The sequence below is a fragment of the Protopterus annectens genome, chromosome 9.part0 (assembly GCF_019279795.1).
Source record: "Protopterus annectens isolate FY-2018-M chromosome 9.part0, PAN1.0, whole genome shotgun sequence".
Taxonomy (NCBI): domain Eukaryota; kingdom Metazoa; phylum Chordata; order Ceratodontiformes; family Protopteridae; genus Protopterus; species Protopterus annectens.
In genome coordinates, this window is record NC_056743.1 from 632072439 (window position 1) to 632144527 (window position 72089).

The 72089-nt window shown below is 39.9% G+C and overlaps 1 long non-coding RNA gene across 1 annotated transcript; it reads right to left on the bottom strand.

Annotated features, from left to right (window-relative positions):
* Positions 1–17932: 17932 nt before the first annotated feature.
* On the bottom strand, positions 17933–51264 carry LOC122810888. The gene is made up of 2 exons (XR_006366141.1): positions 51188–51264; positions 17933–18635 (listed from the first exon to the last, which is right to left on the bottom strand). It is a non-coding gene; the product is annotated as an uncharacterized LOC122810888 (long non-coding RNA).
* Between the last annotated feature and the right edge of the window lie 20825 nt (positions 51265–72089).

The window sequence follows — 72089 nt, forward strand, 5'->3', positions numbered from 1 at the left end:
TTTGTATTGAAGAGTAAATTGGAAAATGTTGCACAACTTCACGTAGGTCATCTTAAATGAAGCTTTAATGATTAAATATGTTTATTACATTGTCAGACACATGCACAAAATAAACACTACTAGCATGTTTCAAACCCAAGCCCTTTGCACCTACAGCACACTGCATTAACTTGACATGCCACACAAATCATTATCCAAACTGGTGTTTTCAGCAAAACATAGTGATTGCTGCTTACAATCATTAGGTGTGTCTCTGTTAAGCTGCACGCTGTGCCGCATCACACTGTGTAAACTGGAATAAAATTTAATGGGAAAAATGGGAGTGTACCTTGGACTCTGGTGCAATAATATACCGCTAGACAGCCAAAGACATACTAATGGATGCTAGTGAGACCTGTGATAGCAGGTAAATGTGCCCTTTTATCAGCAGCATGTTGAAACACACCTGCTAAAGCATCGATGGCAAAGTAATGCACAGCTGGGACCCTGGTGCAGAAATACAGCCATAGAAAGCCATGCACATACTGGTGGATGAAAACAATGTGTGTCACAGCCTATATGTCTGCATATATACCTTGCAAATATACGTGCTGCAGCAGTGCATCAGTAGCTTAGTCTGTTAAAGGCCTTGCAGGTAGTATATTTTGCCACACAGTCCTGGGTTCAAATCTAGTTTTGTGTTGCAGTTCAATTACATTATTGTGAAGACAGCAAGTAATGACTGAGTCATGCAATCTTTATCTGCACAGCTTACTGCTAACTTATGAATTGCTATCCAGTTTTGCAAATCAAAGGCCTGCAGGTAAGGACAAACTGCACATATCTGTATAGCCTAACTATATGTCACCTACTACTCTGTTATTGGCACTGTTGCAAAACAGACGTACCTTGATCACATGCCTCGAGTGGGCTGTAAATAGTACCCTTACCCTGCCTCTGCCATAATGACAGGGCTGCTATAGCTGCCACAGCTACACATACAAAAGTTGTCCTCCAAAATGTTCATACTCCCCCTATGTGTCCTAGGCTGCAACAGCAACTGTAGCCTGTAGCACCCACAGCTGTATGTACAAGTAGCTAGTACAGACTTACCTTACCTCCAAACCTCCTAAAACAAGACATCTAGACACAGGCATATTTAAAGGGGGGGGGGAACAAAGACACAGAGATAGGGACATGTTTAATAATACAAAGATATTAAGTTGATAGAATAACAGTTATTGCATTAGCATGCATATTCTGATGGATATGAAGTCTGACACTCAAATGTCTGTCTTTCACTACTGACCTCAACCCACAGTGTGTGCCAGTAAAGTGCCAGATGACCACAATGTCACGGACACTGATCACATATATGAGGCAAAACTGTGGACATACTGCATAAATCTCTACAGGTGACAGTTATGGTACCTACCCTCTGCAGTGCTGTAGTCTCCACACCTCAGTAATGTCCATCTCAACAACTAAGAAAGGGGCCCAGGTCTACTTGAAGGCCTTATATATTTGACTGTGGTGGCAAGTCATTGGCTAATGATAGTGCAGTTCAGTTGTTTTAGGTGCAATTAGCAAATCTGAGCTACAGATTGGTGCAGAGGCAATTACCTGCCAATGAGCAGTACATTAAAAAGGCAGGCAGCTGGTTATAGGGAACAGGTCTGTATGAGACTTAACTCACACAGAGAGCATGTTTTCAAAAAATTACCAGAAGCAAAGTTCAACAAAGGAGTACTACACTCCACCAGGTATCTGATAGATATCTCCATATAACAGGATGCAGATGGGAAGATGGAGGTATGCGGAATAGGGATTACAGCAGTAAGCCTACCTTAGATCTATGGTGATGACATGTCATTAACATACCTCTCAACTGTACAGAGTTTCTCTGAATGTCTAGATTTTTGCCTTATATTTTTGGTCCATTTTTCATAAGATTGTGATTTTCTGGCAAATTAGTGCAAATAATTAAAGGGTGAAGTTAGAAATTAATGACAGACATTTGAGTTTCAGACTTCATACCCTTCAGAAAATTCATGCTAATGCAAAACCTGTTATTCTGTCAACTTTCTAAGTTTGTAAGAGCAATATTTAAAAAATATTCCTATATTTGGGCCTTTGTCCCACTTTTATTTACAGCTTTGTCCAGATTTCTTGCTCTAAGAGGTTGAGAGGTATGGTCATGATACTCTGCTGTCCTACACCTACAGGCACGCCTCTCAACTGTCCCTGATTTTCACTCACATCTTAGCTCTGTCCCTGTTAATCCTGCCTACAACACTTGGCTGTTGTAGGAAAGCCAGTGGATTACATATACATAGTGACAATGCGTAAGGGTGTACACTCCTGTAACATCAAACGATTTACTGTAAGTTACCTCCTCTCATTCTGTCAGTGTCTCACATAAATAGTTCTAACATTTTTAAAAGTGTCCCTGAATGTCTCTGATGTACTCTGGCTAAGTTCCTGATTCTGTTGACATTTGTCCTTGTTATGTTATGTTGATAGCTATGCCTAACATACCAGTCAACCACTTACAGCAACACATCAGAACAAAGCCATAATTAATGGTGGGATAAAGGCTCAAACTTAGCAGGAAAGTAAATAGAATCATAAATCTTACAGTAGCATAACTGTGTTCTGAAGTGTATGATGTCTGAAACTCAGATGTCTGTCTCTATTTTCTGACAGCAGCCATCAATGATTGGTAAACCATTTGTCAGAAATCCAAAACTGTGTGTGAAAAATGACCAAAACTATGAGACAAACATCTTGACATTCTGCAAACATTTGTATAGTTGAGAGGTATGATGCCTACAGAGAACATATACTACAGCAGATTTGCATTCTGTTCTGTCATTGTGGCACACTGTTTTTACTGGACTTGTCCCCATATAGTGGTTGTAATAGCACACTGCTATTTGTCTGGCAGAGGCTGTATGATATATTAGTGGGAGTTTGCCCATAGGGGACACACCACAGTAGACTGCAGTGCTGGGTGTAGGAACATATAGCAGAATCTGTCATGGCACACAAGGCCATACACTAGTATTGCTACTTTGTTGGTGGTTTCCACACAAGTAGTGTGTTGCCAGATTGTGGGGTATGACATGTGAGGGAGCAGTGGATAGTGCAGACCATTATGGGTGTTCCTGGATCTGTACATAGTGGACATCCACGTATCTGGTCCTATAATGTGTTGCCCTTTTGTTGTCTTTCAAAAAACATGTACTGCAGAAGACATGCCCCCTTCTCAGATGTGGAGAATGACATAATAGTGGATGGACAGAAACAGCACCATCAAATCTTGTTGTTCAGGGGGAGGCATAATCGGGAACAGCGGGCAGCATTGTGGGCAGACCTTGTGCGGGATGTCAATCAGATTGGCCAACAGGACAGGACCTATGAGCAGGTCCGACACTGGGCCACAGATATAGTGAATGCTGCACAATGAATGGCACCTGATGTTGCCAGAGATTGTGCCACCACTGGTGAAGGGTCTGCGATGGAACAACCACTCTCAGCCACAGAGGAATTCCTGGTGAACCTAGGAACACATGACAGCTCCCAGGCATCCATCACACCATACATCGTGGAAGTGGGTGCCACAGTATCCAGAGCAGAGGAGCATCCAGGTAAGCTTTATATGCTCACCAGTGTAATATTGCATCGGTCATTGTGGCAGGCTCTACGTACCTGTACATGGGTGTTAGGTCTATTTGCAATGGGGGGTTTGGGGTTTACCCGCAGTTGTGCACACATACTCAGAATGTCAGAAATACAGCCATTATCATGGTAGCTACTGTACATGTGGAGATATGCATAGATTATCTTGTAGTGCTGCAACATTTGGTGGTTCTGACAATACCTCTCCCTCACCTCTTCATAGGTCCATCAGGTGTAGCCCAAGTCTGTGATCCTGTACCTGGTAAGTATGATACTGTTTTTGCAGATCATATATACTATGAAAGTTAAAGGCTGCCATATTGCCCTATGTACAAATGTTGTGTTTAGCCAGAGTAGAATATTTGTATGTTCCATTCTGGAACAGTTAATTACAGTTCATAGGCTGAGTAATCACAGGTGTGTATTTGAGCAATAATCAACATGTCTGCACTTATAGTTATGAACAACTACACAGCCTGGTATACATGAGGCAATTACTCCAAGATGTCTGTTCAAACTCAAAAGAAAGATGGTACATGCCTGAGGCAGTGACACTAGTACTGGCATGTCATTCTCAAGATAGGTGTACTGGATTTTATGTGTAATTCTATTACATATAGTGTCATATTGCATACCTTGCAGGTAGATTGTGCTGCCAACTTTAACTGGATGTAGCTAAAGTGCATGTTATAAAGGGCTTGACTTGTCTGTGTAGGTTGGTGTGAGGTTGTCTGTTGTGCATGGCAGTGGAGATGAGAAGATATGGGACTGGTAATGCAGTTCTGGATCCTTATCTGTATGGCTGTGATTGGATTACCATACATAATAATAATAACAATAATAATAATAATAATAATAATAATAATACAGGTAGTAAAGTATTGCTATTGCCTTGCTTCTCACAGGTATACAGGGGGTTGGAGTCTGTCCCTCTCACAACCTGATGTCAGTGTCTCATTGGACTCTGATGATGATGGTGGTGGCCATAGTGAGGCACAGGTGAGGTTGTCAGTGGCTGAATCTGTCCCAGAGGTTGACATCCACTTCTGCCACATTATCACTGCACACAGTCAGTATGCCCACACATACCCAGTCGCCAGAGGCCACAAGATATTGAACAGTCAGAGGGTGGAGATATTAAGCAGGATTGTGGCAACTATGGCATCAGTGAGTTAGACACTGGCCATAGCCAGAGAGCTGGCGAGGTCCTACACTGGTGGATTGACAGGGGTGCTCATAGAAAGATTGCTGTCCATCCACCACCTGTTGCAGGTGTCACATCACAGGTCACTTGGCACATGTTTTGGGCCATTATGGAGGCATAGGCATGTTCTGAATGCAGCACCAGATGGAAGCTTGGTTATGGATGTAGCATAGTCTGATATCCATGACTGCCTCCACTGCACTGGGGACACCCTGGATCAGTTCACTGGGCTTCAGGCCAGTTATTTTACATTAAGAAGGTTTGTGGTCTGCACTCTTGTGGGAGGAGAGGCTGGACTCTGCCCTTCTGAGCTGGGAATTTCTGGTTAAAGGTTTATAGTGCCTGCATATTTCAACTGTTTCTTACTGAAATTGGTACACCTTGTTTGCTGTAGCATAGACTAGATCCAGGCCTGCTGAATCTAGCTCTGTTTGTATGCTTGTTGTTTGTTTGCTTGTTATTTCCCTGAAATGCTAATACCACCTAAAACGTGGCTTTTCAGCGCTTCTGTGGATCCCTAGTGATATATGCATTGCTTACTGTACTCATTTCCTTGTTTCACTTAAGAAAGTTACTGTTTGTCGTTTTTGCATTTAAGTTACCTGTAACACATTGCATTTAAGTTACCTGGCACTTGCTCACTAAAGGCACTTGCTCACTAAAGCAATTATATAAGTCAGCACTAAAAAATTAAAAGCACTACACTCTCACAAAGTCCTCTTGAGAACCTTGTTCCCCATTGGCCCTTTTTTTTCAATTATAAAGGAATTCCCAATACTATTCTAGCATGTCCAAAGGTCAGTTGTCAATCTTCTCTCCGGTCCAGCTGGTGAATCTGGGAATCTTGAGGCAATGTTACAATTGCCTCATGTACACAGACAACCCTCTCCTCCTCCCAACAAATTCCAACACATGTGAGAGATGCATCCATATAGCCAAACTGGAGGCTAAGCTCTCTCAACTCAGTACTGGCGTAACCAATCAGTAAGAGAAGGAAACCACACTCAGTACAAATCCAGTCTCACATAGGCCTACCACGACAGCAAACCAAACACATAAACACACAAAAACATACTCGGAGGCTCTAAATAAAAATCTGCCTAAGCAGCAGAGACCTCCAAAGCAGACACCCAAGCAACCGCTACCCCAAAACAAAACACGTGCAACACATAGCTCACAAAGCCAGTTTGCCGAACAGTCACAGCCCTTAAGGTTAAACAACACACCTGATAGACTTGTAATAGGTGACTCTATTGTCAGGCACACTGACGTCCTGCTCACCAGGCTGAACAAGGAGAAGGTCACGGTGAGCTGCCTGTCAGGCGCTAGGATCCGCCACATAACACAAGCACTCAGGTCACTCCAAGGCAAGTACAAATATGACTCAGTCGATGCCTAACTATATGTCACCTACTACTCTGTTATTGGCACTGTTGCAAAACAGACGTACCTTGATCACATGCCTCGAGTGGGCTGTAAATAGTACCCTTACCCTGCCTCTGCCATAATGACAGGGCTGCTATAGCTGCCACAGCTACACATACAAAGTTGTCCTCCAAAATGTTCATACTCCCCCTATGTGTCCTAGGCTGCAACAGCAACTGTAGCCTGTAGCACCCACAGCTGTATGTACAAATAGCTGGTACAGACTTACCTTACCTCCCAACCTCCTAAAACAAGACATCTAGACACAGGCATATTTAATGGGGGGGACAAAGGCACAGAGATAGGGACATGTTTAATAATACAAAGATATTAAGTTGATAGAATAACAGTTATTGCATTAGCATGTATATTCTGATGGATATGAAGTCTGACACTCAAATGTCTGTCTTTCACTACTGACCTCAACCCACAGTGTGTGCCAGTAAAGTGCCAGATGACCACAATGTCACGGACACTGATCACACATATGAGGCAAAACTGTGGACATACTGCATAAATCTCTACAGGTGACAGTTATGGTACCTACCCTCTGCAGTGCTGTAGTCTCCACACCTCAGTAATATCCATTTCAACAACTAAGAAAGGGGCCCAGGTCTACTTGAAGGCCTTATATATTGGACTGTGGTGGCAAGTCATTGGCTAATGATAGTGCAGTTCAGTTGTTTTAGGTGCAATTAGCAAATCTGAGCTACAGATTGGTGCAGAGGCAATTACCTGCCAAAGAGCAGTACATTAAAAAGGCAGGCAGCTGGTTATAGGGAACAGGTCTGTATGAGACTTAACTCACACAGAGAGCATGTTTTCAAAAAATTACCAGAAGCAAAGTTCAACAAAGGAGTACTACACTCCACCAGGTATCTGATAGATATCTCCATATAACAGGATGCAGATGGGAAGATGGAGGTATGAAGAATAGGGATTACATCAGTAAGCCTACCTTAGATCCATGGTGATGACATGTCATTAACATACCTCTCAACTGTACAGAGTTTCTCAGAATGTCTAGATTTTTGCCTTATATTTTTGGTCCGTTTTTCATAAGATTGTGATTTTCTGGCAAATTAGTGCAAATCATTAAAGGGTGAAGTTAGAAATTAATGACAGACATTTGAGTTTCAGACTTCATACCCTTCAGAAAATTCATGCTAATGCAAAACCTGTTATTCTGTCAACTTTCTAAGTTTGTAAGAGCAATATTTAAAAAATATTCCTATATTTGGGCCTTTGTCCCACTTTTATTTATGGCTTTGTCCAGATTTCTTGCTCTAAGAGGTTGAGAGGTATGGTCATTGATACTCTGCTGTCCTACACCTACAGGCACGCCTCTCAACTGTCCCTGATTTTCACTCACATCTTAGCTCTGTCCCTGTTAATCCTGCCTACAACACTTGGCTGTTGTAGGAAAGCCAGTGGATTACATATACATAGTGACAATGCGTAAGGGTGTACACTCCTGTAACATCAAAAGATTTACTGTAAGTTACCTCCTCTCATTCTGTCAATGTCTCACATAAATAGTTCTAACATTTTTAAAAGTGTCCCTGAATGTCTCTGATGTACTCTGGCTAAGTCCCTGATTCTGCTGACATTTGTCCCTGTTATGTTATGTTGATAGCTATGCCTAACATACCAGTCAACCACTTACAGAAACACATCAGAACAAAGCCATAATTAATGGTGGGATAAAGGCTCAAACTTAGTAGGAAAGTAAATAGAATCATAAATCTTACAGTAGCATAACTGTGTTCTGAAGGGTATGATGTCTGAAACTCAGATGTCTGTCTCTATTTTCTGACAGCAGCCATGAATGATTGGTAAACCATTTGTCAGAAATCCAAAACTGTGTGTGAAAAATGACCAAAACTATGAGACAAACATCTTGACATTCTGCAAACATTTGTATAGTTGAGAGGTATGATGCCTACAGAGAACATATACTACAGCAGATTTGCATTCTTTTCTGTCATTGTGGCACACTGTTTTTTCTGGACTTGTCCCCATATAGTGGTTGTAATAGCACACTGCTATTTGTCTGGCAGAGGCTGTATGATATATTAGTGGGAGTTTGCCCATAGGGGACACACCACAGTAGACTGCAGTGCTGGGTGTAGGAACATATAGCAGAATCTGTCACGGCACACAAGGCCATACACCAGTATTGCTACTTTGTTGGTGGTTTCCACACAAGTAGTGTGTTGCCAGATTGTGGGGTATGACATGTGAGGGAGCAGTGGATAGTGCAGACCATTATGGGTGTTCCTGGATCCGTACATAGTGGACATCCACGTATCTGGTCCTATAATGTGTTGCCCTTTTGTTGTCTTTCAAAAAACATGTACTGCAGAAGACATACCCCCTTCTCAGATGTGGAGAATGACATAATAGTGGATGGAGAGAAACAGCACCATCAAATCTTGTTGTTCAGGGGGAGGCATAATCGGGAACAGCGGGCAGCATTGTGGGCAGACCTTGTGCGGGATGTCAATCAGATTGGCCAACAGGACAGGACCTATGAGCAGGTCCGACACTGGGCCACAGATATGGTGAATTCTGCACAATGAAGGGCACCTGATTTTGCCAGAGATTGTGCCACCACTGGTGAAGGGCCTGCGATGGAACAACCACTCTCAGCCACAGAGGAATTCCTGGTGAACCTAGGAACACATGACAGCTCCCAGGCATCCATCACACCATACATCGTGGAAGTGGGTGCCACAGTATCCAGAGCAGAGGAGCATCCAGGTAAGCTTTATATGCTCACCAGTGTAATATTGTATCGGTCATTGTGGCAGGCTCTACGTACCTGTACATGGGTGTTAGGTCTATTTGCAATGGAGGGTTTGGGGTTTACCCGCAGTTGTGCACACATACTCAGAATGTCAGAAATACAGCCATTATCATGGTAGCTGCAGTACATGTGGAGATATGCATAGATTATCTTGTAGTGCTGCAACATTTGGTGGTTCTGACAATACCTCTCCCTCACCTCTTCATAGGTCCATCAGGTGTAGCCCAAGTCCGTGATCCTGTACCTGGTAAGTATGATACTGTTTTTGCAGATCATATATACCCTATGAAAGTTAAAGGCTGCCATATTGCCCTATGTACAAATGTTGTGTTTAGCCAGAGTAGAATATTTGTATGTTCCATTCTGGAACAGTTAGTTACAGTTCATAGACTGAGTAATCACAGGTGTGTATTTGAGCAATAATCAACATGTCTGCACTTATAGTTATGAACAACTACACAGCCTTGTATACATGAGGCAATTACTCCAAGATGTCTGTTCAAGCACAAAAGAAAGATGGTACATGCCTGAGGCAGTGACACTAGTACTGGCATGTCATTCTCAAGATAGGTGTACTGGATTTTATGTGTAATTTTATTACATATAGTGTCATATTGCATACCTTGCGGGTAGATTGTGCTGCCAACTTTAACTGGATGTAGCTAAAGTGCATGTTATAAAGGGCTTGACTTGTCTGTGTAGGTTGGTGTGAGGTCGTCTGTTGTGCATGGCAGTGGAGATGAGAAGATATGGGACTGGTAATGCAGTTCTGGATCCTTATCTGTATGGCTGTGATTGGATTACCATACATAATAATAATAATAATAATAATAATAATAATAATAATAATAATAATACAGGTAGTAAAGTATTGCTATTGCCTTGCTTCTCACAGGTATACAGGGGGTTGGAGTCTGTCCCTCTCACAACCTGATGTCAGTGTCTCATTGGACTCTGATGATGATGGTGGTGGCCATAGTGAGGCACAGGTGAGGTTGTCAGTGGCTGAATCTGTCCCAGAGGTTGACATCCACTTCTGCCACATTATCACTGCACACAGTCAGTATGCCCACACATACCCAGTCGCCAGAGGCCACAAGATATTGGACAGTCAGAGGGTGGAGATATTAAGCAGGACTGTGGCAACTATGGCATTAGTGAGTTAGACACTGGCCATAGCCAGAGAGCTGGAGAGGTCCTACACTGGTGGATTGGCAGGGGTGCTCATAGAAAGATTGCTGTCCATCCACCACCTGTTGCAGGTGTCACATCACAGGTCACTTGGCACATGTTTTGGGCCATTATGGAGGCATAGGCATGTTCTAAATGCAGCACCAGATGGATGCTTGGTTATGGATGTAGCATAGTCTGATATCCATGACTGCCTCCACTGCACTGGGGACACCGTGGATAAGTTCACTGATACAGTGGACAGATGGTGGGCTGAGACAGTCTCTGTCTTGGACCGTTCATTGTCTGTGCTGGAACATCTGGTTGGAGTTGGGCATCAGACACGTGGATGTATGTCAGCAACACCATCTGCTGAGAGTCCACATGGCAGTGCACAGTCATGCTTCCATAGTGGCAGTACCTCCAGCGCAACAGAGGGAAGTGTGCTGTTCACACCACAATGTGGCAGGCTATGGGCATATGGTCCTGGGTGGTCCTGTGGGGAACACAGCCCCAACAGACAGTAGTCACCATCAGGTACTAGCACCACATCTGACCTTGGGCATGGTGGTGTCAGTGCTACTCCTAGCAGAGACAGTTCCTGTGATTGTGGCCGGAGACGGTGAACTGTCCACTCCACCATGCATGGTTCACAGCTGTCCAACATGCACATGTGTAGGGATAGCACTGCACTTGTTTGTGTACACACACGCTGAAACACTACTGTCTCATACAGTTCACCAACAGACACACATGGCACCTCTCCATGACCCTTCTAACCTGCATCCCTTCCTGACTCACAAACATGCTGTCAACTGTTTGGCACAGCCTAGACTTCCTGCACAGCCTCCTACACCACACCCTGTACATGTGATGATACCTGTGCCACATCCCTGCCAACGATGCAGGGAAATGCAACTATGTGTCTGATGCACAGGGTGACTATATTACTTGACATGCATTTGTGTAGTGCAGTATCATTTTAACATGCCACTTGTTGTGGGCCAAAACAGGTACTGTATGCTGGCATGTGTCAAGACTACACATCACATGTTGTGTATCTTTGTTACATGATGCTGGAATGGCGGTAGTGTTACAAAATGACAGATGTGTCATGGACCTGTGCATGTTTCTATTCCATGAGTCTGAGGGAATAAACTATGGATGCATGGTGGCAATGCAGCAGCACAGGATGGCATGGCAGCACAGCAGAAATATGACATCCACAAGGTAAGGGCAGTATACATGCATAGTTCCCTAGGTCCATATATGTAGAGCAGTCTATCAGGGACAATGGGGGCAGTCAGCGTAATCATGCATTCATACTTTGTGATAAGGTCTGCTACCCTTGATACATGTCACCTGGGTTTTTTGAACTTACAAATCTAGAAGGTGTTGTGATGGAGATGACCCATCTGCAAATATCCTGTGTCCGGGTCAGACAGGTGGCAGACATCAGTTATGATTATGTAGAAGAGGAAAATTTAGGGCCAGCAGCTAGTCACAGGACCATAAAATTCATAACCATTGCTTGGAGATAACCCACATGAGCATGTCCATAGAGGTGCAAGGGGATATATGCACACACACACACACACACACACACACACACACACACACACACACACACACACACACACACACACACACACACACACACACACACAGTTAACTGCTGTGACATTAGAACTCCTACCTATCTGTTATTACATAATATAGCTTGCAGTACTTATTGCATGTGCCACAGAGTTTATCTGACATTAGACTCTCTGCCAGCACTCTTAAGGTAGATGGCATCAGCAGGCCATGTAGAAAGGGCATTGTAGAGGCCAGCTGCTAGTCACAGGGACATAAAATACATAACTGTCACTCTGCAATAGCCCACATGGGCATATCCATAGTGCTGCCAAGGAATATATTTACGCAAATACACTTACCGCATGTGTCACACAGTTTATCTAATATCAGATTGTCTGCCTGTGCTCTTAAGGTGGATGAAATCAGCAAGCCTTGTAGAGGAGAGTAATGTAGAGGCCAGCGGCTAGTCACAGAGCCATAAAATGCATAACCATTTCTCGGACATAGCCCATATGGACATGTCTGTATGCTGCAAGGGGATGTATTTACACACAGACACACACACAGACACACAGGGTTGACTGATGTGAGATGAGAACCCCTACCTATATGCCTCAGGTTACATCTATTGTGTATGTGATTGGAGGCACACTACTTGTGGAGTATGTAAAGTGGCCTTGGTTGGACAGCATGTGTGGCCTGCAGAGTGATATTGCCTGGTACTGTTATTGTATCTAGTGTCATATGAGTGGAATACCTGTTAATATCTCTGCTATGTGTGTATAGTTACCAGTATGGCCATGTATGGCTGGTTGCAGTTAGATAGGCAAACATGTGGCCAAGGACAACATGGATTGTCCAAGGCATGCATTGAAACCACTGTACATTACACCGCCTGCTCACCTGTGTCTGTCTACAAGGTGACATTCAGCAGGCACAGGGGTCTGTGGGTGTGTGGATTATGTACTGTTGCAGCCTTGGTCCAGTTCCTTTGGACAATTGTTTTGATGTGCAAGTGCAGATAACCTGAGCATTCTGAGGATGTGTGTGGACATTTTTACATATATCTATCTATCTATCTATATATATATATATATATATATATATATATATATATGATATATGTGTGTGCATGTGTGTATAACAGGGATGTGTCTTTAAATGTTGCTGTGTGTGTGTGTAAATTATGTAAACAGGTTATGTAGATATATGAGGAGAGTCTATGTATCACTCTAATTTATATAGGTGTATATATATATATATATATATATATATATATATATATATATATATATATATATATATATATATCACTCATGGATTAGCATGTACTTTGAAATTATTTTTGTAATCTGTATATATAAATGTATTGATTTGTTCGTTTGTTTGTTTTGGAGCTTTTCTCCCCGGGCCTCCACTGAAAACGGGCCCATTAGCCCAGTGGACTTCCCCGGTAATCAAACTGAAATAAATAAATAAATAAATACATATATATATATATATATATATATATATATATATATATATATATATATATATATATGTGATACATACTGATATATACACTAATCATGTGTGAGGGGAATAGGGACAGACAGATATGTATAAGTAGCTGTCTGTATGTACAGATGCATTTCCACATAGCAAATCTTTGTGATGAAGAGGTAACAGACTTGTGCTCTGGTTAGCTAAGTATAGGAACATGCCCAGTGGGACTGTCAGTACTTAAAAGGTGACTCCAGGCCATACCTATCTGTACTCCGGTCTGGGATTTTGTGTGCTGCAGACATTGGCTGCTGCATCTGTTTCCATAGTGCAGCAATTCCCTGAAATTGTTCACAGCATTCCCCGGCTGTGTGCTGTACTTAATATGTGGCTGGGGTACACAATGTAACACCACACACAGGGTGACAGTCTGCATACCTCTCACTGTACACATTTTTGCAGAATGTCCAGAATTTTGCCCCATATGTCTGGTTTGTTCCTCTTACATTTGTGATGTTCCAGTAAAATATTGTATAATGCAGTCAATGAATTGTACTAACTACTGGCACATTTAAGTGATGGCCTTTACATCCTGCTGCTATTCTGTTCTGTTGCAAGGCAATGTTATACTAGTCACCTACTAGGTTAAGCAGAGCATGCACAATGTCTGTCTGTAGTTTTGGCCCTTTGCCCTACCATTCTCTCTGACTTTGTTCAGCTTTCTTGTAGTAACAGATTGAGGAGTATACCAGTCTGTGGGAATACCACCATACGAGTAACTCACATGCAAAAGATGTGGATGTTGCCAGATTCAACCATCAACACCATCACCCATTCTTATATCCCTAGCCCAGTGAGCCACAACAGCTTCCAGACAGAGAGCTGTCATTCTTCCCACAATCAGCAGCATACAGACATACATTGTCACCTTTGCCTTACGTGGGACATACAACGTGTGGCCATGTTCTATGTCACAGCCCTATGGTTGGCTGGTCTGATGATATATCATTGCTGGCATACTGTTACAGAAGTTGTATGGGAACACTGATGTACTGAGGATGGGAGACAATCAGCCCATGATCTGCTGAGACAAACAGCTGTGCAACTGTCCTGTGCCCCCATTGTTTGCCATCTCCATTGAATAATGTAGTGGATTTTCCAGCCATGTGGCCTAGTGAATATTATGGAGCACATACTATGAACAGAGTACCTGTTGTCCCAAGTGGCTGTTAGATCTCTCCAAGTAGTACAGTTAGCCCAAAAGACAGAAAGCCAAACAGGGTAGCTAAAATCCCCACTGAAGTTGCAGAATGCTTATTCAAGCCAAAAAATTGATCCAGGAGTAATCCAAATGCAAATCAGGACAGCTAAAATCCTCTCTGAAGTAGCAGAATGCTTTTTCAAGCCAAAAAAATTGATCCAGAAGTAGTCCAAGTACAAAACACAGCTTTATTAAATCCACAAAAAACAGATAAGCGCTTTAATCCCATAACACTAGAACTTCATCAGATACAATAAAATTGTAAAGTCCCCCTTATAAAGACATGTGGAAGGCATCATAATCATGAAATGAAAGAGGACACACACCCTTAAAGACATAACATTAAAATGCAGTAAAACAGTTGTATGTAATAAATATGCTATATAAAATAGTTTGTTCACTATAAAAACAGAATATAAATATGTAAAAATGTATAAATTACAGTATTAAAAGTGTTTATCAAAAAATAATAATAACTTTAAAAAAATGTAATACCATGTCATTTATCTGTCTAATGATGTGAGCTTTAAAAGGAAGCTGATTGAAATATTTGTGTTTAATTCTGGCCATTTACCTGCACCAAAGTGTAACTGCCAGTAAAGCTCTCTCTTTTCTAAGAGTATGGAGCGAGATATACCTCTAATGTCTGTCCTTATACTCTCTATTACAAAAAATTAAACATATGTTCTTCATTGTCCAATAAGTGTTTGCTCAAAGCATTTGTTAACTTTTTTGTTTTGATCTCACAGAGGTGCTCATAAATGCAATTATTTAGCTTCTTGTCAGTTTTACCAATATAAAAACAACACCATTGGTTACAAACAGCACAATAAATCACTCTTTCAGAGTTACAGTTACATATATGATGAATTTTAAAATTAACATGTGTCCCCTTCCTTAATGTATCTACAAAAGTGGCACATACCACATTTGTTCATATATCCAAGTTTGTGCTTAAGTCCACTTTGTTTAGTTTCAAATACATTTTTTAGGTCCCTGCCTTTCTTATAAACTATGGTTGAAACTGTATCAATGATGGGTCTAATAGCTTTATCTTGTCTTAGGATGGACCAATTCTTATGAAGTATTTGTTTTATTGCAATACTGTTGGAAGAAAAGACAGTTATTAAGGAAGGCCTGTAGTCACTAATACCTGAAGTAGTGGCTTGGATTGTTATGTCATTGTTGGTGTTAGGGCTGTGGAGTCCTAAATCTTCTCCTAGTAAAGGTAGACAGAAAAACCTTTCTCTTTTATTAACAACTTCAAGTAAAACCTCCATGACAAAACTAACAGGATATCCTATTTCAGAAACATATATTTGTGTGTATCACATTCAGAAAAAAAAATCTTCCATAATAGACACCATCCATGCAGCATGCACAAATTTCCCATTCACTATAGCTTTCTTCTGTTTCAGTGGATGAGAACTTGAATAGTGAAGTAAATAATTCAAATATGTCTCTTTTCTGAAGGTTTTTGATATAAATTTCTTATTTTGATAATCCTTAACAAGGAAAATGTCAAGGAAGGGAATTTCGTCTAAATGATGAGTTGTAGTAAACTTTAAAATTTCTGTAGTGGAATTAATATAGGTAATACATTCATTAATTAATAACTCAGGTCCATCCCATAAAATAAAAATATCACCCAGATATTGAGTATAGTGTTTGATGTAACCATAGAAACTCAAGGAAAAAAGTAATTGCTTCTCCCACTGTGTCACAACTATATTGGCATACAGACCACCACATATCAACCCCATAGCTACCCCTTCTTGTTGTAAAAAGATTTTTTTGTTAAAAAGAATGAAATTGTTTTTAAGCACAATTTCCATGAGGTGAGTATAGCATAATACATCAAAATGACCAACTTTCTTTGAATAAAGGAACTCACTGAACCAATCAAGACCAATACTGTGAGGAATAACTGAGCAAAGTCTTTTATGTCAATAGTCAAAAAGATAAAAGTGTCTTTGAAAGGTATCTTGTTGATAGATTCAAGGAAGCTCCAGGAATCTTTACAGATATGAGTTTCATTAAAAGTAAAATGTTTTAGTTTATGGTCAAGATGTTTAGTGAAGGGGTGTGTAATAGATCCCTTAGCATCTATTATGGGGTGCATGGGTGGTCGTGTTAAATTCTTATGTAACTTAGTTAAGCCAAACATTACTGACACTCTTGGATGTAAAACTGATAGGTAGTTCAGAATTTCAATAGAAATAGAACCTTCTATAAAGAGATCTTGTAGTTCACTCATTATTTTTGTGTAAGCACCATTCAATTCATTGATAGAAGATGTTGCATAGTCTTTACTGTTTAAAATAAATAGCATCTTATTGTTGTAGTCATCTAAGTTCATTAACACAACACCATCCCCTTTGTCCGGTTTCATAATCCTAATTCTATCCAACACTTCCTTGATTTCATTAATGGTGGTAGTCTCCTGAGTATGAATTTCAATATTCGTCCTATGCCTAGTAGGGAGGTTATGTATATCTAGTTCACACATTCTCTCAGATAAGGAAATCATAGGATGTAGTGGAAGGTTGTAAGTGCTAGAAATGGCAAGGGGGGTTAACAAACTGACTGGATAAAGAGTTCTGAAACAGAACCTTTAAATTCAGGTTGTGGGTGTATAATTTTAGATCCATCAAATTGGTGGCACATTACAATTGCACTGAGGTACAAAAGTAAAACCCTTTGCAAAAATATCACAATGGGAAGTGTCCATACAAACATTAGAAAAATTATAAACTTTAAAAATACCTAAAGAATTCGTAATGATGTTACAAGGGGGTAAAATATAGTCATGTAAGTGCCTATAATGTCAAAAATATCAGTATGTTCAGGGGAATCCACTTCAATTATTTTCAGTTGCTGCGATTGTAAAAGGTTCTCCCTCCCCGTTGGATTGTCCCTCTCCCCCATCGATTGTTGGGGTGATGAGAAGGTGCATACCTGTCTAACCAGTGGTTGTCCTGTGGGAGGGCTCTGTTCTTTAGACGTTTGGAGTGTCTCAGTGGAGGAAAATCTGCCTGGTTTAAAAATACTTTCTCTGAACTATTGTTAGAGGCTTGAGCTTGAGATTTGTTAATGAAGGTCATATTTTCGGCAGAAAATTTAGTACCCCCAATCTTCTGAGGGTGCGGGGGGGTTAGGGTATGCTGCACCCTTGCTGTAGTCAGTCTTATCCCTAAATAATTTTTTTCACTTTACTTGCCTTTATATTGGAACACATTTCATCAATGCTCTTAAAAATGTGAATATGCTCATATTTAAAATCATTATATTGTATATGACTACAAATGCTATTGTCTAAATCACTGACAGTCTCAATTAATTCATTTATCAAAACTTTATCATGTTTAATAATAACATTCATGTATTCTATTCCATGCTGGTCAAATAGTGCAGTAAGTTCTTTAAACACAGATGAATCTTGCTGTAAACTATTAGGGTAATGCCACATGCACAGTCCTTTAGGTACAAGCTTTTCTTTTAGGCAGTCAGTAAAATAACCATTGTCTAATTACAAATGCTTAATTTTAGCAAGATAATAATCAAACTCTTCAAAAAGAATGTGTAAGTTAGTATTACCAGCATGAGTCCTGGCTGGATGTCTGTGATTCAGATTAATGGAAGCAGATAACCAGTCTTTTAATAGAGATGCTGATGCTGAGCTGTTAAAATCCTGTGTACTATGAATGCTTCACTGTCCAAAAGGAATAGAAGCTGTAAAAGTGCTGGAAACACCAGCCAACAAAGATTTGGAAAGTCCATAGCTCATTTGGGAGGCATCTGAAAGATTAGAAGCAGTTAAAATGTTTCTCAGGCATGGAACTGCCATGTTGCCTTCTGTACTGAGGCAGGAATTACCTCTGATGTCATCGGGGGCATAGGACAAAGAGAATTCACTTTCTTAGCCAAATTCTGAACTATAGAAGTAAGTGCTGTTACTGTTTGTTGCAAAACACCAAAATCAGGATTTTGAGTCAGTAGTTGGGGGAATGAAGAAAGGCTGTCATCACTGGCCATACAAACAACTGCAAAAACAAAAAAATACAAAGAAAAACTATCTCAAAACACAGAAAGCCAAAATAGAGCAGCTACAATCCCCACTGAAGTAGCAGAATACTTATTCAAGCAAAAAAATTGATCCAGAAGTAGTCCAAGTGCAAAACAAAGCTTTATTAAATCCACATAAAACAGATAAGTGCTTTCATCCCAGAACACTAGAACATCATCAGATACAATAAAATTGTAAAGTCCCCCTTATAAAGACATGTGGAAGGCATCATAATCATGAAATGAAAGAAGACACACCCCCTTAAACACATAACATTAAAATGCAGTAAAACAGTTGTATGTAATAAATATGTTATATAAAATTGTTTGTTCACTATAAAACAACATATGCATATGTAAAAATGTATAAATTACAGTATTAAAAAGTGTTTATCAAAAAAAAAAAATTTAAAAATTTAATGCCACGAAATTTATCTGTCTAATGCTTTGATTTTTAAAAGGGAGCTGATTGAAATATTTTCATTTAATCCTGGCCAGTTACCTGCACCAAAGTGTAATTGCCAGTGAAGCTCTCTCTTTTCTAAGAGTATGGACCAAGCTCAATCTCTAATGCCTGTCCTTATACTGTCTATTACAAAAAAAAATAAACATATGTTCTTCATTGTCCAATATATGTTTGCTCAAAGCATTGTTTAACTTTTCTGTTTTGATCTCATAGATGTGTTCATAAATGCAATTTTTAGTTCCTGTCAGTTTTACCAATATAAAAACAGCAACATTGGCTACAAACAGCACAATAAATCACTCTTTCAGAGTTACAGTTACATTTATGATGAATTTTAAAATTAATATTGTTGATGTTAAAAGTGTCCCCTTCCTTAATGTATCTACAAAAGTGGCACATACTACATTTGTTCATATATCCAAGTTTGTGCTTAAGTCCACTTTATTTTGTTTCAAATACATTTTTTAGGTCCCTACCTTTCTTATAAACTATGGTTGAAACTGTATCAATGAAGGGTCTAATAGCTTTATCTTGTCTTGGGATGGACCAATTCTTATCAAGTATTTGTTTTATTGCAATACTGTTAGAAGAAAATACAGTTATTAAGGAAGGCCTGTAGTCACTAATACCTGAAGTAGTGGCTTGGATGGTTATGTCATTGTTGGTGTTGGGCTCTGGTGTCCTAAATTTTCTCCTAGCAAAGGTAGTTAGAAAGACTTTTCTCTTTTTTTAACAACTTCAAATAAAATCTCCATGACAAAGCTAACATATACTTGAGTGCATCACATTCAGACAAAAAATCTTCCATAACAGACACCATCCATGCAGCATGCATAAATTGTCCCTTCACTATAGCCTTCTTCTGTTTCAGTGGGTGAGAAGTTGAATAGTGAAGTAAAAAATTCAAATACGTCTCTTTTCAGAAGATTTTTGATATAAATTTCTTATTTTGATAGTCCTTAACAAGGAAAATGTCAAGGAAAGACATTTCATCTAAATGATGAGTAGAAGTAAACTTTAAAAATTCTGTGGTGGAATTAATATAAGTAATAAATTCATTAATTAATAACTCAGGTTCATTCCATAAAATAAAAATATCATCCAGATATTGAGTATAGTGTTTGATGTAACCATAGAAACATGATGAAAAAAGGAATTTCTTCTCCCACTGTGTCACAACTATATTCGCATACAAACTACCACATGCTGACCCCATAGCTACCCCTTCTTGTTATAAAAATATTTCATTTTTTTAAAAGAATGAAATTTGTTTTAAGCACAATTTCCATGAGGTGAGTTTAGAGTAATGCATCAAAATGACCAACTTTCTTTGCATAAAGGAACTCACTGAACCAGTCAAGACCAATACTGTGAGGAATAACTGAGCAAAGGTCTTTTATGTCAATAGTCAAAAAGACAAAAGTGTGTTTGAAAGGTATCTTGTTGATAGATTCAAGGAAGCTCCAGGAATCTTTACAGATATGATTTTCATTAAAAACAAAATGTTTTAGTTTATGGTGAAGATGTTTAGTCAAGGGGGTGTGTAATAGATCCCTTAACATCTGTTATGGGGCACATGGGTGGTCGTGTTAAATTCTTGTGTAACTTAGGTAAGCCAAACATTACTGACACTCTTGGATGTAAAACTGATAGGTAGTTCAGAATTTCAATAGAAATATAACCTTTTATAAAGAGATCTTATAGCCCGCTCCTTATTTTTGTGTAAGCACCATTCAATTCATTGATAGAAGATGTTGTATAGGCTTTACTGTTTAAAATAAATAGCATCTTATTGTTGTAGTCATTTAAGTTCATTAACACACCACCACCCCCTTTGTCCAGTTTCATAATCCTAATTCTATCCAGTACTTCCTTGATTTCATTAATGGTGGTAGTCTCCTGAGTATGAATTTCAGTGTTTGTCCTATGTCTAGTAGGGAGATTATGAATATCTAGCTCACACATTCTCTCAAATAAGGAAATCATAGGATGTAATAGAGGATTGTAAGTTCTAGAAATGGTAAGGGGTTAACAAACTGGCTAGATAAAGATTACTGTAACAGAACCTTTAAGTTCAGCTTGCAAGTGCATAATTTTAGAGCCATCAAAGTGGTGGCTACATTACACTTGCATTGGGCTACAGATCATATTGACCATGCTTCTCAGCCTCCAGTTCATACTGGCACTGCTTCTCTTCAGCCTCTAGTTCATATCAGTGCTGTTTCTACTCAGCCTCCAAGTGCAGTCTCTCTAACTCCAGACAGATTATCAGGTCTTCTGAAGAAAAGGTATACTGCTCTGTCACGACAGGCTGCACATCCCCAATACCAAACCGGATATCCTCCAAATGGCTAATCTGAGCTGAAGCTGCAATTAAGGCTGAAATCATTGCTTCCTTGGTCAGGTTGGCATGCACCAGTCCTCTGGCTATACACTCCTTGGCCAACTGATTCTTTGTCAGCTTACTATAGTCTTCTGCTGACATCTTTGCTTGCTGTCCCTGACTAACTAACTAAAACTAAATAAAACTGCAGTGGACTCAGATTCTGTATGTTTACTTTGTGGCTGTTGAGTGTGCACACTTTAATGACAGCTACCCACAGGCTACTGAAATCCAATTAAAAATACCACACTGCTGGGACCAATAATGTGACATCCAGATAATATCCTACTGAACTACCACCAACATATGACATCCAAACCCTATCCTGGGTCAGTAACTAAAATAATGAGTAAAAAGGACACACAGAAAAAACAATCAGTAAAAGCCAAAAGAAAACTCTAGCAAGACTTGATTTTCCACTGTGTGATTCCTTAAACCTCTTGTATTAGAGGCAACATGGAGTAAATGGCCCTTTAAGGACATCAGGTATTTCAGCTATATGGCAATTCTAAATTTCCACGACCTTTTTTCTTTTTAAGTATATTTAAGGATAAATTCAGGCCAATAAAGCCAAACTCCACTTGCTGTTAACATGCATGTTTCAGCCTAATTATGACATCATCAGCACATCATAAGTAGAATGTTTGGATAACCTTTAGAAACACAGGGTTGTTGTACCCAGCTGATATTCATAACCATTAGAGTGTCTGCAAAATATCCCAACCAACAAACTAAAACAATGAGTGAAACAGTCATACAGAAAAAACAATCAGTAAAAAACAAAAGAAAAATCTAGCAATGTTAGGCTTTCTACTGTGTAATTCCTTAAACCTCATTTAGAAAACTTCAGCCAGACATATTAGTGAAGAAAGTAGACACTGTCATCTGTGCTAGCATGTCTGGATGAGGTTTTGTACATAATTTAAGATTAACCTTTGTATTATATGCCAGCATGACTAGCTCTGATATTGCAAATAAGTTCTTACATGTTGATTTATAATCTGTTTGTACTGGACGTTTTAAAGACTTGAACTGTGATCTGTTACATTTCTAACTGTACATGTGTGTGAAGATGATTCTAAATGCAGACTGTCTCAAAATCAGCTGATCTGCAGATGATGTCATTGGGATGTTGACAGTTGCTTTTTATTACTGTCAGAGGCTGAAAGACAGGAAGAAACTTTAGTAAACAGTTGGCTCATTTTCAAAATATGAAATGAAAATTAGAGCTAGAACAGTTGTGACAGTTACTCTAGCTTATAAAAGAGCCTGATGAAGACAGTCACAGTCAGATAATAACAGCTATAGTTAAGTTGTAGTTAAAGTTACAGACATACTGAGCAGTGGGTGCCCAAAGGACTCACCAAGAACTATAAGCTTGTCTTTGCTATGTTGTAAAAATGAGTTTAGATCAGGACAGTGTTCTTTAGTCAGATAGGAACTTATAATTAATCAGTTAGAGTTTTTCTAAATGTTGTATTCCTATCCTTCAGTACTGATTTCATTTTCTTTGTGAATGAATTTTGTTTGCTGGAAATTACTGTTTTTTTACTTTTAATTATTTGCTCATTATTAAATATTTTTATTATCTTAGATTGTGGCTGGTCAATCAGTGTTTTCTTTACTGATTTGAGAGTGCTTATACCTGCTTTGATAACTTCCCAGGCCACTCTGAAAGCCTGGCTGCTTTAGGTAATTTGCTATAATTTCTCTTAATATCTAATTTTAGTAATTGGACACCCTTTTCAAAGGGCATGTAGACACTCTGATTGGCGGCAGTGTGTTACCAATTTATTTTGGAGAAGGAACACAGCTGGAAATCTGTGTCAGGTATTCCCAAAAGTGTTTGGATGTGTGAGATTTATCTTGTTTAAGTGTGAGTGTATCAGAGGCATTAAACTGGGACACATTGCTCTGAAGTGTGTAGTAAGGAGTTATATTAGGGGTAGACAAAATTGTTCAGTCCAGTACAAGGTTACAGAGGGTGTTCCTGTTGTGCTGTTAGGGGAAATTGTGAAAATATTACTCCTGTTCAAATGGTGGCCTCCTTTTGGATTCAGTAGTGAGGATTGAAGTTCCTTATTTGCTGGCTCAGGATAACAGGGGATGTCATATTATTGTTGGTAGTTCATAGGTCCATAGGTTCATAGGTGTGTACTAGGGAAATGACCCTGGAGCCTTTACAAGCCTAGCCTATAGAAGTGCCCTGGCATCATGCCACCCAACATTAGTTCCCAGTGCCTTTATCAAGTAGAGCCACTAGAGTGATCCCCAAGGTGAACTTTCTATTTCCCATCCACTCATCAAGATTTCTCATGAAGAGGACCAGTGAGGTGCTCTGCTTGAAATGCATGGGAAATCTATTCCAGAGCATGGGCAGTCTCTGGGTTATAAACTTGTCCCTACAGCATGTTCTGTTGATTGTGTTAATGATGTTTCTGGAGCGTGTGGTGCAGAGGGATTGGGATTTCTTTAGATGTAGTATTTGTAACAGAGCTGAGTCAGACATGGCTTTGTAAGTCATGCAGAGATTGCCTCTTAGTAGATGATATGAGACAGAGAATAGCTGGTGTTTTTTGAGTCTGTCCATGTAGGACATATGTTTAAGGCCTAGGATCCTCTTCGTGAGGTACTTTTGTGGTTTTTCCAGCTGTTGCATTTGTCTAGTGAGGTACATGCTAAATGGGGCATTATATTCGATGATTCGCCTAATGAGGGGAGAGTAGAGAGAGATGATGACCTCTTTCTTCCTGAATGTAAAACCCTTAGTAATGAGATGTGCCACATAGTAGGACTTTCTTACCACAGTGGCAATATGGTGGTCGAAGGAGAGGTGTCTGTCAACCTGTGTCCCCAGATCTCTTATAATGCCTTCAGTGTTCAGTGGGTTCCCATCGATGTGGTAATTAGTGGGAAGTGAGTTTTTCCCAAAGGGTATAATGGCGCATTTTTTGGCATTAAGCTTAAGGCCATGGTTTCAATACCAGTCACTGGTTTCAGTGAGGCCTTTCTGTAGGATGATTACATCACTCGAGGAGTTAATAATGGCTCCCAGCTTGCAGCCATATGTGAACTTCGTCAGCCAGAGTCCTTCCATGTTGGCCTGGAGTTCTGAGAAGTAGATGCCAAACAGAAGGGGACCCAGGACCGAATACTCTGGGACTCCACTACTGAGTGGTCGGCAGTCTGACATGGAGTCTGCTGCTTTCACACTATAGATTCTATCTGTGAGACAACTTGCAACCCACCTAGTGATATAGTATTTGATACCTAGTTTGGTGAGTTTATCAATAATTCCTTAGTGGAGAATGGTATCAAAGGCCTTGGCTAGATTCAGGTAGGCTGTATGAACTGCCTTGCCCTCATCCACAGTTTTGGTGACAAAGAAGTCAAACAAATTGAGTAGGCCTTATCTGCATTTCACAAAACCAAATTGTGTGGGATCTAGAGCTTGGAGATTCCCTATATCCTTGTTAAGTAGGTCCATGGTGATGCACTCCATAGCCTTACACATTAGACTCGTCAGGCTAATGGGGCAATAATTCCCAGGTTCTGTAGTCACTTCCTTTTATGGAAAGAGATAACTGTATCAGTGTGCCATTTGGTAGTGACAAAGCCTGAAGTGAGGCTGTGATTATACAGGGCACACAGATGCAGTGCCAGTTCAGTTTGTAGTTCATATAGAACTCATCCAGGGATATTGTTGGGTCCCATGGAAGCTGTATTCTTGACCTTGGACAGTGCAGCTTTAACCTGTGCTGCAGTAATGCTGGGTACTTGGCATTCCTCTAGTATTGTGATTGATTCTTTGGGAGGGTGAGAGGTGTAAAGTTGGTGGCATTGAATCTGTCAGCCAGTATGTTGGCAATATTTGTTGGCTCAGTATAGGAGGTACCATTATGCAGTAACTCAGAGCAAACCTGGGTATTGCCGTGTAGATTACTGATATAACTATAGAAGGCTTTGTGGTTGTTTTTAGTGTCTGCAACAATTCTGCCTTCATAGCTGGCTTTAGAGGTTTTGATGAGAGATCAAAACTTTTTGTTGAGACTAATAAGGGAGTTTTTCCAGTCTTGGGACTTCACCTTTTTCTGTAACAGTTTCTTTCTTCTCTTGTAGAGTTTATTAATGGTTCAGTAGGATATTATCCGGATATTATATTATTTAGTAATTAGTCACTGTCATCTGTGCTAGCACGTCTGATTGAGGTTTTGTACCTAAATATTCCAAACTAGCCTTATGAAATTTGTCTCACTTCAACATCATGTTTTATTGTTCTACTTTGGTGTGTTTTCATCTGTTTACATCTGAGCTTATAGAAGATTACTTGGATGTTGCACTTATCTTTAATGAGTTCAGATATCTACTAAAAATGCTAAATAGTTACTCAGCAAAGTTCAGTTTATGTTAAGCAAGTCAAATGTGCATGCAACTTTCTTAACTCATTCACTACAATGGAGCTCAGGAAGTGTGCACGGAAACTTTCAATGGGCGGAGTCTAAGCCTTTTGTCAGAATGAAATTATGTCCTTATATCTCAAACAAATATTTACATCTCTAGAAACATAAGGATTATGAAAGAAGTGTAAATGGCAAACTCTTCAGCACAAACTATTTTTATACTGATAGTATTCTTTAAGTTCTGGGTCTTAAACCAAAATTTATAAGTCACAGTAAACTCAGTAACTAGTACATTTGTAATATTTTGTAAATGACTTACAATATTTCAGCAACCACTCAAGTTATACACATACTGTCAGCATCATTTTATTCATCCAAATGAGAGCTTTCAGATGAGACTAAGGAGTTCTGTCTGTGTTGCTTGGTTATTGAGATATTTAGAAAAATGTAAAAATTATGTGCATATAAATTAATACCATAAAAACAATGGTTAATATCTATTTACCTTCACTACACAGAGGTCCGGTATTAATGCAGTTGAGATTGCTATTCTGTAAGCTTTAAGATGATGTACATGGCATGATTTTGGAATTACTGATGCAAGTATGAACCAGCAATATTTGATGCCTAGAAGCATCAGTAGGAGTTAAATGCAGATGCACCTGGAGGTATCACTTGGATGTAATGAGTCAGTTCTAACATATCCTTACCCAGTGCCTGCAAGTCACATTTGCTAATATTCTGATTCTTATAAAACATTTAATACTTTCAATATGCTTCAGTATAAATAGCATAGATGCTTAGCCTAACTAGAAGCGTTGTGCTGTGGTTTCTCTTAACATGGCTAATAAACTAGGAATTTGTGTCCTACTTTTTGATATATTAAATATGTGCTGAATGAACCCAGCTAATGGTACAATGACATTTTTTTCAGTAATTTTTTTTCTTTTTGTTTGGAGATAAAGCATTCACAAATCCTTGTGTTTTTTTTGTACTCCTAAATGCACCATTCACAACATGTTTCCACATCAGGTCTACTGTTGCTCTTGAGGTATGGGTAATTTCCTTTTATTTCTTTCTGGCCTAGCTCATATTTTACATAAGAAAAGTTCTGCTTGCAGTATAATTTCAATAACAAATTCACATATAAAATATCTTTAACAACTAAAAATATTTTCAGGTAGAAATACTAGAACTACTACTCCCACTGAAAACATGCATTTGTGATAAAAATGTTTCATTGGAAGAAATGTCCAAACTGAAATAGAAATGTGTACAACATTTATTCTGTAAAATCAGACAGAATATCCCCTGGATTCAAAAAGCTAATTTTTCTGTGCAAGAACAGTGTAGCTGCTCCTGCAAGGAATATGGCTACTGAGCGATCCACTAAACTACTGTTTTGACCTGCCTACACTATTCCTGCACGGATACAACTGCATAATGCTAATTACCTCATTTGCTGTTGAAAACTATGTGAATGATGTGAATTAGCAATTCAGCAAGCAAGCAGGCATCTGTGCAAGAATAGTGTTAGTTGCAGAAATGTATTCGGCTAGTAGCCAGATACATTTCTGCAAAAATTAAAACGGAGGCATGACAGTTCAAATAAAAGCATGTATTATAATCTTTAGGCATGCCAATGGCCAAATATGCCACTGGCATGGAAAAGTGTTTAATTTTTATAAAAATAAAAGTTATTTTTTGGCCGATTTTGTCCGTTTAAGCATACGGCAGCGACGTGCAAACAGGGTCATGCCGAAAATAAAAAATTATATATGAAAACTTAATTTTAAGGGAAATCAGCATTTTGCCATTATAGTCTATGGCACACCAAGTCAAAACAATACCAGGGAACAGTGATTGTTAAGGGGAAAGTCTCTGTGGTAGTGCAGTAACTATGGTGTAAGGCAGTGGGGTATGCAAATAAGGGAAAATTTACTGAATCACAAAAATATTCTAACTGTCAAACTGCACCTAACCGTGTAGGTGCTCTAACATGATTATGTAAACAGGAGGAGCAACAGACATGAAAAGGGGGGTGTCATGCATGGTGTAAGCATATTGGAGCCCTATGACCCCCCAGATAAGCTTAGTTAAGCGCAGCTAAGCAAGGGGGTGTGTCTGAGGCTGTACTGACTTATTCCATGAAATGAAGAGCTTGTTCCCATCCATGGAGGGCCATTTCTTCATGTTTACAATGGTGAAATGGGTTTGTGCAATGCACACTCAGTCTAAAAAAAAAAATGGAAATAACAGGACTGTTTACATTTGTTCACCAGGTTTGCATGACACTCCTCAGGGCTTAAAAGGGGCAGAAATTGGAAGGGACAAAAGGAAAAAAAGGAAAATAGCAGAATAAAAGCAATCATGAACAAATTACATAGCTAGCAGGTGGAATGCATCATAGTCAACCAATCATAGAGGCAGAATCTGCAATACACCAGTATAAATTATGCAAACACATTACAATCTGTTTTTCCCCACAAACTCTGCATCATTGGTGTACACATGTGGGTGGAATTTTAACTGGAAAAATGTTAGGGGTGGCCATTGCTTTGATCCATCAGTATGTGCTAGAGGCAGATGTCGGTGAGGAGGATAATGCTGACAACCACCACAGACCAAGGAGGAGGAGAAAAGTGTTCAGACCCAGGGTAACATAGCAGTGGCTATATAATCTGGAGATAGTAGACCGCTACAGGGTGGACAGAGACATACTTCAGCAAATCGCTGAGATATGCCAGCCTCAACTTAGACCTAGAGCCATCAGAGGGGAACCCATCTCAGTGGATACCAAGGTATGTGTAGCCATAAGAATTCTAGCTACTGGTACTTTCCAAAGACCTACTGGGGACATCATAGGGGTCTCACGGGCATCTGTATCTAGGGTACTCCACCAGTTCCTGGATGCCAGACTACCACATGCCAGTGAGCTGATTTACTTCCCCAACACCCATGAGGAGAGGACCGGAAATATGCATCTCTTCACTATGTAGCAAAATACCCAGATGTACTGGGTGCGATAGACTGCACGCACATCCACATCAAAGCACCACCCAGTGAACAGGGTATAGTCTACATAAACTGCAAGGGATTCCCCTCCATCAACTGTCAGGTTGTGTGCAATGCCCAGGGCTTTATGATGAATATGTGTGCTGGCAGCCCTGGAAGCTATCATGACTCCCACATCTGGCATTTGTCAAAGGTGTACCAGACATTTGCCAGTGGGGGTATCCTGTATGGCAATCTAGTGGGGGATGCTGGCTATGCACTGGAGCCATGGATGATGACACCCATCAGGAATGCATACAGAACTATACAAGAATGCCATAATGAGGCACACTCACAAACAGGATCATTATAGATCATGTGTTTGGGATGCTTAAGTCACGGTTCCGTTACCTTGAGATATCTGGTGGAGTCTTGCAGTACTCTCCAGTCACATGTGCACACATTTTCATAGTATGTGCCATGCTACACAATATGATCCTGCAGAAACAGCTGCAGCAGGAACAGCACGGGGAAGGGCCATGCAGCTTACCACCATTGCCAAGTTCCCACAGACACAGAGGGACTCAGAGGAGGAGGCCCCTGAGCCTGCTCCTGCAGGCAGATGGAGGCATGCTCAGTATGCTTAGGTCTTGGCAAAGAGGCAATGCATGGGACACACACTGACACTGTATGGACCACAAGGACTGACACCTCTCTCTGACTCACACACGAAGTAAAATGGATAATACACACATCACATTACCTGTAACTTATCATGTATAGGCAGTGCATTGTGTGCATTCAACATAGGCAGCCCTCAAGCACCATCCTCACAACTGCCACAGGCACAAAGTAAGTCAGTCTTCCTAACAATAAATGAATGGATTAGTATGTTTTGCTAGCATATCTATGGTAATGCTGCATGCATGCAAGGGAATGGGGCAGCCTACTGGGATAGCAGCAGACAACTGACAGCTACGTGGGACACCATGAAATGTATACCAAAAACTGGCTTCTCCACACTATATAGTAGTACCGAAGGTGGAAAGTCCCACTTCAGTATATGTGTGGGGACAACTAAATGGGGGGTCATAGGTCACATGCATGGATGTCAGGGTGGGGGTCCCATACCCACCCCTCACACCCACACCACAGGTCAGCTGTGGAAAACCAGAAAGAAATGTCTGGTAAAGGTACACAAATGGTGGCAATGTTGAATTACCCCCCCTACAGACTTACACAGTGATAGCACAGCAGTCCACACAGTTGCATTAAGGCTATGAAGGTAAGAAGTCTGAAACTCAAATGTATGCCATTACAATCTGACCTATGCTCTTAACTGATAAATCTCTAGTCCACAAGACAGGGCACAATAGTATGGTAAATGGAACCAAAATGTAAAGCAAATATCAGCACAGTCTGTGCAAATTTGCACAGTTGACAAGAGTGCCCCCCCATATACCCACAGAAATGCAGTAACATGTATGTTTGCAGGGAAATAGCAGCATAGGATGCACTGGCAGGGCTGTACCAATACATATGAAAACATGTTGCCTGTCCACAATATGCAGGGGTCAATGAGTTATGTGTATGTGTGGTTAATACTGTAAGGATCTGGCCAGCACATTCTCCTGGTAGTCGTCTTGTAATGCCCTAGGTACAGTGCCATCTTTGATAGGGACATGTGCAGATAACTGCAGTGTCAACTATTATGCATGTCAGTTACACCCACTGCTCTGCCACTGACAAATCTGGAAGTCATAGTGCTATGTGGAATATACTACACATATAATGAACATCTTTAAGGATGTGTAGCAGAGGTACTAAGGCTTTTGAGAATATAAATGCTTTTTGGTACTGTTGCCAATGGTTATTTTCAATAATCCTTTTTTCCTATGTTTGCTTTTACATATAATGGACATGCCTGCATAGTAGAATGCACTCTGTACCCACACCCATAACTGCCAACCTCTGACAGCAAGACGTCTGGACAAGGGCAGAAATAAAAGTGGAACAAAAGCACAATGATAGGCATGTGTTGTAAATATCGCCCTTACATACTGAGAAAGTTGGTAGAATGAGGGGTTTGCAGTAGCGGGAATTGTCTGAAGGTTATGCAGTCTGAAACAGTAATGTCTGTCATTATTTTGTAACATCAGTCTTCAATTATATGTAACTAACTTGCCATAAAAACACAAGTTTACATAGACAGGACGAAACCTTTAGCCAAACACCTGGACAACCTGCCAAAAAATGTACAAGTGAGAGTTATGACCACACAAGGATATGACATCTCAGGTTAGAAAGATACCACATAAGCAGGAGATCCAAAGCCAGTATATCACCAAGTTGCTTGACTGTTTACCCAACACATCATCACTCAATTGGCTGCAACCACACCTCACAAATGGCCTTATTGGGCAGGAATGTACATAGCTGTCCTCATAATATTGGTCGATGCATCATACAACTAGTATTCCTTTGGTAAAGGACTGTGATGATCTGGGGACATCTGGCACTAGGTAATGACACAATACAGTACAGTGTCAGACTACAGATATGTCAGAAAATGTCTGCTAAACAAACTAAGTACCCTGAGGAAAGTCCTGTGTACTCCTGAGAGGTATGGCTGCAGCACACAAAACCCTGGACTGGAGTCCACCTATCTCTGGAATGGAGTCTGACTCTAACTATAGAAGAACACACTGGGCATGTTCCTACACTTAGAGAATCACAGTACATGTTGAAACCCACATCGGACTATATGACTGTATTGTGTACATATGTCTATGCATAAGACAGCTGTGTACACCTTAACTGTCCCCCCCCCACACACACATCTGACAGGACTACCTTCAGATAACTGTAGGTGGCCCATATGTGATGCATCTGCATCTGTTGAGATACACAGACATATGTATATATATGTTTATATATATATATATATATATATATATATATATATATATATATATATATATATATATATATGTGTGTGTATATATATATATATATAGATAGGCAACAGATAACATATGTCAAGCATACACACACATAGATGTGGGGAAGTGAGAGACAGACAGACAGACAGTGATAGAGAGAGAGAGTGAGACACAGGAGGACACAGACAGAGTGAGTCACACACATGGATACCCTGAATGGAATACATTGATGTCCTGCTGTGGATAGTGGCATACCAGTTGTAAACAGTTGCACGTGCTGGCATGAAAGGTGAGTCCCATTGTGTAATAGTACTGAGATTGGGTTTATAATATTCACACTCAGTACACTTCACTTTGCTCTACTTCACAAGATCTACTGCTGTCATTCACATTAGAAGTAGCATTGGACACCTATCACCACTATAAGGGATAGGTAGGGGTTCTAATCTCAATACTGACAACTGTGTGTGTGTGTGTGTGTGTGTGTGTGTGTGTGTGTGTGTGTGTGTGTGTGAGGGAGTGTGTGTTTATTTGTAGGTGAAACAGTTTCAGGCCATTCCCACCCACAACACTTCCCAGTGCCCCACTTTATCAGTCCTGCTGATGTCATTCCCCTTATCAGCACCTTTGGCCATTGTTAGCTCAATAGTGTGTGTGATAACTGTGTAACACTGTAGTACAAATCACTAGATAGCCAGGGGTTCTACTGTCATATCTGGCAAATGTGTGTGTGTGTGTGTGTGTGTGTGTGTGTGTGTGTGTGTGTGTGTGTGAGCGCGTGTGTGCATGTGTGTGTGTGTGTAAGTGTGCATGTTTGTAAGAAGAAGTATTTTGATAAGTTTCCCACCTAGTGCCTTACTTCATCAGTCCTGCTGATGTCATTCCCCTTATCAGTACCTTTGGCCAGTCATCAGTCCAGTAAGCTTTGTAGCATGTGTGATAACTGTGTAACACTCTAGTACAAAGCACTAGATATGTAGAGGTTCTAATCTCAATACTGGCAAGTAAGTGTGATTGTGTGTGTGTGTGTGTGTGTGTGTGTTTGTGTGTGTGTGTGTGTGTGTGTGTGTGTGTGTGTCTGTGTGTAAGAATAATATCATGTTTGGATTATGCCATTGTGGGTTGTGTACTACCCTGTACACATCTCATCACCCTACTTTACATGGTCTGCTGATGTCATTCACCTTAGAAGTACCTTAGGACAAGGTGAATTCATATAACCTCTGTGGCTCATCTGGTAACTGTGTAACTCTATAGTAGAAATAACTAGATAGGTAGGAGTTCTACTCTCAATACTGGCAAGTGTGTGTGTGTTTGGGTGAGAATCATATTCTGTGTGGGTTATACCATTTTGATGTATGTACCATCCACACCTGTTTACCACCACCTGATGGCATTACTTTATATAGCATGTTAATGACATCTGCCTTACATGTAGCTTGTTAAACCATTGTACAGGCCATTCCAGTCATCTATACAGATGTCTACTGAATATCTGAATGTTTGCAACCCATATGTGGTCTGTGTCCAGTAACAATGGCTATGTATGTGATATTGTTGCCAAATAGGTCACAGTTAGTGTACTGACACACATGACAGCATCAGATATCATACCTGACTAAAACATCATGCTGATACAATGTCTGTTACCCTATCACTTGTACAGGCTTGTAGGAGCAATAGATGACTCCAGTTGCTATTTCTGGTGGGTTATCTTACCATCCATGAAGGCATTCACAACATTACATGTTGTAAGAGGTAGTGGGTTATGTCCCATGAATATAATCCATGTGGGGCATGCCATATGTATGTAGCACTATAGTACATTAAAGTGGATTTGTAGGTTTATGAATCTGTCCATTGCCAACTGTGTTTGTGTTACTGTATGCACATCCCCTGTGTCAGTCTTCACTGTGTGTATGCAAAAGATATATCATTTTGTCTCCCTGTTCTACCCTGTGAACTCAGGAATACATACCACAAACCTGTCATACACAGTACCACGCATGCCCTCACCAATTGCATCAGGGTTGAGTGTATGGGAAAGAAACGGCAGGGGCAACAGTTGTTGACACATGAATCTGCTGCCATCAATCTAATGGCTACGCTTGTGAGGGACCTACTGACAGTACTCCAATAACCTGTTCCATATGTATGAGCCTGTGGTACTACACAACACTGAGGTGACATGTCTGAAGGTTATCTGTCTGTGACAAGGGGTATGTATGCCGGGTCACACTGTCTGACAACAATGTCCATCACACACTGTTGCATGCATACACACCTCGTAAACATATATATATATATATATATATATATATATATATATATATATATAAAGCTGTACCTTGGCTATGAAACGGTTGGTGTATTTCCACTCTGCCATACTCCACTTTGGTAATGTCTGCAGGGACACAGCCTGCAGACACATAGACACCAGGAACACAAGCAGAATACAACATGTCAGACTACATTCAGTCAGTGGTACTAAGTGCAATAATGCATCATGGCTAATAAGATACATACACCTTTATGTGTGCCCATAACAAATGCAAGCAGACAGCCCCTTACACAGTGTTACATAGCTACACTGTACTATATTCACCCTGTGCATCAGACCCATATTAGCCTGCCCCTGCATCAATGGTATGGATGACACAGATGTGGAACAAGTATCATCATATGTACAGGGTGTGGTGTGCATTTGCCAGAGACCTAGACTGGGCCATCTGGTTGACATCCATGTGTGTGTGTTTGGAGGGGTATCCTACAGATGGGCTGTGCAGAGGTGCTGTGTGTGTCTGAAGATGACCTGCCTGTGATACAGATGTATGTACACAGTCATGCCATTTGCTGCCCTACACAGGGCTGTGTTGGACAGCTGTGGACTGTACATGGCAAGATGTCCAGTTTGCCATCTCCGGCCATGGACACATGAACTTGTCCTGCCAGGGGTCTTACTGGCACCACCAGGCCCAAGACCAGATGCAGTACTTTTTCTGATGGTGACTGCTGTCTGCTGGATCCCTGTGGCCAGGACCACATGCCCATGGCCTGCTCCATTGTGATGTGGACAGCAACCCACTTTCGGTAGTGCTGGTGTCACTGCCACTATGATAGTGTGAAGGTGCATGGCCCCATAGACTCTCAGCTGATGTTGATGCTGACCTACGTCCATGTGGCTGATGCCCATCTCCCACCACACACTCTAGCACAGACATGCCACGGTCGAGGATTGGCAAGGTTTCACCCCACTGTGTATTCATGACCTCAGTATTTTGGGGGTGAAAATTAGATGAACGAACTATCAAAATGTCAAATACAACATGCTTGGCACACTTTGATCAAATGATCATCTAATCGAATCTTTAAAATAATGAAAACCGGAGTTCCAAAAAGTTTCTTTTGTCCAACACCTTCCCTACACCAACATGCAACACACACACACACACACACACACACACACACACACACACACACACACACACACACACACACACACACATACAACTAATACACATGAACCCATACATTCTTACATCATTCAACAACATTCAAACCTAAACATACTCTTCTACTTTTAAAAGAAAGTGGGAGGCTCCCCCCCCACCCCCACCAACTATATATACCAACTACGAGATCGCTCTACAGTGGGAAAAGGGCAATTACCTAATAATCATAACACACACACAAGTACGGAATTCACTTACCTAACCATTTAGACAGTGTAGCGTCCTTACATCACAAGCTACACTCACCACCAGGGCTAACTAAAACTTTTCGGAACTCTGGTTTTCATCTTTTTCATTCTTCGAATAGATGAACGATCGATCAAAATGTTTCGAGCATGTTGTTCTCAACATTTTGATCATTTGTTCATCTAATAGAAACCCTATTTTGGTGTGTGGCCTCAACAAGATCATGTATGTTGCCATGTAAATTAGGAAAAGTTGCATCCACCACCCTGAGTATTTGTCTGCTGTTGCATTCAGTATGTGCCTGTGCATCCATGACAGCTCAAAACATGTGTCTGGTGACACCTGCTGTGATACTTGCAATGGCAGCTTGACAAGCAGCAGTCCTCCTGTGAGCACCTCTGTCCATCTGCATGTGTGGGACCTCGCCTGCGCTTTGGCTATGGCCAGTTTCTACACTCACACCTGCTATAGTCACCACACTAGCCTGTTCCATGCCAACACCTGCCAACTGTCCATTATCTGTGACTGCTGGGGGCAGGGCATGTGTGGGCATTGTGACTGTGTGCGGGGACATTGTGGATGACTGTGGGATGCCAACTGATGGCACAGATTCAGCCCCTGACAATATTAACTATGCCTGAATATGACCATCATCATTGCCAGAGTCTGCAGAGATACTGACATTGGATACTGAGTGGGAGGGACTGCAACCACCATGGCCACCTGTCGCTGAAAGATGACATATGTAAATTAACACCTGGACTATACGGTTTGCTGCTATACATGCACACACACACACACACACATGCACACATGCACACACATACAGGTGAGGTGGCAAACAGGCATTACACAGACCTCACAATAGCCAACTGGTGACATTCACAACACAGTCAGACCACTACATACACATCTTGGACAGGCCCTTAGCATCATGCAGTACCAGCCCTTTCCACTTCATGTTACGACTTATATACAGCTCTGTGATATGTGAGTAGTGTTAGTAGGTGATGGTCTTTCAATTAGCATACACTGCACCCATGTCAACATAATTGCTGTTCACCTGTATAACATAGTGGCAACTCCTACAGAACATATTCACAACTGTGCAGAGTGTCACTGAATGTCTACATGTGTGGCCCATATTTCTGGTCTGTTCATCATAAGTCCTATGTTTTCCTGACACATTACTGGGATGATATGAGAACTGGTGTCACTATTTAATGACATATTTTGAGTCTCACACTTCAAAACCTGCAGTACATGTATGTTAGAACAGAACTGGTTACACTAACAACCTTCTAAGCTTACAGTGGATATTATAAGTGTAGACAGCCCTGTTAACATGCAAGGTTTGTCTGATATATAACATGAGACCACAGAAATCATGCAATAACATTTTTCACCTTTAATGTTACCTATAACCTGTGCAATCCAATTGAAGAGCAAACACATCAGTTAGGGGTAACATGTAGAAGTTGAAATATGTACAATAGACTGGTTACATGACTGTGCACACCCTTAAACTAATACTTTGTTAAAGCACCTTTTGATTTCATAACAGCAGTCAGTCCTCTTGGTAAGGTGTGTATAAGCATGACACATCTCATCTTAGCAATATTTGTGCACTCTCCCTTGCAGAAGCCCTCCAACTCTGTTAGATTTCAAGAGCACCACTTCTGTACAGGCCTCTTCAGGGCACCCCACAGATTCTCTATTGGATGTATGCATGGACTGTGGCTGGGCCATTCCAAAACTTTGATGTCTTCTGGTGATGACATTCTTTTATGGATTTTTATGTATGGTATGGTATGGTATGGTATGGTATGGTATGGTATGGTATAGGTCATTATTGTGTGGAAAGGTATAAGTCCTCTCCATCCACAGCTTTCTAGCAGACCCATGAAGATTTTGGACCAAATGGGACTGGTATTTAGAACTGTTCCCAATCCCCTCCACCTTGGCTAAAGACTCATTTCCAGCTTATGAACAGCAACCCCAAAGCAGGACACTGCCATCACCATGCTTCACCATGGGGATGGCATTCATTTGGTGGTGTACAGTGCTGTTCTTGTGCCAAACAAACCTTTTGGTATTGTGACCAAAAAGTCCAGCCTTGCTCCCATTACACCATAACACATTTATCCACATGCTATTGGGGGATCTGATGTATTTGTCTTGAAAAATTTGCCAGACCTGGATGTTGTTCTGTGTGTGAGAAGGCTTCCATCTTCCAAACCTACCCCATAGGCCACACATGTGGAGAATACGGGAGATAGTTGCCACATGTAGTACACAACCGGTACTTGCCAGTGATTCTTGAAACTCCTGTATTGTTGCTGTAGGTCTCCTGGAAGCCTCCCTGACCAGTTTGGGTCTTGTCTTTTCCACACATTTGGGGTGATGCCCAGTTCTTTGCAATGTCACTGTTGCCCCATATTTCCACCATCATTTGATGACTATCTTCACTGTGTTCTATGGTATATGCAATGCTGTGGAAATGTGGATGTACCCTTCTCTGGGCTGATGCCTTTCACAAGTGAGATCCCTTTACTGCTTCGTAAGCTGTATGCCAACTATGGCTGTTGCTGTAGCAGACAATGGAGTAAATTTAGGACAATCCTGGTAGGACAGATGACTGTTATTTGCTGTTAATCAAAGAGTCTCTGTAACTGATGGCAGGTGTGGACCCAAGAAGACATAATGCTGTAATAATATCGAAAGTGCTTCAACACAGTATTAGCTTCAGCCAGTAACACGTATGCATCTAGCTTCTTGTAAGTTTTTTATGCATCATAATTGTTCCCCTAAAGATTTGTTTGCTTTACAATTAAATTGTACAGGTTATAGGTCACATGAAAGTTTGAAAGGGTTTGGAAATGTTCTATTGTGCTCTCATTTTTGTATATCACAAATACCTGGCATTCAAACAGGTGTGTGTACACCTTTTATATGCACTGTATAACACTAATTTATAAAATATGTCCCTAGTTTTGGACCTTCATCCCCCCATTTTGTCAGCCTTTGTCCAGATTTCTTGCAATGACAGGTTGTGAGGTATGCTACAGATATGTGACATCTCCTACAAATAGGCTCCTGTGATGACCACTGTGATGCAATGCAGTTAACCCCACCACAAGTGACCATGCAGATATTGCAAAATGGCTGAGAGTAACAGTTGTGTGCATGGTCACATGCATGACCTTAACATGCCTGGGGTACTGGTGAGCCACAACAGGACAATACCATACTCATCAGCTTCAGGCTGCTGTCCCAAATGCAGACCAGATGGACCTATGTAGTTGTGGTGGAGAGGTATTGTCAGCAGACTCACATTTGACATTGGTACAAGATGAATGCTACGTTTCTGCACAGGTACAGTACAAACTATGATAGTACACAATTTTCTGTCCCTCAACATAGATATGTGCTTCTGTGATTACTAAACCCCACCCAAAAATGCAGTTTGAACTGACATATGCATCTAGATACTCTATAAAAGACAGTAGGACTGCTACATGATTAAATTGATGTGCACTGTGCCTTACCTGGACACTCCTCACCTGTTGCTTGGGTGCCACCTACCTTCACGACTGGTGTTTCATGTGTTGGCTGTTGTGTGGGGGCTGCCCCAAGATTGGCAAGAAGCTCCCCTGTTGCCATAAATTGGGCCTGTGTGGCTGGACCCCCATCTGTAGCAGTACGGTCCCTGGCCATGGCAGCAGCCCTTTGCCGTGCACAATGTATCAGGTCAGTTGCCCGATTCCTGACCTGATTGCATGTGCATCCATGGTGGCCCAAGATCTTCACTCTGTGGACAAGGTCATCCCACAGGCAGTCCGCTCCTGCAGATTTTGTCAGCTCTGGCCAAACAGCACCAGATGGTTCTGTATTATTGCATCAGTGATGGTTGCATTCTCCTCTGCAGTGTGTGCTGGCTGATGCTGCATACCAATTGGAAGACATAAACAGAGAAACTCATCACAGGACCTCAGACATTGCCCAAAGTTATTTACAGAGCCAGCACATCAGTATTGCCTATCATTAACCACCACTTACAACCACATCATACCCCTGTCATCTATTAGCACAGAATGAACCTGTATTGCCCTCCTGGTCCTGATGTGTCATATTCCACCCAATGAGGGCCAGTACATTGCATAAACCACCATTCATCATTCACTTTTGTGCAGAGGGATGACAGTGGCCATCTTCCTTGCAGATGGGATGTCAACGGTGCTCAAGCTTTGCTTGCATACAGTGTGTAATGGAGCTGGAAACATATGCCTAAGTTCATGTAGCATGCAGACAGGAATGTTATCAGGTCCCATGGAGAGTTGACTTTGATTAGGCAGTATGTACCTGCTCTCTGATGATAAGGGGAGGGGTGTGAATGCTATGCATATCCAGATATACTGATGGCGAGCCAGGGGGTGATGTTTGCCCTAAACCTGTCTGCAGCACGTTGGCTAGAGCTTTGGTGTGTGTGTATGTGTTGTGATTGACCACCATTAAAGGGTGGGTTGGGTTGTTCCCTCTGAGATTGCAGACATATGTGAAGACGGCCTTGCCCTTGGTCGATGTATCCAATTTGTACTCATAGTTAGCCTTGCAGTAATCCACCTGTGACCTTATATGCTTACTTAGACAAAGGGTGACTTGCTTCCAAGTTGGTGCCTGCTCCTACTTTGCCATGTACAGCCAATATAGTGACCAATTATGTGGTTTGTGTATTGCTGCTGTCCATCAATGGGGATTACTCTACTTTGGTAGAGACAGGTTTTACAGGTAAGGTATTGCTGAGTCCATATAGCTATGTTGATGGTCATATAGCTGTTTGTAGTAGGCATGGACACAAGGTAATAACACAGTTGGACACCTCTCCGATTTTAACCTGATAATCATGCTTATTCTAGTACCCCTGTCCGTGTCAGGGCAATGCAACAACCAGTAGCTATAGAAATATAACTCTGGTGGATGCACAGAAACTGAGCTTACACAAGTGTACAACATGTACAGCTTATTTACCTGACATTTTGCATCCCATGTCTGTTGTTATGAGGCAGCCAGGTATACCTACCCATACATACATACATGTGCACAGGTAATACCTGATATACATTTCTGTTCTGTCAGTATGGCACACTGTATTTACACTCTTGCTGCTCAGTCATTCCTGTTAACCTGTTAGAGCAGGACATCTGGAGGACACCACACATGCATGCGGGGTGATGGGCCAAAATTAGTGACACTTTCTTAATATTGCTGTATCACACTTGTCATTTGATAGTGCAGTAGCATTTGCATTCACAGTCATACCCTGGAGGATGTCCAGTGCTCATATGGCAGGAAGGGAGGAGAAAGGCTAGAAGTGTGGTAGTGAGGGTAGGAACTTTTAATGTTGGCAGTATGACTGTTATGGGGACAAAGCTAGCTGATATGATGGACAGAAGGAAAGTTGATATATTGTATGTACAAGAGAGCAGATGGAAGGGGGGTAAGGTTAGGTGTATTGGAGTTGGGTCCAAATAGTTCTATCATGGTGTGGATGGGAGGAGGAATAGTGTAGGGGTCATCCTGAAGGAACAATATGCCAAGAGTGTCTTTGGAGGTGAAAAGAGTGTTGGATAGAGTGAAGTTTATGAAGCTGGAAATTGATGGTGTAATGATGGCTGTTGTTAGTGCATATGCTCCTCTAGTTGCGTGTGTGATGGATGAGACAAAAAACAATTTGGAGTGAGTTGGATGAAGTGGTGATGACTGTACCCAAGGTTGAGAGAGTGGTGATTGGAGCAGATTTCAATGGGCATGTTGGTGAAGGGAACAGAGGGGATGAAGAAGTGATGGATAGGTATGGTGTTAAGCAAAGGAATGCAGAAGGTGAGATGGTGGTGGAGTTTGCAAAAAGGATGGACATGGCTGTGGTGAATACATATTTTAACAAGACAAAGGAACATAAGGTAACATACAAGAGTGGAGGAAGATACACACAGGTGGATTATCTCCTATGCAGTATGGCCTGTTTGAAGGAGATTGGAGACTGTAAAGTGGTGACAGGGAAAGTGTAGTTAGGCAGCATGAAATGTTGGTCTGTGGGATGACATTGGTGATCATAAAGAGGAGGAGGAGTATGAGGGCAGCACTCAGGATCAAATGGTGGAAATTGAAAAAGGGTGATTGTGAGGTTGAGTTCAGGGAATAGTTAAGACAGGCAATGGGTGGCAGTGAAGAGTTACCAAATATCTGGGTAACTACAGCAGAGCTAGTAAGGGTGACAACTAAAAAGTGCTTGGTGTGACATCTGGACAGAGGAAGGGGAACAAGGAGACCTGGTGGTGGAATGAGGAAGTACAGGAGAGTATACAGCAAAAGAGGTTGGTGAAATAAATTGTCAGTTTATAGGTCACATGAAAGTTTGAAAGGAGTTTGGAAATGTTGTATATCACAAATACCTGGCACAGATTTCTTGCAATGACAGGTTGTGAGGTATGCTACAGATATGTGACATCTCCTACAAATAGGCTCCTGTGATGACCACTGTGATGCAATGCAGTTAACCCCACCACAAATGACCATGCTGATATTGCAAAATGGCTGAGAGTAACAGTTGTGTGCATGGTCACATGCATGACCTTAACATGCCTGGGGTACTGGTGAGCCACAACAGGACAATCCCATACTCATCAGCTTCAGGCTGCTGTCCCACATGCAGACCAGATGGACCTATGTAGTTGTGGTGGAGAGGTATTGTCAGCAGACTCACATTTGACATTGGTACAAGATGAATGCTACGTTTCTGCACAGGTACAGTACAAACTATGATAGTACACAATTTTCTGTCCTTCAACATAGATATGCAGTTTGAACTGACATATGCATCTAGATACTCTATAAAAGACAGTAGGACTGCTACATGATTAAATTGATGTGCACTGTGCCTTACCTGGACACTCCTCACCTGTTGCTTGGTTGGGTGACACCCACCATGACTGGTGGTGTGTCATGGGTTGTTGTGTGGGCTGCCCCAAGATTGGCAAGAAGCTCCCTGTTGCCATAATGTATCAGGTCAGTTGGATTCCTGACCTGATTGCATGTGCATCCATGGTGGCCCAAGATCTTCACTCTGTGGACAAGGTCATCCCACAGGCAGTGGTCTTTTATCTGCAGATTTTGTCAGCTCTGGCCAAACAGCACCAGATGGTGCTGTATTATTGCATCAGTGATGGCTGCATTCTCCTCTGCAGTGTATGCTGGCTGAGGCTGCATACCAATTGGAAGACATAAACAGAGAAACTCATCACAGGACCTCAGACATTGCCCAAAGTTATTTACAGAGCCAGCACATCAGTATTGCCTATCATTAGCCACCACTTATAACCACATCATACCCCTGTCATATATTAGCACAGAATAAACCTGTATTTCCCTCCTGGTCCTGATGTGTCATATTCCACCCAATGAGGGCCAGTACATTGCATAAACCACCATTCATCATTCACGTTTGTGCAGAGGGATGACAGTGGCCATCTTCCTTGCAGATGGGATGTCAACGGTGCTCAAGCTTTGCTTGCATACAGTGTGCAATGGAGCTGGAAACATATGCCTAAGTTCATGTAGCATGCAGACAGGAATGTTATCAGGTCCCATGGAGAGTTGGCTTTGATTAGGCAGTATGTACCTGCTCTCTGATGATAAGGGGACGGGTGTGAATGCTATGCATATCCAGATATACTGATGGTGAGCCAGGGGGTGATGTTTGCCCTACACCTGTCTGCAGCACGTTGGCTAGAGCTTTGGTGTGTGTGTGTATGTGTTGTGATTGACCACCATTAACGGGTGGGTTGGGTTGTTCCCTCTGAGATTGCAGACATATGTGAAGACGGCCTTGCCCTTGGCGGATGAATCTGTAGGAATGCTACAGGATATGCACAAGGGTAGTGTGACAGCTGTGAGTTCTGCAGTGGGAGTGACAGGTGCATTTAACTTATTCACTCCGGAGCAGCTCAGAAAAAGCTACCTGCTTAATTCCACCATAGGAGCAACAGTGCAGCCTGAACTCATTTTCAGAAAATCCATTTGTAATACCATACAGAAAACAAATGTTCATAATTCTTGAACTATAAGAGCTAGACTAAAAATGTAAATTCAAAGGTTGTTCAGGAGACATTGACCTTTCCAACAGTGTAAATGTTGATAGTGCCTATCAAAGTCATTATTAAATATTTGGCAAGGAATGCTGATATTGTGCATATTTTTTACCTTTTTTGGAAAAACAAAGCAAAATATCTTGGTCAGTGTACCATGTAGACCCATACAATTTGTATTTAATTTATTTGTATGAATGTCAGCTTTAAAATGATACCTTAACCATTACTGTGTGATGCTCATTTTTGGAGATATTCACAGAAATATGATTGATATAATATTTCTCATAACTGACAAATAAATAAAGCATAATATCTCATCACCTGTAACAGACAGAGACTACATATCAGTGTAGAAGTTGTGTGTCTCAATGTCAGTTTCAAAAAGATGCATCATTTGTGTCATCACTATGCTCCCTTGCAAAGATATGGGCATACTAATGAGAAGTATTGGAAATGTATAATTTTCATTATCCTACAAGACTAAAACTGTGATATCTGTAAATGTGTACAGTGCACAGACACAATTCTTTTACCATGTTGGAAGGAGTAACACTGTCTTCAAAATGATGCATTACTTGACACACTGACATGTTCCATTGCAATGTTATTTACCAAAATAGGAAAAAAAATCATAATTTCCATAACCTAAGTCCAAAACAAACTTTGATATCTGTACTTGTGTACAACATACAGGCACATTTTATTACCATATCGCAACTATCAATACTGCCTTCAAAATGAGGTATTACTTAGCACATTGAGATGCTCCCTTGCAAAGTTATTTACCAAAATATGAAAAGAAAATCATACTTTCTATAACCTAAGTCTGAAATAAACTTTGATATCTATACAATATGTACAACATACAGGCACAGTACTTTTACCATGTTGCAACTATCAATATACTCTTCAAAATGAGGCATTACTTACCACATTCAGAAGCTCCCTTGCAAAGTTATTTACCGAAATATGAAAAAAATCATTATTTCCATAACCTAAGTCATAAACAAACTGATATCTGTACATGTGTACAGCATTCAGACCCAGTTCTTTTACCATGTAGACAGATATCATTGCAAATGTACACATTCTTGGTGTAGCCAACATACTACTGAATGAGTACATGTAAAGGAGAAAAAGCAAGGTAAGGACTGCCACTTCACTAATGAACCCAAGACAAGCATAGGACTTCAGTGGCATGCAAGGCCATCTGATCTGTCCAATACCTGTGCTGGCTACCCACTCAGACTGCTGATACCACTACAGTCTCATAACCTCCTTCAGTGTCAGCAGTCTGCCTTACCTATGCCTTTTCTCTTTACATGTGTCCATTCAGCAATGGACCTAAGGGATCAAGTTCTGTATTAGTAAGCCCTTCCTGTCATCTAAACTCTACACATGCCTGATAAAAGAAGAATAAAAAAGAAGTATTGCAGGATGGTTACTGACATATTCAATTGTACGTGGTAGCACTCTGCTGAAACAGTTGTTCATTCTCAGCATCTTCACCAGCTTCTTACTACAGTTATTTGCCAAACTCAGAAAAATATCATATTTTATGCAGCACAATTCATAATAGAGTTTTACTTACCATACTAGTCCTACTTGGTCATGGATGTTTTCCATTCTGATCACAAGCTGCATGTTACCAATCCTGCATAGCTCTCCTTAGGCCATTGTGGAGGTCAGTAAAGAATAACACAATGCCTCCTCGGTTAGGTGAATTCCATCGCTTCTGAAAAGGTGAACATCTTCTGCGGTGATGCTGTCATGGCAGATTGTAGATCCACCGACCCTGTGCATCAAGCCATGCGCTGCCCATTGACTGTTTTCTGTTTTCCATAACTTGCGAGGAATTATGTCAGACCACACAAAATGACAATGTAGCCACCATGACTGTAGGTGTTGAAAAATTGCTCTGATTTGAAACCGTAGCCTTCCGAGTAGTTGACTGATCACATCATTCCCTCCAATGTGCAGCACAAGGATGTCGACTTCAGGGTGGATGGAACACTTCTCTTCAAACAACTGCAGTATTCTGCTCCAATGCATACCTCTTCTTGCAATCCAGTATACCTTCACACTGGATGTGGGGAAGCTCAAGTTGTAGTAGTTTTCAGTTACGGAGGCATGGCTGGCAGCCCAGTGAATGTAGAAATGGCCACATACCCATGGTCTCACTTGTCATTCTCCTGCTCATGAAGCCATGTCAGTGTCAGAAGGTGGATGAACCTGCACAGGAAAGAAAATGCAAACACATTACTACTGATATTTGATAGGTGTATTGGAAGACTACATATATATATATATATATATATATATATATATATATATATATATATGTATATCATCATGCATTACCTGGTTAGACCATCCAGATCTTCACTCCTATCCACAGGGACATTATTCTTTTTATAAAGTACATCAGTGGTGATGACACTGCAGAGGTACATACCCACCACCCATGAAAACACTAAATTACACACACTGACTGACAATGGGGCACAGAAAGGACACATGTAAATGGAAAAAGTAGGGTAAGGACCACAACTCCACTAATATGCTGATGACAGGCACGGGGCTTCAGCTCGTGGGCATGTGGAGTGTCCCATACCAGTCCTGGCTACCCACTCAGACTGCTTGTAGCAGCAATGACTCCCAATTGTATGCAATGCCAGCACTCTGCCTTACCTCTCCCTTTTCCATTTACATGTGTCCTTTTGGCAATGACCATATGGACTGAAAGGGGGGAGCTAATGCAAACCTTCTTGCCCTGACCTATACAAATTTACTACACCTGAAGGGAGGGAGACTGAGTGGATAGCTACACCAAGGCAGCATGTGAAAAGTCCAACATAGCAGTTGGCACAAAAGTTGTTACTCTCATAGAATATAATGAAAGCATTGATTATGGCCACATCCCATAAGAGCCAGAACAAGTACAGTCACCATTTGCAGGCCTTTCTAGCTGTGGGATACTGTGTCCTGAGCTGATCTGCTCAGTCCACCCCATTCATGTGTATTATACATGTTTACAACTGGTGGACATGGCAACAATGCCTTTGTTCCATCACACTTTCTCCTGTATGTGCTGGGGACTCACAGGGTTGGGTTAGTGTTAGTTGACAGGAGGAATACTGGGTTGCTATCTTTCCATTTAGTAGCCAGCAGTGGTTCATTCTGCAATGGCTTGTAAGCAGAGACAGCTTTTAGGACTACACAAGAGAATGTGTACATGAAACAAGAATGTTAGAAGAAAACTACTGTAACTGGGTTCTAGCTGTTGTATATACATTATCTAGTTCATTAATTAATGTGGTTTTCTGGCAAATCACAGAGGACATAAGTCTGTAAATAATACCATATCTATTCATATCCTTCATAAAATAGATTTTAGCACAAATCCTGTTATCCTAGTAACTAACTTAAAAAGAACAATATTTAAAATGCATGTCCAGATTTTGCCCCATATATTTGTTATATTTCTTGAAAGTGTAAAAATGAAAGAAATAAACTGGCGTGTGGGGCTTGCAATGACTCCAAGTGGAGAAAAACCCAAAGCTGGCTTGTGCATTCATCAATGTGGTAACGACTTCTACTTATGTGAATAAGAGTGACAGCTGCTGACAGTTTGGCCTGAAAAGTGATAATGAATCAGTGCTATATTGTAACTGCACTTATTGGTAATGTACTAATGACCTGCATTGCATTACTGTAAAGCTAAGCATGCTCAGACACAGGTGCTAATTGCTCCACAGAACCTGTTGAATAGGCATTCATTATATTACCTTGTGCAGCTGTTATGTAACACAGACTCATTATCATCAGTAAGGATAAGACATGAGTAATTCAGTGAAAGACTATATCACTTAGATGAGCTCTTCCTCCCATCTAAATTCCACACATGACTGACAAAGCCAAGAAAAATGCCTAAAATATAGGGTAGCTCCATGTTGGTAGTAGTCAGCAAGTAATTACGTTTATCTCACTCATGCAACTACTGAGTATAATCAGAAATACAATAACACAAGCAAAAATGTCAAACTTATCTGGCTGATCCATTTAAAAATATTAATTCATGTTATCTCACCTAACCATTCCTTCTAAGACAGAAATATTGTCCAAAATATCCGGGTGAGCAATGTCAAGAATCAGAGAACAAGCCAAGATCAGACCTAAATGTTGCATGAAAGCCATGAGCATTTCTAACAAGTGTTGAACACCTACACCAGGGGGTGCTCACCATAAAAAGCCCAGGATCCCTTGGTCATAAGCTAATTGCTGGCTGGCAGCCAGTTGCTCAGCTTGGGTTACCTGGGATAGCTCTTCTAAGTGACAGCTGCAAGTAAACCAATCAACCTGCCAACCATGAACTAATTGCTAAACACAATGTAGGTTCACTGACAGGACACAGCTTGAAAGTGGATGACATAATGGTAAGAAGGTAGGTGGACATCCTATGTATGCAGAGGACAAGATGTAAGGGCACTACAGCAAAGAAACGTGGCTTGGGATTTAGAGTCTACTACTCAGGGAGATAGACTAGAAAAGGTGTGTAAATTGTGGTGAAGGAGAAGCTTCAGAAGACAGTAAGGGACATCATCAGAATGAATGATAGACTCAGGGCAATCAGACTCAAGCCTACTGATAGGTCAGTATTCATATTCTCAGCCTATTTTCCACAGCAGGGTTGTGTTAGTGAGGAAGAGTGCATTCAGACAGCACTTGCAGAACCTACTAGACAAAGCAGGGCAGAAGGAACCACTGTTAATAATGGGTCACTTGAATGCACACATCGGAATAGAGAACAGGATACGAGGGCTGACTGGGTCCACATGGGTGGGACAGCAAGAATAAAGGACAGGCTGTGCTACACTTCTGACAAATGACTTGCCAGTGGCCAAGACATGTTTCAGAGAGAGAGAGAGAGACAGAGTCACAAGATTGTGTAAAAGAGTGGCCAACATACAATTCAGGTAGACTTCTTCCTAGTAAGGAGAAGGGCACTAGGATATAATCAGTGATTGCAAATTCATAGCCAGTGAAACAGTCAGCCCGCAGCATAAAAATGGAAAATAATGGAACAGGTTAACAGATTCAAGTATCTGGGAGGGGTGGTTGAATGAGGAGGTCAGAACTAGAATCAGAAGGACTGCAGCCAACTGACACAGGTATAAGGTATGGAATATGAACACAGAGTGGTGTGACCAGTACTACAGTATAGCATCTAGTGCTGCTCCCTGACCTGGCACCTGTCAACACTAGGGTGAAGTACAGATAAGAAATAGGTTCATTCTCCAACCAAGCACTCATCCCCTCTCTCCTAAGGATGAGCACCAGGCCCTATGACCCACACCCTCTCACTCTACCTGTCAGAGCAAAACAAAAGAGTAACCTTCTCTGAGCTAGAACACTGTAACACTGTCATGCTCTGCTGTCCCACCTTCACATTTCAGTGAGAAACAATTTTTTGAGCTATGATACAGAATCAGAATTGCCTAGACATGGTAAGGCCTTGCCGAGTCTAATTATGGTGGCTGCCAAATAAGCAATTACTAGAAAATGGAAATCAAAGTCTAAACCAACTATACTAGAAGTTGTGAATATAGTAACAGAAATAAAATGACTGGAATTGGGATCTTCAGAAATGGGTAGGAACATCCACTTTGACTGGGTGGAATGTCTGGGATAGATTTTGATGGAAGGGGTAGAAGCAAATTAAATATGAAAATATTGGGTATTGTGGCTCATGCAGAAAAGCAATGAGGTTTAAAAGATGACAGGATTTGAATAAGCTATGTAATGTTTGACTGACAATGGCTGGATAGATTATAAGTGATATGATGATATTCTTTCGGCTTTTCCTGGTTAGGGGTTGCCACAGCGGAACTCTGGTCTGCTAATGATTGGCAGTGGATTTTTATGCTGCTGAGTTGCCAGCCCAATGCCCAACCTTCAAAGAAGGCACACCCATTATTGCACGCACCTACCTGCATGTCTTTGACATCACTCAACTGTGGGGAGGACATGCAGATTCCACACAAAAGGCGCTTCAGCTGAGAATCGAATGGGAAAACCTCTTGCTGTGAAGTGACAATGCTAACTGCTGCACCACTGTGGCCCTGGACTGATTATAAGTGATATAATGCTTGCAAATACAATAATGTCAATATGGTTTGTGATGTATAATGCTTGCAACAAAAAGTATGTCAATATGGTTTGTTTTCATTTATACTAATGCTTGATTATTAAATTATCATTTATGACATAGTAAAGATGTTTATTGTTAAAAAAAAATTAAAAAATATATGGTCCAGCTAGCCAGCACTAATAACTGGGGTAGTGACCAAGTTAAAATTTCTCATGCCTGAAACAGGGATAAAGTCCGAAAGTGTTTTCATGAAGACATACACATGTGCAGTAGATTTCATACAGAGGATGGTGATCAAGGCATAAAACTTGACTTGGGCTACGTTGGAGCAGTGGATGCATGTTTGGTACCTTCTGCTCACTGTGTAAGGTGGTGCAAGCATTGGTTCTTCACTAATAAAAACACCAGGAGAACACATGGGGCTTGGTATACTTATAAGTACATGACTAAAACTTAATCATTGTACTTGGGTATAGTAGTAAGCCAGCATAGTTGAGATATCACATCTAAATAACCCAATGTTAACTATGTAAATACAGAGAATGCAACCAAATAACACATAAAAAAATTAGGTTAACAGGCGTAATGTATTAGTGTGTTAGTAGTGCGGGTTATTTACATTGCTATTCCTCTGTACCTGTAATCGGTATTCACACGGCCACGTTACCCTAAATCAGCACATTCATGCAAAAAAAAAAAAAACAGTGCAATGCAGATATTAGAAAGCACAAACCCACCAAAACTTACTGCTATTATTTTATACTTGCCCATGTTGCCCTAAATCAGGACATTCATGGCAAAACACAGCAGTGCTGCTACAGAATGAAAACACACCCAGACAGCATTTACCCTATTGTTACACAGACATAAACCAGCCAGCCAAAGTATTAAAAAGCATTTCTGAACCAATGTTGGACAGCAGCCATTTCACATACTTTATCTTTGAGAAATGAGAGGACATTGAGGAGAAAAAATGTTAACTACTGTGCTCTTTTACTTATCAGCACACAGACAATATTGTTCTATATAATTCTGTTAAAATGCACACGCATAACCTAGTTAACAATTATCTCAACTGACAACTGCAACTTGCAAACCTAATCTGTCACCTGACTGAACCTACATTCATACCTCTACATTATATACAAATACTATAATCCGTGGTTCAAAATCAAAAGGCATACTTTTCCTAAGCATTTCTACTGCGGTTTCTTCCGTAAAGGATTTTGGCGCAGAAGAATACAGCCTACTTAATAAAACGATTACAAACACACAGCTGGAGTTCAGAAGACAAAATAAGTAAAGCTTCATGTGAAATGGTAAATGGCTACTAAGGAGAGACATACTACCTGCATGATTCAAGCTGCTGTGAGGTGCTTGAAATGCATCCCTCAGTGACAACTACCAACACAGGCTTCTACCTCTGTTTTATACAACTTTTTATCTTCAGGAAAAAAGCCCAAAAATATCCGTATTAGACAGCAAATCATATTTCAGCATAGATTGCTTTATTAGGAGCAGCAGTAAAAGCCAGTGGGGTCCTGGAATGTACAAGAAGAGGCAGTACGTGTAGAAAACAGGAAGCTGTTAGCCCTTGTTATAAGGCACTTGCCAAGAGCCTGCCTAGAGTGTGTGTGTGTGTGTGTGTTGTTCTAGTAGCCTCTTCCCAGCAAAAACATAAGAAAGAGGTAGCTCAAAAGAGAGCTTCTTCATGAGAAACCGTAGTTAGAAATTGTAAGAGCTTAATGTATGCATTCGAGAGGAAAGAGGACAAAGGAAAGACCAGAAAGAAGCATAAATATACTTGACAAAAAATCATTACTCACATGGAAAAGCATTTTATTTCCTTTTGTTGAGCAAGTTAATCCAGTTAGGCCTGTTCAAGACCTTTTCAGAGTGCTTACACTGACTAGAGTAATGTAGCCAAGTTTTGATAGATACCATAGAAATTGTAACATCCACCTGAACTACAAGCAGCTTGAGGATTTCATTTGGGTATGCAAGGTAGATGACTCAGGGGAATTAACAGGTTGCAATCTTAAAATCTGGTGTACAATTTTGTTTTTTGGCTTAATTCTCTTAAGTGTAATCCAGTTTTCAGGAATAAGCACACAACATAACATATAAAAATCATGGTTATAGACACATAATACATGCTTACTATTCTTTTTAGCATGTTCTTAGCAGCAAATTTACTAGGAGGGTCTGGATATTTAGCTGTTCTGTAATTAGAGAACATTGTGTAACTTTGGTATGGCTTGAAGTTAGTGTCTAAAATCGTATCCAAAATTTCATATCATTAATGTAACAGTGATCATCAGCCCTACTTTATTGTTCAAAGACAGCCTGTCTCCATAACTCTGAACTTACAGCCACAATCAACTGATTTGGGTATTGTTTGAGATCTATATTCCTATAAAGGCATAGCATAAGCTCCTAAACCTCTTCACCTAATCCCTCACTATAGATCAGAGAGAGTGCCTGCTGCTGTCTCTGTAATTGCAGAGGTAGAACCCTCATTCCCAGCCTTCAACACACAACGTGTCATGCTAAATGCAGAATACAGCTTCGTCAATGTAATTTAAAAAAAAATTGCATTCACCTAGTTATTAACTGCAAATTATGGCAAATTATTAATTAAGGGGAAAACAAAAGAACATAATTTTGGGGGTGGAGGGGTGACGCAAGTGGTGGCTTGGATTGCAAGAATCTGATTGGCTGCCATCACTTGCTTTATCAGCAACTTTAGAAGAAGATTTACTAATAAAAGTTTAATGCAAACTTAATGTAAAAACATGCTGAATCATAACTGAATAAGATAAATTATAAGTTCAGTTACAATTTCAGTGTGTTTTACATTAAACTCAGCTACAAACCTGCAATAGAGTTTATCGCATTTGTGGAAGGCACTCGGGGGTAACAGCTTGCATTTAGTATCTTCTCATGGCGCACTCGGTGTTAAGCACAGAGGTGCCATGGGAAGGTACTCGGGGTTAATGAGTTAAGGTGCAGGTGGGATTACATCAGGGATTAGCTCTGAGCCCTTTCTTATTTGCTGTGGTGATGGACAGGTTGACAGACAAGATCAGGCAGGAGTCCCCATTGACTTTGATGTTTGCAGATGACATTGTGATCTGTAGTGAGAGTAGGGAACAGGATGAAGAGACCCTGGAGAGGTGGAGATATGCTTTAGGGAGGGGAGGAATGATGGTCAGAAGGAATAAAACAGAATATACGTGTGTGAATGGGAGGGAGGATAGAGGAATGGTAAAGATGCAGTGAGTAGTGTTTGCAAAGGTGGATAAGTTTAAATACTTGGGATCAACAGTTCAGAGGAATGGCGAGTGTGGGGTTGAGGTGAAGAAGAGAGTACAAGCAGGATGGGGAGGGTGGAGAAGAGTGTCAGGAGTGATTTGTGACAGATGAGTACCATTAAGAATAAGAGGGAAGGTGTACAAGACAGTAGTGAGACCAGCTATGTTATATGGGTTGGAGACAGTGGCATTGACAAAAAGGCAGGAGCCAGACCTGAACATGGCAGAGTTAAAGATGTTAAGATTTGTACTGGGTGTGACAAAGGTAGACAGGATTAGGAATATGTATGTTAGGGGGTCTGCCCAGGTTGGATGGTTTGGAGACAAAGCCAGAGAGTAGCGGGATTATGTTGGTTTGGACATGTGCTGAGGAGGGATGTTGAGTATATTGGGAAAAGGATGGTAAGGATGAAGCTGCCAGGTAAGAGTAAAAATGGAACGCCTAAAGATAAGGTGTATGGATGTGGTGATAGAAGACATGCAGGTGGTTGGTGTGACAGAGCAAGATGCAGAGTACAGGAAAAAAATGGAGACAGATGATCTGCTGTGGCGACCCCTAATACAAACAGCCAAAAGAAAGAGAAGGAGATGTTGTAATGTCAGTCTTCATGGGTTGCCAGTGATTTGCCAGACATAACACAACTCTATGAGAAATTACTACATATATGAGGCACACATATGGTCAGTGTGCACAACACTGGATAGTTGAATGGTATGAGCTCAGTATATTACATGCAATTCAACACACACATCTGCAACAGTATTTCACTATGCAAATACCCTGTATAGGTCTCTCACATTTCTGAGACAAACATGTATATCATAGTTGTGTTCACAATTAACATATGAATATCTACGACATCCCAGTAGCTGGCCTAGCAGTGTCACAGTCAGTATTGTTCAACACACACTCCAGCAGTAGTCATATGTGAGCCATTCTTTCCTGTGGTGACTCAGGGGCCTGAGCTGTGATCTATGTCACTGCAGCCAGACCTATATGCTATGGCTATAGGCTCAGATTAGCAATATATCAGTACAGCAAGTCTTGTTGAGACATATTTGTTGAACTTCCTATTTCCCATTATTACATACCCCCTACTGCATTCTGTTACATGCTTACTTGTTTGACATACCTTTTTTTTTCCAAGTATGGTTGGTTTAATTCCAATGTGTTTGGTTTATTTGTCTGTCTGTCTCTCCCTGGTGTAGGGTATACATCTGTTTTGCATAGGCAGCAGCTTGCCTTTTGTAGGTAATGCTCATGAGCAGCTGATGGCCTGTGCACCAATTGGTGTCCTGCACTTGCTAATTGCATGCAATTCCTATAGCTAATGGGATGGCAACACAGTCCTATAATTGAGTACTTCATGTGGGCACTGCCCCTTTTCCTTGCCTGTCAGTAGGACTTTATTGAGGTGTGTGAACAACAGCATCACAGAGGGTAGTTGGAAATACCTCTTACAATGAAAACTGTGGAGACAGCCCAACAAACTGGAGGAGAGTGTTCCAGACATAGGGACAGAATGTAAGTATTGCTGTTATACAGTTGAATTAATGCTAGTTTAACAGGGTTTGTGTAGACATGGCTTTTCTGAGTGATTTTAAGTCTGACAGTGTTATGTGGTTGACAAAACTTTCAACTGTAGGGCTAGCCGCAGAATGGCCAGATTTTGGACTCTCGTGTTTGGTGTGTTCCTCAGACATTTTTTTTGTATTTGGAAAATCAGTAGCATACTGTGAGGACTGCAGTCAGTAAACGGTATCATCCATTTGTGTTTCTCACTTCATATCCCTCAGAAAAGATATGTTACAACAAACTCTGTTACACCAGCAACTGCCTCAGTTTATAACAGCAATATTTCACATATGCCCCTGTTTTGGGACTTCTGTCTCCCAAGTATGTCAGGCTTTGTCCAGATGTCATGCAGTAAGAGGTTGACAGATAGAGTATATCATTATTTAGTGCCTTCATACCTGATACCTTCCCAGTGATGTATCAGAATGCCAGACATGTTATGTGTAAGAAGCCTTATATATGGGGACAAAGCCTAGACATTCTGTGGGACTCTGAACAGTTGAGAGGTCTGTGTATTTCTGGCTATTGTTGACAGACTGTCAGGACTGTATAGCAGTGTAGTGTGTCAATGTTATTTGGCCTGAGTAGGGGGGAGGTATATGTATGTGTTATGGCTCGTTTTTTATCTGCCTGTGCATGCTGTTCCAGTTTCTGGTGGTTCTATCAGCTGTAAGTGTTTGCAGGGGCAGACTAAAACATGTCCCATACCATGGTCAGGCATCATACTACATTGTGAATTGGGTCAGTATATGTAAAGGTAGTGTGTGAGTGGCAAACATGTTGAGATGTTTTGTTCACACAGTCTTTATACTGTATTGTTCATTTGGCTTACCGGTATGTCACTGTGACTGTGGTGAAATTGGTTGGGGGTATGCACTTTCACACTGGTGTCTGTTTTTCAGTGCTGTTACATCCTTGTAGTGCCTGATATATTTGCAAATACATGTGTAATTTCCCCATAGCGGATTTGGGTTAGTGTTGTGTCAGTCTGACTGTAGTTTGGAAGGTGCTTGGTGACATGCTTAGCAACTGAGTGTAGTTTCTCTAATGTGATGTTATGTCCAGATATTTGTAGGATGTACTGTTGCTTGGCCCCCATAAGTGTTGTGTATTTCTGACACATCAGTGAGATGATGTGAGGATTTAAGTCACTAACTAATGAGAAGTAATTAAGTGTTGGACTTTTGCTATTTCAGTCAATATATGTTAGGACAAACAGGATAGTGTTACTGCAGCAACTGTGTCAGCTTATCTACTACAGTATTTCAGATATGTCCCTATTTTCATGGCTTTCTCCCCCGACTTTGTCAGGCTTGGTCCAAATTCATTGCACTAAGGGGTTTCAGCCTACCTCTCGACTGGCCAGATTGTTTCAGAATGTTCAGGTTTTTTGCTCATATTTCTGGTCTGTTCCACAGATTTATTATTTTTATTTCCCTGGTAAATCACTATGATGATCTGAGGATTTCTGTCAGTAAATGATGACATACATTTCAGTTTCAGAACTCACATCCTTCAGAACATGTATGCTGAAACAATTCCTGTCACTCTGGCAACATTCTACATTTATAAGAGCAATATTTAAAATATCTCCCTAGTTTTGACCCATTGTTCCCCAATTTGGACAGCCTTTGGCCAGATTTCTTGCTCTAACAGGTTGAGAGAGATAATATGTCTATCTCTATTTATATTATGTATAGTTTTTCCATATATATACATATATATATATATATATATATATATATATATATATATATATGCATCTCCATACATATATACCTGTGTATATGTATATAAACAAAACCTGACTGATTCTACAGAATCTTTTCCCTACTGTTGAATGACTCTACTGCATGATATGTTTGGAAAAAAACATCAGCAATCTTTACAACTCTGGTGTAGTGGTACATTGCTCTGACTGTGGTGTACAGGGTCCTAGGCTCGAGACTTGGCAGAGCTAGTAACTTTGTTGTTAGGCAGAACAGTGGCTGATGGAAACAGAGTGATTAAAGCAGTTGTAAGTGGGTTTGTGTGACACTAAGTGATGCCAATACATAGTAAAATGTACAAAAGCTTAATCTGTGTTGGCTTCACTTAGCATCTCGCAAGCTCACTTACTTACGCTTGCACCCATGCTAATTTCTTGAAAAAGGGGTGAAAGGAACATGGTGAAAAAGAGGCAAGAAGAGAGAAAAACAATATAAAACATAGGTAAGGATATGCAGGATTGGTGTAGGGAAGTTCCATTTATTATAGAGCAACAGGTGTGCATTTGTACAGAATTTGGAGATGAATTTGTCAAAGAATGGAATGCATTATAAAGATTTATTAGATACTCTACTGATAACAGACACATTAATGTTTCTTATTTTTTTTTATGAGAGTTTCTATTTCAAAACAGGTTTCAAAGAGTGTTGTACCACATTTGAAGAACAGTATATGTATGCATGTTTGCATCTGTTATATAACTTTGTAGGTATGTATGTAGGGTCACAGGAATTACAAGGAAAATCAGAAATGTGATCACATGTGCCTTTCCAATATCCACTCTCATAACTCCATTCAGCCATTCACTGAATCCTCCCTTCTGGAAGGTCAAAAAGACAGGAACAGGATAAATTTGTGGATACCCACCCAATCAATTAGGTTAGTATTGAAGGATGTGAGGGTATCACTTTGTTTCAGCAATGGATGCTTAACCATTCTATGTTATTTTGTAGTTTATTGAGCAAAAGCTTGATAGCATAAGATTTATTTTGATTTATATATTTTTTACTTCTGATTTTTGTTGTTTGTTGGAAGAATGTGGTTGATTATAAGCAGACATAATCTACCCCCTGGGCCCTCACTAGTTATAATCAGGTGTGATAAGTTATAGTGAGTGAATGACATAGCTAGTATGGTAGATCAACTATTTTACAATGTCTGCATATTGCTTTTATGTTATTTTCGCACAATTTGACTTAAATTACTAATTGTTTCAGTGTCAGTGAATTTTCTGTATACTGATTTTAATATTTGTGTTTCTTTTTAAATTCTTTAATTGTTTGTAGTTTAATGACGGGTTTTATGAGATAAGTAATATCAGGCAAACTGTAAATAGAAAGCATTTAGGAAATAAACTGCAATCTCTCTGCTTCTCAAGATCACTCAACCCTTATTAGACATGATGCTACAGATGACAATTTTGGAATTCAGGACACAAGTATACAGCAATCTGAGGTTTCAGAGCTCATTAAAAAATAAAAAATAAAGAGAGACATTCTCTACAAACACTTCAGAAGACCAATGAGTTGACTAATGTCCATAATGCAAAGAGAAAATATGCTAACTAAAAGCACACTCTTCTATTATGTAATACCAAGATTGCAGGGAATGATACCATTGTTCAGTCATAAAACACTCAGTCTGCAGGAAAATTATACAATTTTGCCAAAGAAAAAGGTAAACAGTAGAGGCAAGGGGCAAGCTAATAGGATGAAATCTAAACTGAACTTGAAAGTAGTAAAAAAAATTACAGTAAGAAAAAACAGAGAAAGACTGAGATTGAAAACATCGATCAGATTGTGGAAGTACAAAGGTAGCTTGATAAGGTCTATATGAAGACAAATGAAGTAGGTGGTGAAAACAGTGAGATTAATAAGATTGATGGTGATGGAAGACATTAAGAAAGATCATTCTTTTTTAACAACTGAATGAGCCAACATTACTGAATTACAGGTAGGAGATTCTTCATATCAGGTAACAATGATATTCTAGTAATTGGGGATTCAGATATTAAAGAAACCAATACTCATATTTGCAGAGATGATAACTGACATCAAATAGGTTTAAGTTTGTCAGGAGAAAAAATATAGAATGTGAGTAGGGCATTCAAATATCTTAATGTAATGAAGTATGGAACTATGTTTATTCATGTTGGTTCAAATGATGTCATATTTTTCACAAATCACATGTATAAAAAGAAAAGCCAGGTTAATGTGAATGCAAATGTTTTTGTTTAAATGCCTATATGAAAAAGTAGCCCATTTAAAAAATGTGGGAATGTATGTATGCAACATCCAAACCTAATGTTTTGGCATGCTTGTATTAGACAGGATGTAAGTGCACTTATTAAGACAAAGAAAAGTATTTTTTTGTAGCATACATGTTGCAACATTTGACTTACACAAGACAGGATTTTTGCCAGGCCAAAAATTTTACATTTGTCAGATAGCAACATTTGGTTTATCTAAGTTAGTTATAATGAAGTTCTTTTACTGGAAGATTTGGCTTGTTGACATAAGATTGATGCTGTTATTAGATGGCACAATGACATTGAGTGATAAAGCCCTAACTATGGCCCAGGTGAGCTGATTCCATTTGTGGCTCAGGTGTCTGAGATGCTGGTAGAAGGTATTCATTAAAGATGCTCCCTGATGGGAGCTGTGGTCCACAGAAAGGAGGTGTCCTTATATTGTCAATGAATACGGGGGAGGGGAAACAAGAGTACATAATAATATAATCTTCTTTAGGAGTTGAAGCTGTTGCCAACACCAACCCTCAGAATGCTTTGAAGATCCATACCAGCCTCAGCTCACTTGGAGAGCATACAGGGGAGGCAGGAGGAGCAGGTAGACCTGACAGTAGATAAAGACAGTGGTATGACTGGAAAGGATGATGTAGCAAGAAGGGTAGTCATAGGAAACTAGATCTGTCAGGGACTATATGTATATATACAAATATACACATTAGTAACAGACATTCTAACAAAAAAAATCATCTAGAAGTGCTACAATACAGATTAAAGACTTTTAGGAAACGTGGTTATTACATCTTTGATCACAATACCAGTACTGTAAACTGAGCAACCAAGAGAATAAAGACAACCTTAAAGCAGATTACAATTGTTGGTATGTATAGGCCTCCAAAGTGAAATACGGATGACTTAGAGGAATTTATACATTTCTTGAATGAAACATGGGAGGGAAAAATCATAGTAGCTGAGGACTTAACTTTATAAGAAGCAGAGTGGAATAATATTGGTTTTGCAGCATTAGTAAGTTATTTCCCATGTATGTTTAAGAGCAACAGCTGTTGCAGATGTAAACAAACCAGTATGGGCAAAGAACAGACTGGATATTGTTTGTATACCTAATGATATGATTGTTCCTCCTATCAAGTTTTGCCACCTGTGAAAGATTATCACCATTAATTGGAAAAGGGTATCTTCTCCTTCTTTTAACGAATTCAAGAATCTTTCCTTGACTGTAGGTCACATGGAAATCAATACTGTAATGAACATAATGGAAGTATTGGAGAAAATGGACAAAAATATTTGTTAATATGGTTTATATACAATTCAAGGATAAAGCCATTACTTATTCTGATTAGACACCTGTGTAAATAGTTCTATTATGTTATGATGTGTTATATATTTTTATTATTTTATATTTTACTGTTTTTGTTTTCCTTTTTTCCTTTTGTATACATGATATGTGATATTTTCTGTATTGTATTCCTCATTACTTACTTCAAACATGTTATCTTAATGGAAAAATAAATAAAAACAATATTTGAAAGGAAAAAAAAGTTTTGCCACCTGTGATGCCCATTGATCGTGGTGTTATAAAGGTTAAAATACCATTAGATACAGTTGCCAAAGTGAAATCTGAATCATTGCACAGAAGATTAAAAACAGGTCCTATGGAAGCAAAACAGCCATTATGAAAATTAACTGGAGTCAATCATTCACTGGAAAGAGAGCAAAAGTAATGTGGGAAGCTTTGAAAGACAAATTGTTTCAAGAAAAAAAATGTTTATCAATAGAATATAGGCACATAAACTCAGGAGGGTACATTTCCGTAAGAACAACATACATAACTAAGATGACAGATTAAAAAAGAAAAAAAAATAAGGATGAACTATAACTTTCAGAACTGATATATACAAATTGCTCAGACAAGTTAAGCACTGTCTAAGATAAGATAAAAAAATTGAAGAAAGTTTATATGAATATATACTGAGTATAATATGAAACATACACACACACACACACACACACATATATATATATATATATATATATATATATATATATATATATATATATATGGAATCCCCTTTTGAAGCTCAAAATCCTACTGGATCGAAACTCATTTTCACAAGACAAAAATCGAAAAACCTTGAATACCTAAACTGCAATTTTTTTTCCTAGGTTAAGGAAACGTTTGCCCAACATGCCCTTTTCTTCACTGTAGTGCGATCCTGGAGTTGGTATATATAGTTGTGGGGGTATAGTTCCCCCACCTGGGTGGGTTTTATTTACTACAGTGTGTGTCCTGTTTAAGTTTGGGCAAGTGTTTACTTACCCTGGGAAAATTTCACTGTTCAGATATTCAAGGTTTCATGATTATCATCTTTTTATCTTGGGGAAAATGAGTTTAGATTATATGGGATTTCTAGATTTATAAGTAGATCCATTTCTCTCTCACTCTCTCTCTCTCTCTCTCTCTATATATATATATATATATATATATATATATATATATATATATTTATGGGTGCTGGGCACTGGATTGAAAGAACAGTGCCCCAGCACCCAATAGAGCAACTACTTGGTTGACACTAGCAGGTGGATGACAGGGCTGTGAGACTGACAACCCCTGAGTAGGGGAATATTTTTCCCCAGGGATTGTGCAATCTCATAGTTAGTACATATATTTAGATAATTAGCAGAGGGTGGGGGCAAATCCCACCACATGGGGGTATATGGGGGATTGGTCCTCTACAAAAACACATGCCATTAATTTAGTCCACTTCTGGGTAATATCCTGAGTGTGTGCAGAGTATGTCAGTATTGGTGATTTCAGTGTTATGATATTGATCCACTGGGTGCCAGGCTACTGCCCATTCAATCTAGTGCCCTACCCATATATATATATATATATATATATATATATATATATATATATATATATATATATATATATATATATATGTAAAATACACGTAGGTACATATGTATATATGTGGGAATAGTTTGGCTGTGCAAAGGGGAAGAAAGTTAGTACTAATGTCATCCATATAACTTTAAATACTGAAATTAAATTATATTGAAAAATATTATGCAAAGTGGACTCAGACAAAACAAATGAGGAGACAGAATTAATAATAATGACCAGAAAAGACTTCAGCATGAACTTGCAATGGTATTACATCTGTTACTCACAAGGTTATTTATGTATTAGAATATTCTTCAAGATTGGAGACATGCAGTAATAAATACCCATCTTTGAGGGAAGGGGGAATAGGACAAACCCAGATAATTAAACCTATCTTTAAGGGAAGGGGGAATAGGAAAAACCCAGATAATTAAACCCATCTTTAAGGGAAGGGGGAATAGGACAAACCCAGATAATTAAACCTTTCTTTAAGGGAAGGGGGAATAGGACAAACCCAGATAATTAAACATATCTTTAAGGGAAGAGGGAATAGGACAAAACCAGATAATTAAACCTATCTTTAAGGAAAGGGGGAATAGGACAAGCCCAGGGTCATTTTGACCCGTAAGTGTAATTTCTTGATTTGAGACAATAGTATAGACTACTTTGGACAGATTATTGTCAGAACTCGAAAGATGATCTACAGTCTGTCTGCAGGTGACTTGAAAATAGCTAAACTGATTACATCTATTATATGTAGGCTGTATCTTAAATAGAACTTGACAAAACTGATCATTTGGGAACAGAAGAATAATATTCTGATAAATAAACTGAGCATGTAAGATATAGCAAACGTGGATTTGAATGGGATATTTGATATTGCACACAGTGATTGAAAATGTGGATTCATTTAACATTCTGGGTATATGGATATACTCACCTTTGGGTTTTTCCTCCTCATATCAACCAATTGACTAATGACAGTTACAAAATTGTAGGCTTTATAAAAAGATTTTTAAAGTCTATGAAATTAGAAATGATGAAATGATTGTTTGTAGTTTACATAAGACTCAAACTGGTATATGCAGTAATAATATAGAAACCTTATAAAACGTCTCAAGAAACCATGGAACACTTATTAACTGCAAAGAATGAAACTAATAACCTTTCAAAAGTAATTCTTCTTAAGATTGTATACAAGATGACATAACAATCAACTTAAATCCAAAGCTTAAAATATCACATGATCATAATCTAAAATCTGTTAAATCTCATATGGAAATTTAAGAGAAGACTTTATTCAGGTATATTGTGCATTTAGAGACAACTACCTCTGGGAATATTTGGGGTTATCAAAGAGTAGTAGAAAATCACCAGGCAGATAGTATGGAAGATTGTACAGGAATGTGAGATACACTTACTGGTTCTCTGACACAGTAGCTGATACCTAGAAAAGACTATCAAATTATATTAATAGAAGTACTAGTTTACACATTTTTAAGAACAGCTTCGATACTAATTGTGGGGAGGGGTCTTTTGATATACTGGCAGGCTAGATTGGCATTATTGCCTGTACCTGAAAAATATGTATGTTTGAATAAGGCCAGTTTACTCATAAGATAAGGTAAAGATTGGAAAAACAAATTGTCTTTCCAGCATGTTTTCTTTATATGTTGGTGGACATTCATATACTTCATTCTAGTATTATTGAAGCTGTTTGTTTTATGGGTATGGGTTTAGTCACAGATGGATCAGAATGCAAAGCACAGATCTCCTCATAAGAATTCATATGTGATCAAATATAGAAATATTGCTTTGAGCCTATCTTGGTAGCTAAGGGATTTTAGAACAGCAATCTTCTTGGGAATGAACAACTGGAACCTTTCTAGCTATGTGACATATCTCAATCTACATCAATAACAAACATCCCTCCAGGTTAGTTAAATAGGATGACACACGGGAGTTCCTCTACATCCTGATTCCCCAGACAAAGTTTCATACCATATCCTAGTAGGATATAAGTCACCCTATATGTCTTATGAAAACCATAGCTCATACATAGACCTATTGGAGATGCTCACAGTCCACCCAATAGCATACTCATGCGAGATTTTAATTATCCCGCTATAAACTTGGAATCCTACATGACCCCAGTTTTGCAAGTGTAGAGATTCCTAGCATTTGCAAACATAAACAACCTGGACCAGTATGTGCATATGCCTATTAGCGGTACAAACATATTGGACCTGGTACTCACAAATTTGGAAGAATGCTGCACACCCTTTCCCCGTGTTGTGTCCTCTCTGGTAATGTCAGACCATAAAGCAGTCTCCTTCGAAATAAGAATCAGTTTTGTAACCCCAGCAAATCGTGCAACAGTTAGAAACTACTCCAAGGAAAACTACCTTTTATTAAGTGATAAACTGTCAAAATATCCAGCCCCTCCAAATCCGGATAACACAGCAGCCTATGCAGAATTATTCCTAGCATATCTGTACAACCATGTCAATGACTTCATATAGGCTGCTGTGCCTACCACAGGTAAGTGCAAATCTAACAAAAAAAAAATACTACCCTGGTGAATCCAAAACTTAAGAGGGTATACAAAAAAGAAAAATGTCATAGCTAAAATTAGGAAATGTAACACCAGAAAAGATAAAAACAGCCTCATCAAACTGAATAGACAACTGAGAAGACTAATGAAGTCCAACAAAGCAAATGTTGTGGTAAAGATATCATCCTATGCCAAGGACAACCATAAGGCCTTCTTTATCTACGTCTGAAACCTCAAAGACAGATAACAACAGTCTGACAAGCTGGTAGTAAATGGAGCCACATACACAGAAATTGGAGATACAGGAAATCTTTTGGCTGACAAATTCAGCTCTAACTTTATCCCCAGCTGACACCCAACCACAACCCCAGGGCATTTCCTGCTGTAGTGACAATATGTCAAGGGGTGTTCAGACAATAACACCCAACTTGCAGTAATTAGCATAATTCCTTACCCACTGATCTGGATTTACTGTTTGGAAGTCAGGAAGAAAATTGAGGAGGAGGATCCAGCACTGATCCCTGAGGTGCATTGCTTGTTACTTTCTTGCTTTCTGAGGTAAAGCCTGCTACACTACTTGGTGGGTTTTATCTTTTAGCCAGTTTGCTATCCATCTTACCATGTATGGCTGTACATTTAGATCTGTGAGATTATTGGCAATAGCATAGGGGTGTCAAATGCTTTTTAGGCAGCGTAAAGATTGACAGCTATCTGTGGCCTATGAAACCCTCTTGAAGATGCTTTCAAAGATAGCAGTTGTGATGTCTGGCTAATATCCCACCAAACTGCCACCAGTAATATGACGTCCCCTTCAATCCTGAGTCAATAGCTAAGGAACTTCAATCGCCACTACTGACTCCGATGTGAGACCATCACTTAAAAAGGAGTAATATTTCACAATTTCCCATAAGAGCACAACAGGAACATGTTCTAAAACCTGGGACTGGACTACATACTTCTGTCCACCCTTATTGTAATTCCTTATTACACACTCCAGAGCAATGTGCCCCAGTTTAAGACCTCTGAGATACTTACACTTAAATAACTTGAATTTCACACATCCAAACACTTCTGAGAAAGCCTGACACAGATTTCCAGCTGTGTCCTTTCCCATAAATTATACTTTAAAATGCTACCACCAACCAGAGCATCTACATGCCCTTTCAAACGGATGTCCAATTATTAAAATTAGGTATTAAAGCCAATGGTAGCAAATGACCTAAAGCAGCCAGGCTTTTGGAGTGGCCTAAGAGTTATTAAAGCACAATGTAAGATAATAAAAATATTTAATAATGAGCAAAATGATTAAAATATAAAACAGCAATTTCAATAAACCAGCAGAATTTAATCACTAGGAAAATGAAATTAATTCTGAAGGGCAAAAATCCAACATTTAGAAAAATTCTGACTAATCTAGCTATAATTTCCTACTTAACTGAAGAACACAGTCCCTGTTCTAAACTAAACATCACAACAGAGCAAAGGCAGGTTTACAGTTCTTGGTGAGTCCTTTGGGTATTCACTGCTCAGTACAACTGTGTACTGTAAACTGAACTTAACAGAACAACTACTGTGAGCTCAAATGATCACAAATTAACTGCTATAACTGTTTAAACTATCTTCAACAGGCTCTTTTATAAGCTAGGTTAACTGTCTCAACTATTCCAGTTCTTATTTCCATTTTACTGTCTGAATAGCAACAGACAGCTGTTTATTAAAGTTCCTTCCTGTCTTTCAGTCACTGAAAATAAACACAGAGAAACTAGAAACATGACATCACCTGTGGATGAGCTGACTCTGAAACAGCCTGCAGTTAGAATCACCTTCACAAATATGTGCAGTTAGACATTTAACAGAAAACTGTTCACCTCTTTAAAACACCCTCTACAAACAGAGCATTAATAAACATACAAGAACTTATTTATAATATCATAGCTAGTCATGCTGACATATAATAAACATGTTACTCTGAAATTATGTACAAAATTTCAGCCAGACATGCTTGCACAGATGACATTGTCTAATTTCTTCACATTGGTCATAATCTTATTTTTATTTATTTTATTTATTTATTGCATTTGTTAACTGGGAAAGTCCACCGGGCCTATAAAGGTGGAGGCCTGGGGATAAAAGCTTTGCATTAATTACATGCAAAAGTAAAATAATAATACATAGAACAAAGTGATATGAGCAGTACATTCACATTTAAAAGAAAAATAAATAGCAAAAACAGTGATACTGTTTGCAATCACGCATAAATGTGTCAGTAAAAGATGACAAAAATTTAAATAACACATGAGAATAAACATATCTGTAGAATTCTTAGCAAAGTGGGTTGACTACAAGGTACAAAAGAGGTAACAGCAGGGGTCTAGGAAGAAATAATCAAGTTAATGAGACTGCAAGAGGTCATTATGGTAGAGAGAAGGAGAGGAGATGTTTGTAATTGAATAGTTAAAGTTGGGACTCCAGAGAGAGAAGTCAGGAGTTGAGGTTATATGTTGGGGTACAGGAGTATAGCCAGTGGGAGGAGAGATGTAATTTGAGGGATTTTTTAAAGGAGACAGGGTTACTGATAGTTCTGAGTGAAGGAGGGAGATTATTCCAAAACTTGTAGACAGTATGAGAATACAACATCTGGCCAGCTGAGAGGTTGGGTTTCTCGACAGATAGTAGCATTTTGTTTGCAGACCTGAGGTAGTGATTAGGATGGTACATAGTCAGTATGGAGGAGAGAGAAGGGCAGGTTTGAGGTTGATAGATTATCTTGTGGGCTTTAGTTGTAGATAAATTATATGGTGAGGGAATTCTATCCAGTTTAGTTGATTCAGAGAGGAGTAGTGGTGGGTAGAAAATTTAACATTTGTAATAAATTTTGCAAATTTGTTGTAGCAACAGTCAAGTTTAGTTTTTAAGGAGGATTGTAGATTGGTGAGGATGGGGGTACCATATAGCAGAGTTGGAAGCAGGAAGGAGGATGCCAGGACCTTTTTAGTGGAGAGGCTAAGAAAACAGTTGTGCCTATAAAGGTCACCTAGCTTCTGATGGGTATTTTTGATGCTATTGTAGATGTGGCGGTGAAAAGTTAATTTGTCATTAATGATGACTCCTAGCAATTTGGTACTAGGGGCAACTTCGATGATAGTGACTTGTCAACAGTAGTGAGTAGTGACTTGTCAACAGGGGTAGATTTTGTAGGGGCAAACATTAAGAGTTTTGTTTTATTGAGGTTAAGGGTGAGATGGTTCTAAGCCATCCAGGTTTTGGTGGAGGTAAAAGCTTCTTGGGTGAGATGCTGTAATACAGTGGAAGATTTTGAAGAGCAGATGATAGTTGAGTCATCAGCATATTGGATGACAGTGCAGTGGGTTAGAGTGGTATGAATGTTATTGACACATATACTGAATAGGAGGGGACCCAAAATTGAACCTTGGGGAACGCCTGTATTTGTATTGATGAAAGGGGAAGGAGAGTGCTGGCATATGGTAGATTGATGCCTATTGCTGAGATAGTTAGTAAACCATTGTAGGGTAGGGGGAGATAGGCCCAGGTCAGATAGTTTAGTGAGCAGTAGGGAGTGGGAAATAGTGTCAAAATGCTTTGACCAATCAAGAAAGAGGGCAGAGACAAAGGAGCCAGCATCTCAAACTCTATTTATTTTGTCTAAGAAGGAAATGAGGGAAGTGTTGGTGCTATGCCCAGACCTAAAGCCATGTTGAGTGGGGGAAAGGAGTTGGTGTTTTACCATGTGACTTAGGAGCTGGGTATGAATGCACTTCTCTAGCATTTTAGAGATGGAGGAAATAATAGTGATAGGATGAAAGTTTGAGATGTCGAGGTTGCAGCTACCTTTATGAAGAGGGAGGACAAATGCTTTTTTTCCAGGTATAAGGTATGCATGACTCCTGAATGGACCTATTGAGGAGAATGCTGATGGGGTAGGCAATGGATGAGGCTGCAACTTGTAAGTATTCTGCAGTGAAGTTATCTGGGGTGTTAGTATATGGTTTTAGTTTATGAAGAATTTTTTGGATTGTAGATGTGGGAATGGGTGATAGTGAGAAAATAGGTAGAAGACTTGAGGGGGTATGTTCTGATGGTGTTACTTGTGGGTCTGGGTTGATGGGTAGAAAGGTAGTGGTATGTTTGACAATGGTGTCAATGAAGTATGTATTAAAGAGTGAGGCTAGCTCTGAGGGAGCGTTTTCTGGGTTTGAGCATGGAATATTGTTAGTACATGGGTGGAGTAGGGAGTTAATTGCTCCCCAGAATTTCTTGGGGTTTTGTCTATGCTGGTCTATGATAGCTTGGAATTACTTTTTTATTTTTGACAACTAAGTGTTTGGCTTGATTATGAAGTTGTTTGTATTGAATGAGGTTGGAAGGTGTTTTGTTTTTTTGCCAGGCTTTCCATACTTTGTCCCTAGAAGACATAACTTGCTTTGTGGACTTTGCATGCCAGTTAGCATGTTTTGCTTTGATTCTTTTTAGCCGGAGTGGGGCAAGGCTATTTAGGATCCTGAGACATGTAGAATTAAAGAATTCCACAGCTTCATTGAGTGGAAGAGATTTCAGAGGACTCCAGTTAGTGTTTTGCAGGATGTCATTGAAGGTATTTGTGGAGAAGTGGTATAGATCTCTGGTATTTTGATATTGGTCAACGTTTGGTAAAGAGGTGGGCTCACAAATTATAAATGCTGGAGAATGATCGCTAATACTGTCAGGGAGTCTGCCAGAGGAGGTATTTTTGTCAGGATCAGTAACTAAGATCCAATCCAAGATTGAGCCTTTGTTGTTTTTGTTGCCTGGTCTGGTGATGTCAGAGATTACCTGAGAGTAAATGTGAAGATTGATATTAGTGGAGGGGTTATTATTGGAGATATCTAGCCAAAATCTTCTTTTGACAAACCAAACTGGAAAATTGTCAAGGTGTACGCTATTTCTGATATTACACTTTATAAAGATTCATGTATGTATGTATGTATGTATGTATGCATGTAAGGTGGGAATACAGAATTTGGAACAAGCATGTGGTTGAAAAAATATCACAGATTTAAAGACACAGATAAACATACAAACACACATGCACACACACACACACACACACACACACACACACACACACACACACACACACACACACACACACACACACACACACACACACACACACACACACACACACACACAAACAACATCACCAACAAAGATGCAGAATGACCAAACCTGGAATCTTGTAAATATATGTAGGTTGCAGATGTGCACAATGTAGCATGCTGTGTCCATTGCATTTTTACCCATTTATGGACTCATTTTGCAATTCACTATACTTTTGAATAGTGTACAGGTTGCTCTTACTATGTGCCTTGCATGTCTATAATCAGCTGCAGAAGCCACATTACACTATGAATGTTAATGGCTTTTTTGGCCCCTGTAGCAAACCATAAATATGCAAAAAACTGGATCAGTAGAGCAGAAAGGCAGGAGCACATGTACAGTTCATGATGGTTGAACATGCATTCATTTCTAGTTCATTTTACATGGGGAAGCTGTGAGCAAGATCCCTTTCTACAAATAAAGCAGTGAGTGAAGTGATGGATAGACTAACTGGTGTGTTTTTGTTTTTACCTGTATTTATCTGCACTGTGAACTCAGTTACACCTATATGTTACACCAGAGTCATTTGTTTAAATGAGCTAGACTGACATTGAATACATCATTGTGGTGTCTCATCCTGTGTCACAACACATCACTACAGCACATTGTTCTTATGCTTTCAGAATGATTTTGTGCACTTTAGTCACACCTGTGTTGGTGCTGATACACAGCTCAGGTGCTGTATCTTGTCACACAGTTTTCATATTATGAAACATGACCAGCACATTGTTCTGTTTGGTACTTCAGTCCGTAGAACTGTACTGTACCATGAATCATGGTAGCACAAAGCTGTGTAACTCTACTCTACTTACTCTGCATGTAATTGGGCCTTTGTGAGTTATGTAGGTCTGAGATGGGGCTAGTGTTCTATATATCAGCCCCACACATTGTGAACTATGAATTTATTTGTTTGATTGTTTCATAGGTTCAGAGGTTGGTATTAGGCTAACTGCCCTTGTGGGCCATTTTAAGCCTACCCAATTATCCCATGTGAGACTCAAACTCTGTATCTTGTGTCTATATGGTAAACACCTTAAGCATTATGCCAACCTCCCACTCCAAAGGATTTGGGAAAGTACTAGAATAGCTGCTGTTGCAAGCAATTTTAAGCCTAGTCAGGTTTCCTTTCAAAGGTGAGACTCAACCCCTCATCTTGTGTCCTTGAAGCACACACCTTAATGATTATGCCAAACCTTTGCCCAAAAGGAACTCGCCCAATGTGAGTAGAGTTACACAGCTTTGTGCTACCATGATTCACAAACCCACGACACTGCAATTAAGGGTGTCATCCTCTACTAACTGAGTTAGATGCACTAGATTGCCTGTTAGTTTTTTTGTTGCTTTATTTACATATTTATTTTGTACATGATTGCATGCATTCCTTGACTGCAGTAGTGCAATGATCCAAGCTGTCCATTTTCAAGTTCAACTTCAGTTCACAACCTGATAAAAAAGATACAAATAATAATATAAGAGGTTGGTTACACAGTAATTTACATTATGAAAACTGTAGTATAAATAAAAATGCAGAGCAGTCGTGAGAGTAATCTTTGCATTGTAGAAGTAAATAGACTAGTAAAGGCATTTATACTGCATAATGAATAGTGTACTGCATGATGTTGTGTCTTTTGGCTTTTTCCTGTTAGTGGTCGCCACAGTGGAACTCCGGTCCGCTAATGATTGGCAGTAGATTTTTATGTGCCAAGTTGCCAGCTCTGACGCACAACCTTCAACGAAGGTACGCCCATTCACGCATGTCTCCACACAGAAGACACTCTAGCTGAGAATCGAACGGGACAACGTCTAACTGTGAGGCGACAACGCTACCACAGCGCCACCACCGCAGTAATAGTGTACTGCATGATAAACATCAATAAAGAAATACAATGTTTTACCACAGAAGGACTCTTTTACAAAGCAAAGTAAACTTGTAAAGGTACACTATTTTACAATGAGATATGTACATTAGGAAGAGAAGGGTAGTAGGGAAGGATTTGTGGATGTGTACATCAGGAAGAGAAGGGTAGTAAGGGAAGGATTTGTGGATGTAATAGGTGAGAAGGGAGGTGCACCATTTCACACTGAGATATGTACATCAGGAAGAGAAGGGTAGCAGGGAAGGATTTGTGGATGTAATAGGTGAGAAGGGAGGTGCACCATTTCACACTGAGATATGTACATCAGGAAGAGAAGGGTAGGAGGGAAGCATTTGTGCATGTAATAGGTGAGAAAGGAAATTGTAGATTGGGAAGTTTATGCAGATGAAAGTTGTATGAGGAACGTTTTGGGAGAGTGAGTTTTAAGGAAGAAGGATGCAGAAAAGTGAGGTTTATGAAGAGGAGCTTGGTAGAGAATGGCACATTGAATATCTGAAGCAGCTCAAGCATGATAGGAGGAAGAACTGAGTATGGATAGAGGTGGTAGTGTGTGTGTGTGTGTGTGTGTGTGTGTGTGTGTGTGTGTGTGTGTGTGTGTGTGTGTGTGTAAAATAAGTTACAGAAAGAGCAGATGTGTTGAATTTGTATTACACCAGGACGTGTGACTGCTACATTAGGTTAAACATCCTAATGAGGGGAGTAAGGAGACCCTCCAGTAACTGCCAGCACTAAGAGTGTAGGAAGTGCTGTTGAACTGTGTTGCAGAATAGATTAATAGATGGTGCTGGTTCTGAAGCAATTGGATTTGGTTTGCTTGAGCAGATAGTGTTACATCTGTTTATGGAAATTA